The sequence below is a fragment of the Gordionus sp. m RMFG-2023 genome, chromosome 5 (assembly GCF_954871325.1).
Source record: "Gordionus sp. m RMFG-2023 chromosome 5, tfGorSpeb1-WG-v2, whole genome shotgun sequence".
NCBI classification, from domain to species: Eukaryota; Metazoa; Nematomorpha; class Gordioida; order Chordodea; family Parachordodidae; genus Gordionus; species Gordionus sp. m RMFG-2023.
In genome coordinates this window covers 22,024,654-22,096,742 of record NC_088779.1, presented here as the reverse complement: position 1 = coordinate 22,096,742, position 72,089 = coordinate 22,024,654, and the positions used below count along the sequence as shown (strand labels likewise).

At 26.6% G+C, this 72,089-nt stretch overlaps 2 protein-coding genes across 3 annotated transcripts; both read left to right on the top strand.

Annotated features, from left to right (window-relative positions):
- Positions 1-20,761: 20,761 nt before the first annotated feature.
- Positions 20,762-44,466, top strand: LOC135930440 (arf-GAP with GTPase, ANK repeat and PH domain-containing protein 3-like). The gene is made up of 19 exons (XM_065467236.1): positions 20,762-21,079; positions 21,129-21,187; positions 21,230-21,317; positions 21,364-21,449; positions 24,629-24,770; positions 33,052-33,186; positions 34,332-34,637; positions 34,938-35,065; positions 37,230-37,400; positions 37,880-37,984; positions 38,600-38,771; positions 40,291-40,560; positions 40,776-40,852; positions 41,777-42,014; positions 42,171-42,288; positions 42,574-42,678; positions 42,997-43,084; positions 43,293-43,553; positions 43,681-44,466. Exons 1-19 carry the CDS (start codon positions 20,911-20,913, stop codon positions 43,801-43,803), a joined length of 2,841 nt encoding a protein of 946 aa, XP_065323308.1. The 5' UTR covers positions 20,762-20,910; the 3' UTR covers positions 43,804-44,466.
- Positions 44,467-51,023: 6,557 nt separating this feature from the next.
- On the top strand, positions 51,024-66,596 carry LOC135929440 (GATA zinc finger domain-containing protein 7-like). 2 transcript variants are annotated; one of them, XM_065466016.1, is made up of 13 exons: positions 51,024-51,083; positions 51,125-51,224; positions 51,273-51,410; positions 51,457-51,550; positions 51,592-52,234; positions 57,772-58,014; positions 58,246-58,362; positions 58,809-58,939; positions 59,075-59,203; positions 59,367-59,469; positions 62,593-62,726; positions 62,925-63,010; positions 65,617-66,596. In XM_065466016.1, the coding sequence occupies exons 2-13, from the start codon at positions 51,128-51,130 to the stop codon at positions 66,321-66,323; spliced, it is 2,622 nt and encodes an 873-aa protein (XP_065322088.1). In that variant the 5' UTR covers positions 51,024-51,083; positions 51,125-51,127; the 3' UTR covers positions 66,324-66,596. The 2 variants fall into 2 exon arrangements, with proteins under 2 accessions (XP_065322088.1, XP_065322089.1); XM_065466017.1 differs by lacking the exon at positions 51,457-51,550 and having other exon boundaries at positions 51,582-52,234.
- Positions 66,597-72,089: the final 5,493 nt, after the last annotated feature.

Here is a 72,089-nt window from a genome sequence, read left to right as displayed (position 1 = left end):
TACGAACGGATAATTACAGACAGATAATTTGCTATAGTTGTGGTCAGCCGGGCCACATGTCGCGCCAATGTGAGATAACGAAGAATCTAAGATGCGCGAGGTGTGGCAAGAATGGCCATGTCGCTATAAGTTGCAGAGTAAACAATCCAATTGTAAGGTGCAATAGTTGTGCCCAAGAAGGACACACACAAGAAAATTGCAATAAATGACTAAGAGAGAGATATTTAATTTTAATGATAAATTTTGTAATGATAATAATTTTTCTAATGTTGATAATTTTAATTCAGGTAAGAATAAATATTTTAATTATAATGATAAATTTTGTAATGATAATAATTTTTCTAATGTTGATAATTTTAATTTAGGTAGGAATAAATATTTTAATGTTAATGATAAATTTTGTAATGATAATAATTTTTCTAATGTTGATAATTTTAGTTCAAGTAAGAATAAGTATTTTAATGTTAATGATAAATCCGGTGATGATAATGAGTGTGTTAATGTTGATAATAATAATTTGAATAATAATAATAGAAGTATAGGTAAGGAGAGAAATATAAAGATATAAAGTAGGAATTTTGAAATATATAGAATAAAAGGTTCAACTGGTGTAGATGTACGAAATATTAAATTAGAGAATTTTTTAATGAAAAATAAATGTCCGAGAGTCAAGATAAAGGCTGAAGAAGCAGAGATATGTTTTTTATTGGATACAGGAGCGGAGATTAGCCTAATGAGTGTAAAAGATTTTAATAAATATTTTCCAAAAGAAAGATTCATTGCAAAGAGAATAAAAGTTAGACGATTAGACGGTAGCATGGTTAAAATTCTAGGTTTTTATGCGATAAAATTGTTAGATATAAATAAGGAAGTAAAGTTATGGATTACGACACTAAAGATAGAGCCTATTTTAGGTTGGAATGACATTGAAAAGATAGGTCCTGAGTATAATTGGTGGTCTTTGTTTGAAAATGTCCGTGAGAAAAACAAAATAATGAATGAGATAATACGAAGTGAGGATAAAGAGAAGACTGATTTACCTTGTTTATGAGTTAAACAGGATATAGTTCTCGATAAACTCAAAAATCGAACACCAGAATTTTTAATTAGATATAGAAGTAACTTAGAAGAAAATAAGGAAATAAGAGATATAGAGACAATAGAGGAAAATACAGTCGAAGATAAACAACAAGGAATTAATAAAATGGTAGAACTGAATGTTGTTGAGGACAATTTTAACAAAGAAATAAAGATTATTTTGAATAGATATAAGGAAGTCGTTAAAGAAGAATTAGGGACTCTTAGAGATTTTGAAGTAGATATACGATTAGAACAAGATTATCGACCTAAATATTGCAGCACAAGAAGATTGCCGTTTTCTTGGATAGAAGATATAAATAAGGAATTAGACAAATGGTTAAAAGAAGGAATTATAAAACCAATAGTGCATAGTGTATGAGCAACACCGTTAGTTCCCATAAGAAAACCAGATAACAGTTTAAGACTGTGTATAGACTAAAGAGTATCAGTTAACCCGTGGGTAATAAACGAAAAATATCCATTACCTAGAATAGAACAATTGTTGGCTAATTTAAGAGGAGCAACAATTTTTTCAAAAATAGATTTTTCGAATGCTTACTTGCAAATAAAGGTAAGCGAGAGAACAAGTAAGATATTAACGATTAGGATTATTTGCTTTTTGTCGTTTACCATTTGGCTTGAAAGTATCAGCTCCAATATTTCAAAGAACTATGGCGGCATTATTTCAAGGAATAAAGGGAATAATGTATTATTTAGACGATGTTTTGATATCTGGTAGAACAGAAGAAGAACACAATGCTAGGTTAGTTAAAGTGTTAGATATTATATTAGAAAATGGTTTAAAAGCTAATATTAATAAAAGTGTTTTTGGAACAAGAAAGATAAAGTATTTAGGACATATTATAAAGGGAGATGAAATTACTCCAATTGCAAAGAATATAAATAAAATAATTAATATGAGAGCCCCAAATAATAAGACGGAAGTACAGGCGTTTTTGGGAGCAACGAATTATTATCATCGGTTTGTTAAAAATTTTGCAGAAATCGCCTCACCGTTGTATGATTTATTAAAGAAAAATAAAAAGTTTGAATGGGGAGAAACACAGGAGAAAAGTTTCGAAACATTGAAGATAAAGATGGTAGAGAAACCGATTTTAAATTGTTTTGATGAGAAATTGGATATTATATTAGCGGTTGATGCATCTAATGAAGGTATAGGAGGAGTTTTATTACAGATGTCCGATAAGGTTGAGAAACCGATTTTATTATCGAGACGGTTTAGTAGCACTGAGAAAAATTACTCCACGATCGAGAGAGAGGCTCTGGCTGTGAAATTCGGGCTAGAGAAGTGCAAAGAATATCTGATTGGAAGAAGGTTTATTTTATATACGGATCATAAGCCGTTGGTAGATTTATTCAAAAAAGAAAATAAAGAACTTATGATGTCACCAAGACTACAGAGATGGTTAATTTTAGTGGGTAATTTCGATTTTGAGATAAGATTCAGAGCAGGTAAACAAAATTGTTTACCAGATATATTATCGAGATTGTTTAAAAAAGACAGTACAAACAAGGATACAATAATCAATAGTTTAGAATATATAGAAGAGGAGGAAATATTAAATAGTAAAGTTATAAGAGCTTTGAAGATAGATACAAGAGAAGAACCGATAACGTTTGAAAGAATAGAGGAAATATCCAAAAAAGATGAAGAACTAATAAGAATTAGAATTTGTTTGAAAGGAGAGGCAGAATGGAAAGGTGAAGACAAAGCTTTTAAAAATATAAGGAATGAATTAAATATAGAAGACAATTGTTTTTTGAGAGGATATCGATTAGTGATACCGATTAAGTTAAAAAAAGATACATTAGCCGTATTACATTCAGGGCATCAAGGCATAGAAAGAATGAAGAATAAAGCAAGAGAATATATTTGGTGGCCCAAGATGAATAGTGAAATTGAAAAATTAGCTAGAAGCTGCGAGACATGTAACATGTGGGCTAATGTACCACCAAAGAATAAAGCAGATAAATGGCCAGAAACGGACATTCCATGTAAAAGAATACATGTAGATTTTTTAGAATATGAAAAAAGAAGATATTTTATTATGGTAGATGCTGGATCGAAATGGATAGATTGTCAACAGGTTTCAGGTTTAACGACGAAGACGTTGACTAAAATAAAAGATTTTGCAGGTAAATATGGATTAATGGAAACTTTAGTTTCGGATGGAGGCCCAGCATTTAAAGGTAGAGTTTTTAAGCAATTTTGTGATAGGTGGATTATTAAACATTTAGTATCGCCACCACATTACCCGAGAAGTAATGGTCAAGCCGAGAGAATGGTAGCTATTGTTAAAAGCTGGCTAAAAAAAGAAAAATATGGAGAGGGAAAATGGTGGTTGTTATTATTAGCATATAACAATACTAAAACAAGCAAAGGAAATTCACCATCAGAAATGTTTTTAGGTAGAAAAACAAGAACGGAATTAGATTTTTTGAAAGAAAGAATAAAGCAAAAGGAGGATACATATGATGATAAATTTAAAGTTGGAAGTCTAATATGGATTATACTGTTTGAGGGTCCAGTTAAATGGGGGAAGGGTATGATAAGTAAGAATATAGGTAAAAAAAAGTAGAAGTAGAGATTGAAGGGCAAGAAGGCACTTTTACTAGACACCTAAAATAAGAAAGACTGAGAAGCCTAGGGCAAGTAAAAGATATGGGAGACAATTAAAAGAAATAAATTGATGATAGACATTATTATGAGAATCATATTGATGATATACTTAATTATGAGAATCAATTGTTAAAGAGATAAATTGAGGATTGACATAATTATGAGTATCATATTGATGATAGACAAAATGATGAGAACCATAATTTACCAGGAGATACAATTAGAAGAAATAAATTGATGATAGACATTATTATGAGAATCATATTGATGATAGACATTATTATGAGAATCATATTGATGATATACTTAATTATGAGAATCAATTGTTAAAGAGATAAATTGAGGGTTGACATAATTATGAGAATCATATTGATGATAGACAAAATGATGAGAATCATAATTATCAGGGGATATAATTATGAAAGAAAATTGATGATAGACATACTTAGTAGAATCATAATTTCAAGAGATCAATGAGGAGAATAATCATTCTCGAGGAAATAAATTTAATGATAGACCTAATTATGAAGGTTTAAACGATGAAGAAATTATCAGGTGAATAGTAGATTATTAGAAGATTAGGAAAGATATATATTTTTATAGTAATTTTATAGATGGCATCATATGTCAGAGTAGGAAACAAGATTATCAAGATGGAAATCAGGAAAGCAGATGGATCGGCCGAATCAAGGTTAATGATGCTTACTACCTTAAGGTACTACCTATCAAATTTGAATTTTGTTCATTTTTCAATTGGATAGGCACTACCAAATATATTTATAATATATATTTGAAAAATCGTGATTTTTGGAAAGCCTCTATGGCCTAGTAGGCAAGAGCTTGGCTCACTGATCCCATGCTCCCGGGTTCGAATCCCGGGAATGATCATGTATTTTTTCTTATTCTAACTTGGTGGTTCCATCCTTGGGGGGATGATATATAAAAGGCCGGACTCGACCACGTGATTCCGTATTAATATATTAAATAATAAGGGTCTTATTACATTTTAATAAATTTTGGTCGGTATTTAGCAAATTAGATTGATATTTAAAATATTTCCATACATTCACTTGGTAGTAAGCATCATTAACCCCTAATCAAATAGATGGATAGAAGCAGCAAGGGTAGAAGCGCAACAAGGATACGGAGAGTTACTGCAGGAAACAACCAGAAGACAAAGGATAGAACGACGAGTGGAGCCATATTGGGTTCGGAAGAATCGATTAGCATGTTGGGCATGCGGGGGAATGCAAATTAAGGTTTTGTCCGACGACAACAACGTCCTCAATGAACGGTTCAGAGTTGGAAGTGCGAGAAGGTGGGGCACTAACGAAGGAAGCCTTGGAAAGCTAATCTTAAAGGGTGGAGGTGTTGTATGCAAATATATATTTAGATGAGCCCTTCTTAATTGGGTGGTATTCAAATTTATATAGATGAACTTTCATTGATATTGTTGTATGCAAATAAATATAATTATTTTAAAATGTCTATGAATATGAATATTTTTGATTATAGTTGAAAAAGAAACATATAATTTTTCATTACTTATTTTTTATGAATTTTTACCAAATTATAATTTTTGGAATATTAAAAGTGGAATAAAATAAAAAGATTTGAAATAAAAGAAAATCATTCTTGAAGATAAAAAAAGAAAAAGGATATTAGAATTAATCTGGTTACGATCTCAGACTAGTGATTATACTGAGGGTAACATCAGTAAGATTACCAAATTCAATAAATTATATATATTGCATTATGTTCAGTCTCTCCCACTAGCCTCAGCAATATATATCAATCCCATATTGGTACAACTATATTCAATTAAAATTATATATTTATTCTTAAGGTTCCTACCTTTTTTAACAATTCTCCTTTTTATTCTTTCAATAAAAAATACTAAACGGGGTTTTCTATTTTTATGATTTTTTATTTATTCCAAAAAAAATAATTACGGTATTTATATATTATTTAAATTATTCTATACTTATTCACAAGATTCCTATTTTTTTTAAGCTTGCCAATTGATCTCTCCGAATGGTATTTTTTTTATTCCTACCTTATAAAATTAACTTGAGAATTATTTTTTTTTACTTTAGAAAACTATCCCCATCTTATTTCCTCTTTATAATTGTTCAAATATTGATATATCAGCCATTAGTAAAGAACAAATGCAAAATAAACCTTTAGAATATCATAATAGGCCCGATAAGTCCCCCCCCCTCAAAAAAAATTTTTTTTTTGATGATATCCCTCCAACTACTAGATGTATGCATCTATTATTGACCCATCTACTGGTTTACAGGTTTTAATGTTCGTTTTATTTCAATAATAATGTTTATTTATATTTTTGCCTGATTTCTTTATTTGTCTAGGCTAACCCAACCTTAATCCCTCACATTGCTACAAAACATGATGAATCTATTAAAGATAAGCAAAGAAAATAATGACGAATAAACAAACGCCTTGCCAGTTCTAGAGTTACTGGTAGCCAAAATAATAAAGAACTACGCTTGAAATTAACTCCTCTGGAGGTTTATTTTATTTTATTTTGTTTTTTTTAAATATTTATATGTTTATTTTATTTTCACCCAGTTGCCTCCAAATATCATCACTACCACAATCCCTATGCCACCTCTCCCTATTTTTTAACAAATATAAGCATTCAATTCCGTACTATCATTCACTTCACTAGGAGTTATTATAAATATCACTTTATCCAATTCTCTGAGAAACTTTCATGATTATTTAGAGGAATGTTCAAACTTGAATGTGCAGTACAGCAATTTTCATCAACTTTATTAATGGGAAAATAAGCAGTAGTTCTGTCGTGGCCTTTATAACAATTCTTACTACCTTTTTATGGTTGAGTTAACATTGTCGTTCATGATTCTATTTTAGAGGGGGCTACCAATGCTGACATTGACAGAAATATCATTTTGCGTTCTTCTTTTACCAGTATCCCAAGGCATAGGCATATGCCTCATCTTTATCAGGATTTGTACACTGCTTTGGTAATCCGTCATTACTTTCATCTACCTACAACCCTAAATGATATGAAATTGTACATTAATTATTTCCTCTCCAGACGACCTTCCAGATTTATTTTGTCGTTTTTATCAGAAATAAAAATGTCAACAAGGATTTTCTCTTAATTTTATCAAATACACAACATAATAATTATTTCTCATTATTTTTTTAAAAAATTAGCCTAAATTTATATGTCAATAAAAAATATTTTCTTAAAAAATATATATATAATTTGCATATAAGTTTCATTAGTGTTTAATGGCATTTTTGTAATTTAAGATAGCATTTTTTTTTACTTAACATAAAATTATAGACAAATAATTTGGGAAATGCAAGATATACATTAAATTTATCCGAAAAGCTACAATAACCCTATATAATAAACAACTTTTTATTTTTTATATATAATTTTAATTGATAATATTACCAAAAAGTATAAGAGTCGGTTATTTTATTTGTCATGATTCTCTAATAAGTGGTTTGCCCAGGCCTTCCCAGTTTCCCTTAATACGGAATTCACATGTTTTTTTTACATCTTAAACTAATTGGTAAATCAGATATTTACCCTTCATGTGATGATAAATAATTAAGAATTTAACTATCTCCGAGGTGGGAAAAAATTTTCAAAATTAAATTGGATACGACTGGGCTTGGAACCTCAAAATTAATATTAGCTTGCACCTAACATGGGAATATCTTTTACAAATTATTAAGAGTTGAGCTGGGCTTGATAAACTTTATTATAATTATATGCTTCCTAATATTGTGAGCTTGGACCTGGCATGACATCTATCGTAAAAAAAATGAATAAAAATCTCATTCCCCGTCATTTTTGACGGGCTTTTTACTAGTATTAATAATTTATATTTTGTAAATAATGTATTACTTTTGCCAATCATCCAAGATCTTAATAATTTAAAAAGATTTTCTCAAGCCCACCTCACAAGTAAATTGAATTTCTATATAAATTATTAATAATTTGTAATATTTAGTAAATAATGTATTACTTTGAGCTCCGTGAAGTTGGCCGAACATTTGGAAGCACTAACGATGAATCATATGTCATTTTTTAGTGCTTATTAGTGCTTCAATCCGTATAGTAGCCGAATTTAAGGAAAAAAAGTTATAGGCAAAAATAAAAATATGTGCCAACTTCACGCTTAAAAGTCGTTTGGAAGCACTAACGATGAAACTTATATCATTCTTTAGTGCTTCGTTAGTAGAGGTTAGTGCTTCAATCCATTTCGTAGCCGAATTTATGAATAAAAAGTTATTGGCGAAAAAAACAAAAATAAACAAATATTGGCGACGTGCCAAAACAAAAACTAGAGTAGTACTAAACATCAGGTTTTCGCCATTATTTAGTGCTTAATTAATGTATTTAAATTCCATTATTAATTTAGTTAACCGCCATATGGAAAAAAAGTTATTAGCTAAATAAAAATTATGACGTCACGATTTAAGCGTGAAGTTGGCCGAACTTTTGGAAGCACTAACGATGAATCATATGTCATTTTTTAGTGCTTATTAGTGCTTCAATCCGTATAGTAGCCGAATTTAAGGAAAAAAAGTTATAGGCAAAAATAAAAATATGTGCCAACTTCACGCTTAAAAGTCGATTGGAAGCAGTAACGATGAAACTTATATCATTCTTTAGTGCTTCGTTAGTAGAGGTTAGTGCTTCAATCAGTTCCGTAGCCGAATTTAAGAATAAAAAGTTATTCACGAAAAAAACAAAAATAAACAAATAATGGCGACGAAACAAAAACTATAGAAATAATAAACATCCGGTTTTCGCCATTATTTAGTGCTTAATAAGTGTATTTAAATTCCGTTATTAATTTACTTAACCGCCTTATAAAAAAAAAGTTATTAGCTAAATAAAAACTATGACGTCACGATTTTGGCGTGAAGTTGGCCGAACTTTTGGAAGCACTAACGATGAAACTTATATCATTCTTTAGTGCTTCGTTAGTTGAGGTTAGTGCTTCAATTAGTTCCGTAACCGACACGAAAAAAACAAAAAAAAACATATAATGGCGACGTGTCAAAACAAAAACTATAGGAGTACTAAACATCCTGTTTTCGCAATTATTTAGTGCTTAATTAGTGTATTTAAATTCCGTTATTAATTTTGTTAACCGTCATATGAAAAAATTGTAAAATGCTAAAGAAATTTTTAGAGGTCAAATTTCGGCTAGAAAATTATGAAAGCACTAACGATGAAACTTATATCATTTTTTAGTGCTTCGTTAGTAGAGGTTAGTGCTTTAATCAGTTTTGTAGCCGAATTTAAGAATAAAAAGTTATTCACGAAAAAAACAAAAATAAACAAATAATGGCGACGTGCCAAAACAAAAACCATAGGAGTACTAAACATCCGGTTTTCGCCATTATTTAGTGCTTAATTAGTGTATTTAAATTCCGTTATTAATTTTGTTAACTGTCATAAGAAAAAATTGTAAAATGCTAAAGAAATTTTTAGAGGTCAAATTTCTGCTAGAAAATTATGAAAGCACTAACGATGAAATTTATATCCTTCTTTAGGGCTTCCTTAGTAGAGGCTAGTGGTTTAATTACTTTTGTAGCCGAATTTAAGAATAAAAAGTTATTTGCGAAAAAAACAAATAATGGCGACGTGCCAAAACAAAAACTATAGTAGTACTAAACATCCGGTTTTCGCCATTATTTAGTGCTTAATTAGCAAATTTGAATTCCGTAATTAATTTGGTTAACCGTCTTTATAAAAAATTGTAATAGGCTAAAGAAATGTTTAGAGGTAAAATTATGGCCAGAATAATATGAAAGCACTAACGATGAAATTTATACACTTCTTTAGGGCTTCCTTAGTAGAGGTTAGTGGTTCAATCACTTTTGTAGCCGAATTTAAGAATAAAAAGATTTTTGCGAAAAAAACAAAAATAAACAAATAATGGCGACGTGCCAAAACAAAAACTATAGTAGTAATAAACATCCGGTTTTGCCATTATTTAGTGCTCAATTAGTAAATTTGAATTCCGTAATTAATTTGGTTAACAGTCTTTATAAAAAATTGTAATACACTAAGGATTATGAAAATATATAAAATTATAAAATATGTAATAAAACCTAATTAAAAAATTATAATTTATAATTATATAATTAAAAATAAAATTCTATAATTGAGTCCTCAAAAATGAACCATAATTGTGTCTAAAAATTTCTATTTTAATTTTTTGTCGAATAAAAAGGAATTCTCTTGGTCATTTGTGAAAAGTCGTATTTTATTACGCAGATTTTTTTAAAACATAAATGTTGAAGACAAAAAATGCCCGTTAGTTGAAGTCACTACTGGAGTGAATATGAAGTTTTTAATTTTTGTATTTGTTTGTCTTTTTAATTTCTGCCTGTGTTATTAAATTGAAATTTATGTTTGAAGGGAATGATGAGACACACGTGTAGTCCCAATGAGTGATTTGCCGAGGGCCCAAGGTATGGCTGTCATACCATCAGGTCTTAAACCATCTACTTGAGATAAATTTGATAGTTCAAGATTGTTTGTAATGTTTGCAGCTGTTAGGCTTTTATTTATTATATGGTTTACAGCGGAGTGTTGATTTATTAATCACATGTGGGGAATTGTGTGGTTAATTCTTTATATTACTCAAAAATTTTTGATTACTTGTAAATTTTTATAGTATGTAACACATTTCCATAATGTGGAACATTCTTATATAGTTAAATAACTTTCCATAATTATTGTAAAAAACATTTTGATTTTGATATAATTTTTTAAAAAAATTTTTTAATAAAAGTTTAATAAAGACGAACGTCAAATTTATGAATCGAATATAATTTTTTAATGTTTTGGTCTAAAGTTTTCTTAGGCGTCGAGAAAGGTGTCAGAAAATTTGAAGGATTAATATGTCAGTAATTTATCGAATCAGGAACTCTCAGAATTCCTACATAAGTATTAGTGATCTGCATCGGGCCTAATTTTTCAAGCCCGGCGCGGTCCGAAATTTTTTTAAAAAAGTTTTGCCGGTCTGGCCCGAACCAGAAATTTTTTTAAAAAAATTTACCGACCCCGCCCGGTCATCCCCGAATTTATTTAAATATAGAATTTTTAAAATTACTCAAAATAAAAGACATATGTTATATGTTGTCTAGTTTCTATAAATAAAATCATATTTTTATTTTACAAAAAAAATTTAATATATAATTGATAAATTTAGATATATTTAAAAAATATTCTAGGCCCAACCCTACCCGGCCCTTTTTTAAAAAATATTAGGCCCAAACCCAATTTATTTTAAAAAAATTAGGTCTGAGCACTGTTCGACGGGTACTTTATAATATTGTGATCTTAATCTAACTAAAATTTATGATAGAAATAAATATATGCGTAATTTTTTCGAATAAAATAAAACTATGTAAAAAGAACAATTTGAATTAAGAATAAAAAATTTCTGAGAATGTTTTTAACCATATCATTCAATGACACCTCAGAATAATAGATGCTGGAGAAAAATGTAGTTGTTACAATAAAATAATAAAAATTATATAATTATTACACAAGAATGGGGTTCAATGGACCCATTTAGACAGTAGTGGAAATAATATTTTGTGACTTGGTTACAATATGCATTTTTTAATTACTTGGGGTTTTTAATCAAACTAATTAGGGTTTAAATTTTACAAAATAAATACTAAATAATGGTGAAAATAAAATGTTTGTCGCTGATAGATTTTTTGTTTATTTTGTTAATAACTTTTTTTATTTTAAATTAGGCTATTAAACTGATTGAAGCACTAACCTCTACTAAGGATGCTCTAAAGAATTATATAAATTTCATTGTTAGTGCTTTCAAAATTTTCTGGCCAAAATTTAACCTCCTAAACATTTCTTTAACGTATTACATTTTTATAAAGACGGTTAACTAAATTAATTATGGAATTCAAATTTACTAATTGAGCACTAAATAATGGCAAAACCGGATGTTTATTACTACTATAGTTTTTGTTTTGGCACGTCGCCATTATTTGTTTATTTTTGTTTTATTCGTAAAAATCTTTTTATTCTTAAATTCGGCTACAAAAGTGATTGAACCACTAACCTCTATTAACGAAGCACTAAAAAATGATATAAGTTTCATCGTTAGTGCTTTCATAATTTTCTAGCCGAAATTTGACCTCTAAAATTTTCTTTAGCATTTTACAATTTTTTCATATGACGGTTAACAAAATTAATAACGGAATTTAAATACACTAAATAAGCACTAAATAATGGCTAAACCGGATCTTTAGTACTCCTATAGTTTTTGTTTTGGCACGTCGCCATTATTTGTTTATTTTTGTTTTTTTCGTGAATAACTTTTTATTCTTAAATTCGGCTACGGAACTGATTGAGGCACTAACCTCTACTACCGAAGCACTAAAGAATGATATAAGTTTCATCGTTAGTGCTTCCAAAAGTTCGGCCAACTTTACGCTTAAATCGTGACGTCATAGTTTTTATTTAGCTAATAACCTTTTTTCCATATGGCGGTTAACTAAATTAATAATTGAATTTAAATACATTAATTAAGCACTAAATAATGGGTAAAACCGGATGTTAAGTACTATTCTAGTTTTTGTTTTCGCACGTCGCCAATATTTGTTTATTTTTGTTTTTTTCGTGAATAGCTTTTTATTCATAAATTCGGCTACAAAATGGATTGAAGCACTAACCTCTACTAACGAAGCACTAAAGAATGATATAAGTTTCATCGTTAGTGCTTCCAATCGACTTTTAAGCGTGAAGTTGGCACAAATTTTTATTTTTGCCTATAACTTTTTTCCCTTAAATTCGGCTACTATACGGATTGAAGCACTAACAAGCACTAACGAAGCACTAAAAAATGACATATGATTCATCGTTAGTGCTTCCAATCGTTCGGCCAACTTCACGGAGCTATTACTTTGACAATTGGTTTTAATATGGCCTCCTACAGTTGCATAAAAAATTAAGTTATAAGATTATCTGTTTGTATAAAATAAATAAATAAAATCAACAAATTAATAAAAATAAAAATACGTATTGATGACATGACGTAACGATTACATGACTTAGCGATGACATGACGTCACGGTGAGGACATCAAAAAATTATAATATAGATATCTAAAAAAAAGCGCTTTGACTAAATTCTCAATTAAATATGCGCTAATTCAAAAATATATATATAATTATGTTTGGTTCTTTAATATGATTCAGAAAATGTTAATATTATTTTTATGATAAATTTAAAATATCCAAAAAATGCTTATTTTACAAATCCGTGCTAATTTAAAATAATAATATAGAGTGGTGTTTAGCTTTTCAAAATAATTCAATTATTACCAATCTCCACTAATTATGCGCTAATTAAAAAAATATATGTTTAGCTCTACAAGATAATTTATAATATTAGTTATAAAAAGAATTGGTTAATTATTAAAATATCCTAAATAAACTATTTTTTGAATAAACTATGAATCCCCGCTAATTTATAATATCAAAAATATAGGATTATCTTTAGCTCATTGAGATGATTTAGAAAAAGATTTAACAAGAAACATTTTTTGGCTAAACTAGAAATCTTTCGTAAAAGGAATAATAAATAAAAGATGAATCATGTCTAAGATTTTTATATGATTTGAAAAATGTTAATTTAGTTGATAAAATTTATAGGTAAATATTCAAAAATCAAAGGGAATATTTATTAAAACTAAATTATGAATTTTCGTTTGTAGAAATATAATTATGTCTAGTCTAGCATCTCAAGGTTATTCAAGAAATGCAAAAGTGTAATTTCAAATGCACGAGATTTTTTTAAACTAATAATTTTTGTGAAATATCCAGAGTTATATAAAATTTTATTTTTTAATAAGTTTAAATATGTTTGACATAATTGATTGAGGTTCAGGAGCAAGATTGCCAAGTCTTCCCCCATCAGCGAAAGACTCCCGCAATTTTTTAGATTACACGAGTGCATCTCAACCACAATTGGAAATATAACGAAATTTTTAAATTTGACCTGCACAATTTTTTTAGCTAACGTTTTTAATATATTCATAATTTTGAGAAACAGTAATTGATTATTTATATATTTTTAAATTAATTTTTAATATTTATTCAAAAAACATGTCTAGTTTGTTAATTTCTTTCTATCCTTACCTTAATCAGATGTTTTATTTTTACCCAATAATAAATCAACATCATTCATTCATATTTTATTGTTTTTATGTGTGTCACGTTTAAATACATCCTAAGCTATTATTGTACTTATTTCAATCATAATTATTTATTTATTATAGTTCAATCACATTATCATTATAATCAGTGCAGGGGAGTGTTGTAATACAAAAATATGCTCCAAAAATAAGAAATAATACAGATGTAACTACAGTTGCGGAAATGTTATACACCTATCATATAGTAACATTCACACAGATACTTATCATCACAATGTGGCTTGATTCTTTTCCCCATAATATTTAACGACTCCAAGATAAGTGAAAACTATACTTGTGGTAGAACAAAAAATGATCAAGGCTATCAACAATGTTTTAGGACCTTAATCCTAGAGGTCAATTTCTTGACGATTTGAAAGATGGACATCCATATTCTAATAGATGCATCTAGTGTTGTTAAATGGCTCGATTTCCTTTGATTTTTAAAAACGGCTAACTTAAGATTTTAGCCAATAAAATATTGCCAAAACCTTGAGATTTCGCTGATAGATGTCCAAACCTTTATGCCATCTATGAGCAAAATCTTCAGGCTTACATTATTTTCTTCTGGATAAAATATTGAGTCAGCCGTTTTTACAAATTGGCTCAAATCGAGTCGTTTAACAACACTAGATGCATCTAATAGGAAAAATATTAAAACATTTACCTTGAACCTCCGCTATTTCAACAAAAATAAAGGCGTTTCAATAAAACTATTAATTTTTTTTTGCCTCAGATAGTGAAAAATCTAAAGACAGAGCTAACCATATAATGGTAAATATAGCAGATTTGAGATTATTTAAGAGTTGCAGCATTTTGCGCTGATAATGCCTCAGTGAATTTTGGCAGAAACCAGAGTGTATTTACAGAATTGAGGCAGCACAATGTTGACTTAATACCAATTGGCTGTATATGCCATATAGTACTTAATTTTTGCAAGAAGGCAATAAATGTATTATCTGTAGATGTCGTAATTGTAATAAAATGTTTTAACGAATTTAGTTCATCAACTAAAAAAGTTAATGAATTAAAAAAGTTAATGAATTAAAAAAAGTTAATGAATTAAAAAAAGTTAATGAATTAAAAGAGTTGGTGGAGAGGTCTGACTTGGAATAATGTGAGTTGTTGCGACATGTCCCTATGAGGTGGTTATCGATAGAAAAGGAATTCCCCATATATAAAATTATTCGAATTTCACTTAATTTAAATATTTAAAATATAAAATATGTTTATTTTTAATTTAAGAGTATTTAATTTTCAATGATATTTTTTCCCTTTTTAAAATAAATTATACAAAAATTCACTAATCAAAAAAAAGTAATCATTACGATTTTTAAATACAATAAAAAAATACCAGTACATAAAAATAATGTGCAAAAAAGTTAAAAATACAAAACGTCCACCCTTACTATACAAAGTGTCTTTATATTAAAAATAATGTTACAGCATAAATGGAAATTTTATTTAAAAATCCTGATTTTTATATGCGCTAAGGTTTGTCGGCCACTATAATCCCATAAATATTAAGGCATTAATTGCCCCACAGCTTCTTGACTGAACATCCTTGTTTAAATATATAAATATAATGTTCGGGGACAAATAAGCTGGCTCCCCGAACTTTGAGGTGGAGGAGGGGTGGGTCACGATCGATCCATCTGGATTTTCCAGGGTGAGGATATGGGGACCTTTGAGTGGCGGGGCTTTCATAATAGTCCATAAGGAACGTATAATTAAAAACAACAATAGTCGCACCCCGGTATCAGTGGGGGTATGTTTAAATAAAAAAAGCGGACTGCGTTCGTAACCAATAAATTCTTAGTTGAACTAGTATGGATTATTTACTTTAAAAAACGGATTTCTCCGCACCACAGGATTAGTGCGGATTTTAAGTTACCTATTATGGATATGGCACGGGGCCAGCGTCTACATGAACAGAAGAGGAGGGGGGGGGGGGTAGGACCAGTTTCATACTATTTTTTGAGGGGGGTAGGCGGTTTTTATGGGGGTACGATAATTATTTTTTTTGTTGGGGGGGGGGTATCTAGTTATCTATTAAATTTTGAGATCAAATAGGACAAAATTTATTTCTGTAAAAATTAATACTTTTATTATAGACCTATTAAAATATAATTCAACCAAATTTGTATATTGCAAACAATCATAAACATTATTTTCCAGATAAAACTTTCTGCTATCCTTTCAAATCTAATTTAAAAGTTTAGATATTTTCAGCAAGCTCATAATTCTATAATAAGAATTCATTGTAAATGATGGAGGCTTTAATTGAATTTATTATCTAAAAATAACTACTCTAAATTCACTAAATGTCGATAGTTGGTAGTAGAGATAAAATAATTTAAGTTATTCTTTTTAAATTCTCTGAAAGAGTATCATTATAATTAAAAATGTGAAATTAAAAATAGGAAAACGTCGCCAATAAAAATCTTGTCATGTAGACGCTGCACGGGGCCATTCTGCATCATTTAAGGTTTTATTTTGGTTTAAAAAAATCAAGTAAACAAATATATTTTATCTAAATTAATAATTTTTTTATTTTTTTTTGCTGTAATAAATCCGAATCAAGCAATCAATATCATTTATCAGAATTATTAATGTTTCCATGAATTCGACGTAAATTAGATAAGAAAATAAAAGCATCCTATTTCGTTTTTCTCCTCGCTATTTATACATAGTTCGTATTATATTAACATAACTACATATTGATATATTTATTGCGAGGTAACAAAATTATATAAAAATTGATCGAAAGATAAAACAACATGTTTTAATTCATAAAAATTGATGGGAAAGGCAAAATAACACTTTTTGGGGATAACAAAAAAGTGGGAGGGGGGGCATTTAAAAGAAAATTGCACAAACACAACAATAATTAATCACAATATCCTGCAGTATAAAACATTACCTTGTTTCCCAAAGGATTTGTATAACATCATTCTCCAAATATATAAGCAGCGAATAAGTTAATTAATGAGGTCTAGCTTGCCCGGATCACTCTAAAGCGATAATAAAAATTAGGAAGGCTTTCTGTTCGTAAGAGGACGCTGCTGGAATCTTCTTTGTTACGAATTTCCCATATGAAACGGGGAGGGGGGTTTTATAGGAAGACGCCGTTTGATTCGTCTTATTTATTAATACGATAAAATACAAAACCACAAATAATCATATTTCGGAAAAGGATAATTATATTCGAATAAAATAATTTAAAACCCAAATTATCATATTTCGAAAACAAATTTATAAATTTTTTAGATGATCTTAGTTTATTCCAAATTGGATAATATATCTGCATATGGTCATTCTTCGAGAAAACGATTTAGAATATTGTATGAACATTTTCTATTCCTCTATTACCTTAATAATATTCCTAATTAATATATTGCCACTATGTCTATCTATTTTCCTCTGAATAACACAAATATCGTATAATGTCCTATATGAATTTATTTTCTTCCAAAAAAATATATTTGATTATATAGTAATTTTAAATTTTGGAATATTTATTATTATATTTTACTTTGATAATATGGTTGTTGATTGATCATATATAAATTTAAAGAATTAATCTTAAATTTGAATAGTTAATCTGATATTATAAATTGATGTGTTTGATATAATTTAACTATTCACAAAAACGTGATATTATATATTTTTCAATTAAATTTATATATATATATATACTATGTTTTTAGATATAGGATAATAATAAAAAAATAAAATATTTTAAAAAATAATTAATTTGAATAGCTTACTTCATGGTGCCCCGGTTACGGTGGTACGTTTTTCGTTTTTCTTTTTTTAAAAAAAAAAAAGTATATAATAAAAGTTTATTTCTTTCGATTTCTTTTGTAAAAATAAAAAGTAAACGAATTACTTATCAAATTCGTCGTTCGATATTGGAGATGATATAAGGACAAATAAAATTTTTTGACTTTTCTTTTCGATAGTCAAAATTTTATCCAAATTTACAAAATTATAAAAGGTAAGAAAAAAAAAAAGTTGAAAAAAAATTATTTAGAATAAATATAACTTGTTAACTTCTTGTTTCTTTTATGGCGCCCCGTTACGTTTTTGTAAAAAAAAAAAAGAAGAAAATATATAAAATTTGCCTAAAATTAAAATAAAAAAGTAAAAATTAAATTAAATTGGAAATTGTGATGACTACCTTATTTATTGATTTGACTACCTATTGTGACGATTGTTTAATCCATTGAGATGACTCTATTTATATGACTACCTTTGTGGTGACTATCTATTGTGACGATTGTGTAATCCATTGAGATGACTCTATTTATATGACTACCTATTGACTACCTATTGTGTTGATTGCTTAATCTATGGAGATGACCAAGAATCAAACCTTAGCACGTTCTTCCATGCAAAAAGCTTCTTTCTTCATGGTGTCCCGGCTCTGGATGTTGGACTGGAATATGATAACCAGCACCTAACCTAATGTGACAACCTAGGAAGAACTGATATGGAAGTTGAACGATAGGTTATGAATTCTATTTTGTGAGACCAATGATGATTACTTATTATTCTAATCCACGTAAGAAGAAAAGTTATTAAAAATTAAAATTTTATGCCAGGATAAAGGCATGTTATAAATTTTTAAAATCACTAAAATGTAAAATCATAATGGATATATTTGAACACACAAAAAGCCTTTAAAAAATTATTTACTTAAATTCTTAGTGAAATATTATTTTTTGATTTCTTGAATGATGACCAATTGTTGTAAATTAATAACTAATCCTAAAAATGAATTCTTAGATATAATTAAATATAAACCATTATAAATACAAGAAGATAAAACTTTAATTTTAAATATATTAAGTGTAATTAAAACATATGAATTAAAAGGGATTGATTTAAATAACCCTTATAAGTAATACTTAATCTGATAAAAATGTTTTTGAAATAAAGCTTTTGAAGACAAAAGGTTATGTAAAAATTAAACATCATTATTTTAGAAAAATATTGTGTGAAATTAAAAAAATTTTTTAAGAGAAGGAAATGTGCATAATATTTGCATATTTTAACCTCGGAGATTGAAAATAAATAAAAATAAATTAAATATTAAAACGCTACTAATTAAATATTAAAACGCTAAAAAATGTAAAACGCAAATATAAAACGCTAAAAATATAAAACGCATAAAACGCTAAAAGTATAAAACGCTATGATTAACTTAACACCTAAAAAATAATATAATAATCATTATGATTTATAATTCCTTATTCTGGATTTTATTCCTTATTCCATAAATTATCATTCCTTATTACATATTTTATTGTTCCGAAATTCAAAATTTTATTCGTGCATATTATTCATATATTTGATTTGATCAACTATTCCAAATTACATATTCCGATTTTTTCCAAATTCCAATATTCGACTGGATTAATTATGAAACATGATAATAACAATTTTGAGAAATGTGAACATACGATAAGGATATCAAGCCTACAAAAAACGTACAAACTCATGCAACTCTAATAAACGATTTTATCAAACCTACGCGATTGATTCAAGCCTACAAAAAACGTACAAACTCACGCAACTCTAATAAACGATTTTATCAAACCTACGTGATAGAATCAAGCCTACGAGAACATTTGAGACTTATGCGCTAACCAAGATAAAACCGAGTACAATCGAAACGGGAAAAAACTTCTGGGACAATAAGCTCTCGATGACTGCTGAGAAGAAGCTTCGTTCTTTGTTGAAGAGGGGGAATGTTGATTGATCATATATAAATTTAAAGAATTAATCTTAAATTTGAATAGTTAATCTGATATTATAAATTGATGTGTTTGATATAATTTAACTATTCACAAAAACGTGATATTATATATTTTTCAATTAACTTTTTTTATATATATATATACTATGTTTTTAGATATAGGATAATAATAAAAAAATAAAATATTTTAAAAAATAATTAATTTGAATAGCTTAGCTCAATGGTAATTCCCAATTTTGGAATATTCTTATTTTATTTTATAATATAGTAATTCCATTTCGAAATATTTCTAATTTTATTTCACAATTCTAAATTGCGGAAATTTAATATTTTATTTTACCAATATCCACTTTTTAACATTCAATATTTGGAATAATAATTTATACATTTGGATATCGATACAATTTTCCTTATAAATACTTTAACAAATATCGGAAAAATAACTATTAAATCTTGAAATATTCCGATAAGTTTAATTTCTTTCTATTAATATCTTTACACAGTATACCATTTTGATTAAATAGGGCAGTAAACCACATAGATATACTCTTATCCAGTGGGTAAGGTCAACATTGTAATATTTATGAAAACGTAAAAATTTTAGGAATTCCGAGCCGGGCCTAACACTAGAAATGGAATGTGAATTCAAAACGTATAAAACAATTTATATTTTAATTTTAAATATTTTTATTTTTAATTAGAATTAATTTCCGATTTCTTTTCTTTACATTCTTTTATAATAAAGACCATAAAAAATCAACGTATAAAAAGGTAATCCTTACAGTTTTTAAATGTAATACTAATCAACCAGCTCTTTTGAAAATAATGCACCTGTTGAAAGAAATTATTTTATCAAAATACGAGTCCATAAAGAATATGTAAAAATTTTATAAACATATTGGTTGGTGTCAACATTTTAAATATTTCTAAGTTAAAATCTGTTTGATTTTATGGTGATTGACTTCGAAAGCCTGATTTATTCCTTGTATTAATATTATACATCTATCCCTTTTATCTTATTTACGATAATATTTTCTTTTATTTACACAAAGTATATTATATCGTTATCCCTTGATATAATATCAATATTTACTCAGAAATAAAGAATGCATTTATGACAATAAAGTATCACATATATTATCAATCAGTAGCTTTTATCATTCCAAATGGAATTAAATTCTAATACTCCCTCAAAAATTTCTCTTGCTATTTGTCAGGAAATTCAAAGATTTGAAAGCGTTCACCCATCAATTTACGCACTATATGAGTTGATAGATTTGATTCCTGATAAATCCTTGCATCAACAAATTAGAGATCATGTAATATGCATTGAAAGTATTCCAGATATTTTTTAAATATTTATGTTAAATATACATAAATATAGGTTCATTTGTTAATAATCAAGAGTGGACATTACCTAGAAATGTTAAAGAATTCAAAATAGTGATATAATTATATATATCTTACATTAAAAAACAAAACTAGGGATTGTTAGGAAATGATATGTGTGGAAAAGCTGCTTTGGTGTATAGATATTTAACTGGGCGATATACCCAAGAAGATGGCTTAGATGGTAAATTTAAAAAAAAAGTAATTGTGGAATAATACAAACATATTAGGTGGTAGATACAAAAAAGAAGTTAAATTAAATGGCCAAAGTTATCTTCTACTATTAAGAGATGAAGCAGGTCCACCTGATCAACAAGTTAAGAGCTTGATTATTTTGTTTTTATAATTATATTACTATTTTAACTTCAATACAATATTAATATAGTGTAAAATAATTTGGTTGTCTGGCCTAACTTATAATTTTTTCTTTGAAGGAAAAGTAGGGTTGTTAAATGCATGATTCAGGTTGATTTTAAGAATTTAGACAAAATAATATTACGATTTTCTATAGATGGAAGAAAAGTTGGGATCTCTTGATTTGGCAAATATCCTAATTAAATTATTTAAATATTGACCCAAATTGGGTTTTACAATTAATTCTTCTAGCCTTAATAAAAATTGTGAACTTCTGCCTGACCTATAAAAATATTTAGCAAGATGTCTGACCTGAAAATCTTTTTAGACTGCATGTAGGATTAATTAGAGCCCTTCATTAAGAACTTGTCATATCCTTCCAAACTTGGTTGGATTTGGACATATCTTCTCTTGGACTTAGTTAGATTTGGACCTATTTTTTAATTTATTTTAGATGGGGCTTGGACTGTTAAAATTTTAGTTTATTTTGTTTTCCTACTATTTTTAAGAATAATACTATTTTTTTAATTATCCTTCAGTTAATTTAGATACTTAATTGCTTTTTAGTATAGGATAAAAAGTATTTGATTGAGGACACCCATTTTGGTTTATTTTAAGTATTTGGTGGCATTTCTATTTTTCATATTTTATTCTTGTTTTATTGGTTGTGTTTATTTTGTTTTTTAAAATTTTTTCTTTTGCTTTTTTGGCTATTTAGACAATATAAAAGATGGTTAGCTGCAGGGTTGGGCAAATTTTCAGAAAATTGTATTCAGATACAGATACTTTATAAAATTTTGTATTTAAGATACTAGATACTTTAGAAAAATTTCAATAAGATATAAGATACAAGATACTTGTATTTTTTTAAAAAAAAAGTATCTAAGATACAAGATACTTTTTTTTAAAAACTTTAAATAGTCAAAATCAAAATGTATAAAGCTTTATTTCTTATCTATAATATAAATTTATAAAATAATATTTAAAATAAATTGTTGAAAATAACAAATTTATTATAAAAGATAATGCGATATTCCATTTAATAATTATATAATTAGTAAATAATAATAAATCAGCATCATAAATCAGCATTATTTTTTAATATTATTAATTTATCAAATGATTTATTTTCAATCTTTGACGATTTGATCTATTAACCATATTAGCAAAGCTAAATAATCTTTCAACGGGGGCTGAGGAGGGTAATATTGTGTTATATTTAATAAATATTTCTTTTATATATTTATAACTATTTAACATATTTATACTCCGCATGTCATCTTTCATATAATTTAGTACCTCTATTTCAATATCATTTATTGAATTATTAGAATTGGATGTGGTACTTTTAAGGCAATAGTAATCATCATCTTCATCAATTGAAGATTTTGTTGAAGTATTAATTTCAATATTATTTTTAAAAACAATTAAAACTTCATGTAATAACAAATCCTGAAGGTATTTTTTTTTTTTCACCATCAATCCAACGATTTTTAAAATAGGGATGAGAAATAGTTGCCAAAAATGCACTTTTAACATTGTTATCAAAATCATATATATTTTTAAATCTTTTATTTAAATAATTTTCTATGGCAACAGCTAATGGTTTGCAAAATTGTAGATTGGTTTGAATTAAATTTGTAATTTTATTTTAACGACATTTAAAATTGGAGCTGATTCTCCATAATAGCAGTTGATTTCACTCTGTATTTTGTCAATCGCTATAGCCAATGGGGCCATTATATTGCAATATTCTTCTAAATATTGAATTTCAATATCTCTTAATTTAGGAAATTCTAATTTTTGACATAATTTAGGAAGTTCGCCTTTAAATTTTAATAAACTATGAAGACTATCATACAAACTATTCCATCTAGTGCAACAAGGTATAACTAATTGTTTTCCTAAAACTGCTTTGATAAGTTCTGCAGTTTTAGGCCTATTATTTGCATTCCATAGCTTAGTACATTTAGCTATTGCAGGATGATAAATTTTAGAAATGTTAGGAAAATCCTTAATAGCTCTCTCGACATCTGTTGTGGCAATTTTATCGTATGGCACAAACAACGAATGTGTTGAGGCAATGTTATTGAGGCTTCTTTAGACCCTTAAATAAACAAATAAATAATTTTATTTGAATAAAATTTTTTACAAAATTTACAATATCATAATAAATTTTAAAGAAGTATTAAATAATACTTTCAATGATTTCGAATTCTATACATTCATCATCATTGATGTCAAAGTCATTCTCTACAGCTTCCATAGAATATCCAAACTCCTTGAAAGCTTTCTTAAAGTTAGAGCCGTTATCTGTAACAGTTGCAACTTTTTCGTCAATACCAAAGTCACGTTGAATTTCTTTATTATGATCATCTTGAAGTACTTCAAAAAATTTGCCATTAAGTATGCTTAGTTTAAATTTATTGTTTAAATTTATTGTTATAATTTTCGGTTGAAGAATCATCTGAAGACGAAGATAAACATATTATTCTATTTTCTTCTTCCATAATTTTAAAATAGACAGATATAAAAAGATTCAAATATGGTAGTTTTAATTGTTTGCATATCTTAAAATATCTAAATTTTGATTAAATTTTTCATTTAAATCTTAAAACAATATCATTTTAAATTTTAATACTATTTAAATTAACCAATATAAATTTTTTTTAAAGTATCTGTATCTTTTTGAATACAAAGTTGGTTAAGATACAAATACTTTTAAATAATATGTATCTTAGATACTGGAAACAAGATACTTTCCAAAATTTTAAAAAAGATACAATTGTATCTTAGATACAAATATCCGCGATACTGCCCAACCCTGGTAGCGGGCTATTAATTATTAAGCCAACCTAGGATATGGCCTTAGATTTTGTTTTTTAAATGTTTAACTTTTTCTGCAGTCTAATAAAAAGAAATTAGATTGGATCAAACATTATATATCTAAGAAAAAAAAGTTTGGATAATTGAAAAAAAAAATCACCAGATTGGAATGGCCTGATTAAAATTGTTAAATTTTTTTATGGGTGAATTTGGATTTGAAAAAATATAACAATATAAGGGTTCTAATATTAGTAGTTCATGAATTTTTATAAATAACATTTGTTGATAAAATATTTATATTATAAATTAATATAGTTTTCAGATTGGATAGATGCAGTGATATTTGTTTTTAGTGTGGAAAATGAGAATTCCTTTCAAACAGTTTACAACTATTATTCTAAACTTTCTTATATGAGAAAATTAATTGACATTCCAGTATTTTTGGTTGGCACTCAAGGTAACAATATATAACTAATTTAAATGTTGTTTATTTATAGCTTATTTATGATATAAATTATCAATGTTAATCTATCTAATTAATTATGAATGTTTTAATAAAAAGTTTTTTTGTTTTTCAATATATCAGTACAATTTTTATTTGTCCATAGTTTAAGTGATTTACTTTACTTTACATTAAATTAATTTTTAATATTACGTTTTTTTATTTATTTAGACAATTTATATCTTTATGCATTAATATCAATAAGTAATATACCATGCATAAAAATATATATCCCAGTCTATCTCTATATTATAACAACGGTTTAATTGAGGAATGCTTTTGCGATTATTTTCATAAATTTTTGCAATTATTATTTTCCAATATTCTTTAAAAATATATTGTCTGAAAGAAACATGTTTAAAAATGAACTATTCCTCTTTTCTTTTATCTCTAAGGTCACTTTTTTAATTTTATAAATCACAATTGTGGGGAAGATGGGGTGATAACAATTTTTTTTAACTACATCAAAATAATTATAATAATTAGAATGTAAAAATTTTATGACGGCAAACCACTTACTATAAAAGTGTGACAGAAAAAAGACACTAACTTGAGTTTATACAAGTTATGGATAAGTTATGGATCGACATTTCGCCACCGTATCTTATAATCAAATGGGGAAATTGTTTTTTATGGGTTCGTCCATTTGCCAATTTTTTTTAAAAAGAATATATCGTCAGATCGATTTTATGTACATTCATTCGTTTTGTATTATTTCTTCAAAACGCATATTTCCGCCATTTTATCGATCTCATTGATAATTGGTCCGATAATTTTATAATTACTTATGATCTTTATCTCGAGTAGTTAAAAAAATAGATAAAATTTCTTATAACTTTTTTTATGGGATTATAATATCAGACCACATTTATATATTATTTATATTTTTGTTTTTTTAAAAAGGTATAAATATTTAATTTTCTATATCTCTTTCGGAAGAGAATAATAAATATGGGGTATTTTTTTAAAAAAAAGCCCCCGCCCCCATCTATTTACTAAATGGTTCATGCGATTCGTTTATTTTGGAAAATCGGTTGCATTTTAGGTTAAGTAGAACTCAAAGATAACTGGGTATAATTGTTACAACGTGATTTGTTTCTATTTCTATTGGTTTCTTGTATAGAATAACTTAATGTAAACGGCTCGATTTTTAAAAATGGCTAACCCAATATTTTAGACAAATAATATTACGCAGGCCTATAAATTTTGCTCATAGATGGCAGAAAAGTTTGGACATCTAGTAACGAAATCTCGAGGCTTGCCTAATATTAATTTGGCTAAAGTTTTTATTTAAAATTTGCTAGCTAGATCGAGCCATTTAACAACAACCTTTAAAAATGTATGTTTACTACCGATTTTTTTTTAAAAAATAAATAGGAAATACAGGTGGGAACAATTTTTTCAGAATTTAAACTGAAGATTGCCAATATTTTTGAAAATAATTTTATTCTTTCAGTTTTTATTTTTAATAATTATTATTGGTTATAGAAAATACACTGCAAGCCGAACTGGTTGTGGTTAAATTTATTTTTGGGAAATTTAAGGCTGTGTCGAAAATGTCAAAAATTTAATTCGAAAAGCTTTCAAAATTTTATTCAAAAATCAGGAAATAAGGCCTCTTTTTTTTCTAAATGGAAAAATAAACCTCTTTTTTTTTCTAAATAGAAAATAATAAATGATTAAAAACTAGTGTTGTTAAACGGCTCGTTTTGAGCCCATTTTTAAAAACGGCTAACACAGTATTTTATACAGAAAAATATTACGCAAGTCTGAAAATTTTGTTCATAGAAGGAGCAAAGGTCTAGACATATAGTATCGAAATTTCGAGGCTTAGTCAATATTTTTTCGTTTTTAAAAATCGGCTCAAAATGAGCCGTTTAACAACATTACTAAAAACATATGTGTTCAAAACTTTTTCCTTTAAGTTTCTTAAAAGTTTTAAACAAGTTTTAGTCACAATCTTATTTAAAAAAATAATATAATTCACAAAATTCGTAGACTTTAATTAAAATAAAGTAGGTAAATTTTTTTTCCAAATTACAAATTTAAATTTCTAATAGTCTCAAATGTACGATAATAGTTCTGCTCAAGGAATGTTCAAATGAAGGAGATTTTTTAATTGGGTGAAATTTTTTTTAAATTAAACAAGTATCTGAAGTAAGGAATAGGATTAAACGTTAAAGAGATATGGGTTAGGGTTATTTAAAGGTTTGAGACATATTGATTAGAAGATATATTAATTATTTTTTTTAATAAAATGAATTTAATTTTATTAGTGCTGTAAAAACGTTACTTTAAAAAAAACGTGTTACTCGTTACGTTTAAAAAAATGAATGCGTTGCTCCCTTTTGAAAAAGGTAACCGATGGCTGGCTTTTCCTTTCTTCAAAAAAATGTAACGACGTTACTTTACAGAGGAGTAACATAAAATTTTTTCTTAATTTAGTTTTTATTTCAGATCAACCATTAAAGTTCTTCTTATTTTGTTTATTATATTTTTGTTGTTGAATTTTATACAGTCAAGATTGATAATCTAATTTATATTGAATCAATGAAGGCATGTTAATCTATATTCTCTAAATTAATTTATTTTATAAAGAATATACCAATCTGCCCTGACAATATTTTACATAAATAATGAAAATTAAGGGCGATAAGTCTATGAGCTTAGATTGTGCCCATTCAAATATTTTAACCTCGATGTCCAGCCGTCCAAATCTAAAAATAATATATGAGTAAAAATTTGAATTCAGATTAAATTCTGATAAAGATTTAAAAAATTGGTGAGGGATCTAAATGAAGATTCTTGTGAAGACATATCTGACAAGTTACCTTGAAAATCATTCTTTAAATATTTTTAATAAATTTCCCAAATTAAATGTTGTTATTTATTAAATAAATATAATACACCCTCTAATCCTCTGCGCAAGTTGAATGTGTATTTAGCTCCGCGAAGTCTATGTCGAGCACTAACCCTTTTGTTTATCTGATCAAAATTTATAAAATCAATTGTTAAAAATATAAAAAAATTAACTTATTTTATAAAATATTAATTTTGTATAATTTTATTATCTATGGAAAAAAAAGAAAATTCATATATATAATATTTTTTAAGTAACGTGTTACCTTTTTTGAATAGTGTAACGCGTTTCCTTTTTGAAAACATAACGAGTGTTACTTATTTTACGTTTGCAGCAGCATTTATTTAATAACTTGTCAAATCTGACAGGTCATGTACATATAAAAATAGACGAATAGAAATTTAACCAATTCAGCTGTTGTATAGGCAATTTCTTTGAGTTGGATCATAATCAATTTTTTTTGTTAAATTTATAAAAGTTCTTAAATTTTCTAAACTTCTTAAAATATATACGCCCTTTTGTTTATTAAATAAAATGTGTGTATAGATGTTTCACCGTTTTCGAAGTATTATTTTTTCTAAAATAACTTAAATTAAAAGGGTTTATATTCTTAGAAAAAATTAAATTTCCCTTGTTTCGCGCAAAATATATGTTCACGCCCAATAACGCTCTGGGATTTTTTCCTAGAAAGGCCTGTCACTTCCAATTACGGTTAGAAATTTAACATTCATTCGCAGGTGGGACACTTTGGGACACGGGAATTTACACGGCCCCCGCCTACCTTCTAATAGGAAGTTATTTGAAAACCAAAAAACGATTATTATTTTAGGGATTTGAAAATAAATATGAAATTTTTATATAAGGCAGATGTTCAAAGTCAGGAATGTTCATAACTTGTAAGCGATAACATATTTATTTTAGAAGTTTATGTTTATATTAAATATCATTTTAACCCTCAAAACTTTTTAAAAAAATTATTTTGCCCTTAGAATCAAAAAAATAAATATAATTATTAATCCCTCTTTTTTAAAATATTAGTTTAGATATATCAGAAACCTGCAGAGATACCATTTGCACAGCCCGCCCAGATTTTTTAAAAATATATTTTCATTTATTTTTAATTTTCATAGCTAATAATGGCGATTTAAAATATTGGTTTTAACAAGCCCGGCCCCTGTATATTTGAAAAATTAAAATACGGCCGGCCCGTATACCCGGGCCGGGCCTGCAGGCCTCTGAGATATATTTTATAAATTTGAAAAAATAATCTCCAATAGAAAGACAGAATCGTATTATTTTTTATGATTGTTTAAATTTCTCGATTTTGAGGAGAACACTAAAAATTTCTTCCGTTTTAATATTTTGTTTTACAAAAGGGACTAAGCTTGATATGATTTATCAATATCGTAATATCATTTAAAAGCATATTTACGTGGCAAAAATATACAGAATTACATGTAATATAGTTAAACGATTTGAGCCGATTTTACAAAAGGCCCCTCAATATTTTAGCCAGAAAAATATTGCTTAAGTCTCAAAATTTCTCTAATAGATGTCCAAACCTTTGTGCTATCTATGAGAAAAACTCACGCTTGCCTAATATTTTACGGACAAAATATTTAGTTTCCCGTTTTTAAAAATTGGCTCAAATCGAGCCTTTTAACAATCTAATTCAAATGCAGCTTTTTAGAATTTTTATGGGGTCATTTACCTGAATGTAAAATTTTAAATTTTACATATACTTTTGAAAGTATAATTTTAAACATCGGCGAAAATATCGGTGCAACCCTATTTATTTTAAATTCAGAATATTAAAATAATTTTCTCACCATATTGAGATTATAATTAAATTATTTTATTACATTGTGTCAAAAATTGAAATTGGAAAAATGAAAATGATTCAAGTAATTTAAAAAAAAGAAGAAAATAAGTAATAATTACTATTGTAATTTGGTTTTGGATTTTTTAAAAAATATATAATTTTTGAGTCAAAGTCTTTACCTTTCATTATATTATAAGTATTTTGATCATATTTAATAAATAAAAATATTAAAAATATTGATTTAAATTGCTGATTTAAAAATCGTAATTAATATTTTAATCAATTTGATTTATATTAACCAACCCTAATATTACAAGAATTTAACTTGATTATGAAAATATGAGAAGGGAATCTTTTATCTCATGTTTATTTACCTTTAAGTCTCCGTAAATGTTTATATCAGCAATGTAGATTTATCAAAGTTTATGTTCCTTATCAGATATTTATTATATTCATTTAAAAATTAATTGAATGGTCATTTTCTGAATATTTAACCAATTTTCGACATTTTTTTTACTGATACCTAAAATGTATCTGGGCACAGATACAATTAAAATACATTTTTTAATTATAATCTTGTAAAGTGTATATAATTCTAAAATTAAAAATCTATTCTTAAAACTCAAAGAATTTAACCCATTTTATTTTATTTTTAAATGATTATAAAATATTATTGTTAGCTTTTATCACGTTACATCTTCGTTTAAACACATTTTAGCCATACTAGAAGTTCTTTCAACTGGTGCGCTGGAAAGGTAGGATAGTGTTATACTTGATTTTCGGGCGCCGGTTAGATTTTTTATGCATCATGTAGACCTCCTATAGGTTTATCGGCACACGAATAGCATCTAGGACAATTTTTAAATTTATTAAAATCATCACTACACTCATTTGTATGATAATCAGTCAAGGTTTGATGGGTTTTAAAATTTATACCCTTACTATATCCTCTTGAGTGGGTGTTGAAAAAGATATAGAGATCTGCACAGGTACCATTTGCATGGCCCGGCCCGGTTCGGTTTTTATATTTTCAAGCCCTGCTCGGATTTTTAAAAAATATATTATGTTTACTTTTCATTTTTATAGCTAATAATGGCGATTTACAATATTAATCCGAACTTAGGGCCAGGTCTGTAGGTCTCTGATATATAATCTATTTTTTTTTCTTTTGGGATTAGTTTCGGAAATTTTAAAAGTTTATTGACCAATCGCTGTGTCAGTTTATTTTTTCCCTTTCTTTTAATCTTCTGGCTAGAAGCCAGTTCAATCAAGTTTGAGAATTGCTGATGATCTTTAGATTATGTGTCTTTGTCATCATTAACTAATCACTAATATTAATAAATCTGAAAATTTATAATACTTATTATTTATCTATTTTTTCGTGATCCTTCGTGTAAAAAATAACCTGTCTTGAATGGAAAGAAATAAATTCTGACAGATATTTTAATAAATTTAATGCAAAAAAATAGGAATATTTGAAAAAAAATTATTTAATAAAAAAAGGGGAAATAAAATTAATTCAAAATGTATCTATAGAACGGACACAACATTTTGGTATCTCGATATAGTGTCTAGATATTTTAAAAAAAAATCTAATTTGCCCCTTTAGTAGAAACTAAACTTTGTCATAATTTAATTAGATAAGCAATTTTATAATTCTTTAATTTAAATTTGAAAAAATTTAACATGATTTTTCATTAAAATTTGCGAAGTTTTAATATTTTTCGAATTTTTTTAAAATGGTTTTTTGGACACAGTCTAATATCAAAAAAATTGATGTATTTAATATAATTATTGATTTATCATTTTTTATAAGTTTATTAAATTTTTTGCAACATTTCTTTTCTCAAAAAAAGGTTTCATTAAATGCTTGATTAATATAGATATACTAATGAATGGAATGGGTACTTCATATATGAAATTAACGAGTTAAAAGAATGAGAAAATAAATATGGAGGTCGTGTCCTGGTTCTTCTTATTTTTTAAACGGCTAAACAGATTTTTGAACTCAGACATCCTATTTAGAATAAAGAACGAACGTATACATTTAGGCTATGTCCAAAACATCGAAAAATTAAATTCACATACTTTCGAAACTTTGATGAAAATAAATAAATAAATTATTTTATATATAATTATAAAAACATGTTCAAAACATAATTTTAGAAAATTTTATAAATTTCAAAGATTTAACTTACGATTTCATTAAAAAATTTAAAATTTGCAAAAGTTTTGAAACTTTTCGAATTTATTTATAATGGTTTTGGACACCGGCTTAAATAAATATTACTTATTATTAATACATTTTTTACGTACAAATAAAACAAATATGCGGTAAATCTATATCTAAGCCTTTTTCTTTTTAGGCTGTTTAGAAGAAACTATATAGACGGATAAACTGATGAATGTTTAAAAGTAAGATGAACCAGGACACTGCTTGGGTGTTTACTTAATTGACCAATTAAATGCCATCTCATGTTTACTCAATATTTATCTTTTTAATTCTGAATGCCTAGGCACAGTGCGAAATAAAAATCGAACTTGATTCCGATTGCAACGCCTGACCTAACCTTTTACCTTCAATGGCATTACAATTTTGAAATCGCATATAAATAAAAATTTTCGAATATTATTCAATTAAAATAATATAGATTAATTCAAAATCATTGTCTAATTATTATATTTGGGTGATCGGCTTATTCTTGCATAAGCCTAAGCCGATATATTTTGGCTAAGACTAAGCCTAAGCTGATTTTGTTTGGCTAAGGATAAGCTTAAGCTAATTTTGATTGACTAACGCTCTTCTTTGCTTTAAATATAATTTAATTCAGAAGGTCAACAATTGTCATATTCGTTATAATATAACTGAATTAATGACAATGTCTAAATGAAACATCAGATATATCATTTTCACCTATTGATTAAAAAAATATTGGGAAAGTTTTAAAATGACGAAGATGACGTCAACCTTATTAATTTCATTATTATCAAATTTCCACAAATTACCTATTTTCTTTAATAATAAGTGGAAAAGTTTAAATATGACTATTGTCACCCTTCTGAGATAAAATATTATTTAATTTATATTAATATTTATTTATACCTAATTTCATTAAAAAACATTGGAAGTTTTAAAATGACAATTATCACTCTTTGAATTACACTATCATTAAATTTACACTAAAATAGAGCGTTGGCTAGTAAAAATCATCTTACGCTCATCCTTAGCCAATCAAAATAATCTTAGCCTTTGCGAATTAATATAGGCTTACGCTTAGCCAATCAAAATAGGCTTTAACTTGCCCTTAGCCAATCAAAATAGGCTTAAACTTAGCCTTAGCCAATCAAAATTGGTTTAAGCTTAGCCTTAGCCATTTAAAATCAGCTAAGTTTAGCCTTAGCCAATCAAAATCGTCTATTACCCAATCATACTAATTATAAATAAAATGATATATATATATATATAACTCTAGGAATAAATATAATAATATTTATATGACTTCAGAAATTTCGACGTATTTATTTTTTAAAAGATATATATATTTACTAATTAGATTATGTATCAGCCTCTAATCGAGCCACCATAGACGAAGCCAAAACCAAAAAGCTTTCCGACGACCTTCGTGCATGCGCTTACTACGAAACTTGCTCAACCTACGGACTAGGCATCGATAAAATGTTTCTCGATGGTAATTATGTCTTTTAACTTATATTATTGATTTGATATTTTTTCTGATATATGGCTTATTTCGCTCAGTATTTATAATAGGCTTGATTATGTAAATTAGGTAATGAAAAATTTCGCCTCGTTTGAGCGAATCGCGCATATTATAAATGCAGCCTAATTTTTGTCTAATAGTGCTTATAAATTGAGAAGAAACGTTTACTGTTGTGTTTTTCTAAAAAGCGCTTGATTGTATAAATTGAAATGACATTTTTCTATTATAAATAGAAAAAACACAAACTATTTTGCGTTTTTTAACGCAATAAAAAACGTTTGTCAATTCGCACATTAAATAAAACGCAAACACTTTTATATGTAAAAGATAATAGAAACTTCGAGGGATAATACTCCTAAATTATAATCACATTCATATATTTCAACAAGTTTTGCAGACATAAAACTAAAATTTTTAATAGGAATTTTCTCAACATCTTAAAGTATAATTTTAAAAAAATTCCCGATTTCTTTTTATGGAAAGCAAAATATTTTAAGGATTGTAAAATTAATAATTTTTAAATTAGTTTTTATGAATATCATTTTGTTTTTAAAGAAATTACTAAAGTAAAATATTAATTATTGTTTTATAAAATATAAAATTATAAAAGGGAATTCGTTTATATTTGCTATTCCATTCGTGTTGTTAAATGGCTCGATACCAATTTTATTAATTAAAATTTAGTCAAAATAATATTTCGCAGGTCTCGAGATTTCTAACAGACGTGCAACCTCTCTGCAGACTATTAGTAAAATCCGCATGCGTAATATTTTTTGGTTGTAATATTTGATTAGCCATTTTTAAAAATGGAGCCGTGTAACAACACTACCCTTTCGCGGAGCCTAAAAAATTGGAAATTTGATTTTGTAATACGAAGTATTGCCCAAGTTAAGAAAATATATCGTTTAAAGTGATTATACCACACCTTATAATAAAGATATTAAGCAAATTCCTATATAACAAAAAATTTAAAATATTTAGAATTTTTATTAAATCCATCGTCTGCTTTTCGAAAAACAATAATAAATATATTTTTTAAATTTAGGACGATTTACTATTATAATGAATTATTTTGCCCAATTAATATTATTAATAAAAATAAATATCTAAATAAGTCTGCGAAAAAATCTTGGAAAGAGATCAATGGAAACTCAAAAAATGCATGATGGCAACTCTGAATAATCCTAATATTACAAAAAGCCCTATTCCTAATTATCCCCAAAATCACTCGTCTCCTAATTACAATAATGGGTTTCAATCGGACAGTAACGTATCTACAACGAATCTTAAAAAATTTTCAAATATCGCCACGGATTCTCAAAACCAGCCATCTTGTGTTTCTAGAATAGAATTTAAGAACGCGTTAGCACCCATAATTAGATCTCAAGCCGATAAAATATCTCATCCTAATAACTTTAATGGTTTTTTTCTATATTAATATATTTAAACATTTTTTTAGGAATCTCACATGAGATAAATAGCATGTCTAAACACTTTATTCTGAATATTTTCCAATAAATTAACTAACAACATCTTTTTTTAAAAAATATTGTTTAGATTTTTGTGTTTGATTTGGGATTAAGGTGATTTATATTATGAAGATTTTAAAAGTTATTTATTGGCACGTCTCTTTGAACTGCCATGACAGAATGCTTCTCTATCTTCAATTTCTTTGTACGGAGTTTCCTTCATTATATCTATATTCCCATATAATATATTAGGCGGAATACCATATCCTTCTAATTCCAACCATGAATTACTCCATCATATTCACGAAAGGGGCGACTCTACTGTAACTAATAGTACTCCGATAAATGCTAAATTCGGAAAAATAGACGGAAACTCACAAGTTTTAATTTAGATAAAAATAATAATATTTTTAAAAATATCAATTTATTAAGTCTCTTATTCCAATCCTTTCTAACAGGCGCGTACGCAGTGGGGGGGGGGCAGGGAGACAAATCCCCCCCCCCCCCCCCCCCCCCCCCAAAAGCCAAAAAATGCAGATGCCGGATTATATTTTTCAAAAATATTATTGTTAATATTAATTTATATTTGTTAATATTTATTCTTATCTCATATATACACATATATATATATATATATATATATAATTACATTTATTTATCACATTCATCTACTAAGTTATTTTATCAATCAATTTCGATTTCAAGTTTTCCTTGGCGTAATTTACCTATTATTTTCAAATTTTAGTGGCGTAATATTTATCTAAATTTCTAATAAAATAATAATTATCTCTGAAACTCCTTGTCCAACAGGGAGAAAAAAATTGCAAGCTTGTCCAACGAGATCGAGTCTCCGCCACAGTAACAGCTATTTTGGAGTTAGAAGAGCTGATTATTAATGCTATTACTGAAATATCACAATGGCTTGAAAGAAATATTTCCTCAGAAGCAAGAAAATTATTGGATTCAATACTTATTCCAAATTTTTTTTCTCATTAGAATGTATTATTTAATTATACAACTATTTTATGTAATACTTTTCAAAAACATAACATTGACTTGATTAAGAAGATGAGAATAGCGGAGAGCATTTTATTAGAACTCAAGGAAATAGAGCTAGTGTTGTTGAAGAATTTCATATTTTATATGTTATTGTTGAGTCAAAAGCAGAGCTATACGTGTTAAATATTTGTCCCCCTCGACTTGCAGCAAGCAAGCTCATCATCAAAACATTAATATAGGATCAGTAGAAGAGTATTATAAAACAAATGTCCCCTCTCCCAACCTTTTTCATATGGTGATAGAAAAAAAATATAAATATTTGTTATATTTTTATCATGAAGATGTTAAAATATCTTATGATGCCTTATTAGCTGAATAACTATGATTAAAAGATTAACTATGGTTGATACAGTCCCAAAAAATGCTATGGATGCTTTTATTTCAAACACATTTTAGATTATACTCCCAATTATTAAAATGGTTATATATATATTAGCAGCTCCTTAGTAAACTAATGAGAGAACCTTCACTTTTTTAAGAAGAATAACAGAGCCTTGCAGAGGTACCATTTGCAGGACCAGGCCCAGATTTTTTTAAAAAAATTTTTCCGGCTCGGGTTTTTTTTAAAAAAATTTTCAGATTTTTTAAAATAAATTATATTTATTTTTGATATTTATAGAATGGCGATTTCAAATCTTTGGTTTTAAAATATACAACTCGGCTCGGATATTTTTTCTTAAAAAATTTTCAGGCCCAGCCCGGGTGTTTTTAAAAAAAAATTACGAGCCCGGCCCGGGTATATTTAAATAAATTAAAATACGGTCCGGCTCGGGGGCCGGGCCTGCAAGTCTGTGAAAAACATACCTATGAAATACAACATCTGAAAGTAGATTGAATGATTTGGATCTTTTGAATATTCATAGACATTTAACGCCAAGCAAGGATTGATAATTGAAAAATTAGCTCAAAACATACAAAATACAATTATTCCTAAGAAACTTTTTGTGTATTAATTTATATTTACAACATTTAAATTTTTTATACTTTATATATTTTAAAAGCTCAAAAAATTCAAATTTCAATTTTGGGTCATTTAAGTGATTCATATCATGGGTTATATTCACTTTATATTTTATGATTCACATTTAAATGCCGGTTTATATATATAATTTTTTTAATTCACATTAGTTTAAAATTGTGTATTAGAAAAGTTATTAATCCTAATAAATTTATGCTTAGTATTTTTAATTAAAAATATTATTTCTTAAAAAAATTTATTATCCCCCCCCCCCAGACCAAATTCATGCGCACGCGCCTGCTTTCTAAAAATATAATTAATCGACCAATATTTAACTAGATATTATCATAAGATGTTACTTTTTATTTATAAAAAAAATTCTTATAAAAATATGGGAGGAAATTTTTATTTTTTTTTCTTCCTTTAGTTTGGTTAACCAAAAATGTGCTCATTTTTGCCATGTCAATCATCGTATCCATATTTACAAATCACTACTAATATTTAAATTATTAACCTTATCACTTAAGAATTGTTTCGTTAAACGAGAAGATAGCCTCAACATGTCTGCTATATTTAGCAATCCATCTAATCCCATTGGACTTTCGAGCCAGTCTAATATCAAAAAGACCAAAGGCAGTTTTGTGCCTCAAAACAATGCCGATATCATGGGTATAGGACGGGTTATACCTATAAAACAAGTTTGCTCCTTTTTTTTAAATAAAAAGTAGAAATATCAGCTGTCGATTATTAGAGTGATTCTATAATTTTGCATTTGAGATATTCGATGTTGGAGTTTAAAATAGAGGTGTATCAAGGGTAGAGTTGTTAAATAGCTCGTTTTGAGCCTATTTAAAAACTGCTAACTCAGTATTTTGGCCAGAAAAATATTGCATAACCCTCGAGATTTCGCTGATAATAGACCAAACCTTTGTAATATCTATGAGCAAAATTTTCAGGCTTGCGTGATATTTTTCTGGATAAAATATTGAGTTTGTCGTTTTTTAAAATTGGCTCGAATCGAGCCGTTTAACAACACTAGCCAAAGTGAGATGCAATCTATACATAAAATTATAATTTCACGATCTGGCCTGAAACATTAGAATTTGACTTAATCGAAATAATTTTAGCTTGTATTCATTAAAAAAAATTTTAATGCTTTTTTATTGTATAAACTTAGGGTTGGCTATACAAAAAAAGTTCCAAATCTCTCAACAAGGAATGGAAGAAAAAATATGTCACTCTAAATAACAATGGCACTCTGGTTTATCATTCCAATATTCAGGTTTTTTTTTTAAAAAAAATATTCTATTTAAAAGCTTAAATGTTTTATTCTATAGCAAAATTATTTTGTTATAAAACTACATTATGACTGGCAGGATGTTGAGCCTATAAGTACAATGGTTCTGTTTTCATTCCGGTTTTTTGAGAAAATTTGTATTAGTTAGTTATGGCATAGTAAATTCGGGTTTTTGAGATTTTCTTATAACGATTTGGTTACGGTTTATAAAATTCCGTTCATTTTGGTGTCGCCATTCAGCTTGATTTGTCATCCTAATATCAGGGATTCCGAAATTTATAATGGTTTTAGTTGGACATTTTGTCAAAATGGATCAAATGAGAGCCGATCGAGATATTTTCGGACCTAAATAGTTTCGGATTTATGTTTGAAAATCGCTCACTATTAACTTCGCGTTGACCCGCAAAAGAGATTAAAAATTACTGAACTCAAATCAGGTTCTAACAGGATCCTTAGTTTTAGGTAACATCCTGATTGTAAAATATTTTTCTGCCTTTAGCATTTTTATGTTAGCTCAGAACATTCTTTTAATTTACGAATATTGTTTATCAGGGTTTATTTACTTTAAAACAAATATAACGTTTTGTTAAAATTATGTAGGATTACATGAACAACGAGAATGGCAAAGAAATATCGCTTCTTCACACCACAGTTAAGGTGCCGGGTCAGCATCAGCAACTACAAACTATTCCTTCCTCAACATCCTCTTCGTCTATTTCAAACAATGTCAACGCCAATCAAATCCATTTAGACTTTAACAAAATTTCCTTAGGTTCTTTATTATATTCATTTTTTTTGAAAAAAAAAATTCGTAGCTTTAAAATTTATTTGTGTTTCTTATAAAATAAAAGCTATTCATATATATCAATAATTAATAATAGTATTCCGATAATTCTGATTGAGAATGGTATATTTTCGTACATTATTTATCTTGACATGATATATTTTTTAAATGGCTTTTTCTATCATAAGAATCCGTGATAATAGCATCCTACATTCTCACTTATAATACAAATCTTTAGGATATCATTTTAGTTTTTAACAAAAACGTTTACAATTTTTTTAAAATATTTAATTAGAAGTTTTTTTAAATTTAGTTCAAAACATAACTAAATAATAAAAAATATATTCATAAAATTAATCTACAAAATCAATAAAACCTTCCTTGTATATATATCTCAGGTAAAATCGAGTAAATACTTATTTGATTTTGAAAATTAATAAGTTATATTTAAATATAATTTTGCTCGACTCATTTATATTTTTCTAGTGTTGTTAAAGTAACTAGTCAAATACAACTTGTTAAATTTTTGCAAAAAATAACTTTAAATATCTACATTTGAAAAATTGTAACTAGTTGTATTTTTTGGAATATAACGGCCGAAAGTAAGTCGTTACTTAAAAAATAAATATATCCAAAAAATTATATTTTTAATATGTTATGATAAATTAATTTTGAAGTTGGTTTATCATACGAATGAATAAGACTGACACCGAATATAGTATGAATTCTGACTCATCATTTGATGACATTCAAATGTTGTAATAGAAATTGTTTCCCCTTCCACAAGAATCACCAAAAATACCGACTTGCCTTGGCCAAGTTTCGAAAAATATTTTGGATTTACTAATGAGAAGGATGGTAATAGAGGCAATAATGTTAAATGTCAGTTACAAACATATGTTTTATAATTAAGCTTGAATTTGGAACCCACACTAAAATTAGTGTTGAAATCACTTAACTTTGGCTAACATCTCTACTGCTATCAAAACTATAATATACCACCAAGTTGCGTCTCATCTTAAAAATCGAGACAAATTTTTTAAGATAAAAACTTGTCTAAACCGTTTTGGAGTTGGCTAAAGAATAAGTAAATCTATTAACACAAAAGATAGGTTCAACTTTTTGGACCTACATTGATGACGCTGAAGTGTATTTTCTATATCTTCGTATAATATAATATATTTTAAAAAAACGGTGTCTTATGAAATAATTAGTGTTGTTATAATATCTAGTTACAAGTAACTTTTGCTAGAAAGATTATATTAAAAATGATGAGTATATAAATAATAGATAAGTAACTTACCAGGTAACTACTTACTATTAAAATGTATCTGTAAACCGTTACAAATTAAATTCGACGAATGTAACTAGATATACCATTTTAACGATTTAATTGTTACTTTTCAAAAGTAATTTTTAACAACACTAGAAATAACATATTATACACATGCAGCTGACCAAATTTAACGAAACTTTAATTGATAATTTATACGTGTATTTGACATAGGCCAAAATTCATCGGTTTCCCAGAGTTTCATCAAACGGCTCAACAGCAACATTCAACAACATTTGACCTCACATTCGCATTCCCCCGTTTCTAATCACCCCCCATCATTGGGATTATTGGAAAGTAGCTTTTCATCGAAATCAATCAACAACCAAATGAATCAAATTGATAATCAAGCAGTTGAAACTGGGTCTAACAACGCCAAAGGAAACGTCGTATGTAACAGCACACCCATGTTGAAGAAGAAACATCGACGGAACAAAAGCGGAGGTTTAAAAAATTTCATTTTCTGAGATTAGAAAAAAAAAATTTTTTTTGAGGGATATTAAAATTAGTTTATTAATTTTGCAAAATTTTAATAAAGATTTTGAAAGAAAAAAACTATTATGAATCAAAACCCATATATAACGATAGTATTAATTATATTCTTAAATCAGGGACAAAATCTAATTATAAGTACCAAAAATGAATTATTTTTTTGACAGAAAACGGAGAAAATTACGATTTTATAATAGTATCCTTAGACAACAAGCAATGGCATTTTGACGCCTCCAGTGCAGCGGTATTTATTTTAAAAAATCATTTTTATCATGTTTAAAATTTACAAATAAAATCATATACTCATTTTCAAGTCATTCTTAATCTTTATTTTGACTCCATTATAAAATATAATTCTTATTTTTTTTAAATATCTTGGGACTTAATACAAATATATCTCGAAATCGATGGTATTCGGAATTTGCGTGTGGTAAAAATTTTAATAATTAAGGAATTTTTTAGTGATGATTATGATAAAGCTTATCTTTTTACGCTTTTGAGAACTAATAAAAAATGAAATATAAGAAAGAAAAAAGAGTAAGTATACTAAATAACTAGTTACTAGTCACTAGCTAAGAAAACTTTCCTATATATTAATGAATAGTCGATATTTAAATTATAATCTCATCACAAGATGACCGACTGACATTTTTGAATATATCTTCCATCATCCAATGCAGACTTTGTCATCTCTATTTTTGAACTATTTCCTAAAAAAGAACAATTTTAAATACTTAATGACTCGAATGGTATAGCTTCTGCTTCAATTACTTCTAAACTATTCGTTCGTTTGCATAGATTTTATTCATTGATGGCAGAAAGGCTCTGATTTCTATTTGCCAAATTTCAAGGCTTACATAATATTATTTTGGCAAAAATCTTATTCTTGCTGTTTTTTGAAATCGACATAAGGCGGTCTTTTTAACAACACTAGACACAACACAATTTTAAAAAGTTTGCAGCAAAACATTAACGATTGCAAGAATGAAAAATTATTCGCACTATAACATTGGTAGATTATATTTTTTCCTAAGGATTGTATTAATATTTTTTAAAAAATAGAAAGTAACATTTCCCCAAAAAACTGGTTTTCTCACTATAAGATGAATTTGATGGTAAATATTATACTATCAAATCAATATTACTTTACTACTTCCCTTTTATATAGGAAAGACAATCTTGGGTTCGTTGCGTCGAAGCCCAAATCCTAAACTGGCTTTCTCAGGACCATTCTCGCCAGGGACCTTTCAATAACTTATACAACCCTAATAATTCGGAAATCTTAGCCTTGGACAGTGATTTCGGTAGTGTGCAAGCTTTTAATAAACTTAAGAGTGCGGAAAGCTTAGAGGCTATCAAGAGTGGAGTTGCTGGTAACCTTTTTTGCGTGGACTGTGAAACACCAAGTAACTTTCTTTTATAACATTTTCTTTATTTATTTATTAATGAATAGTTGATTTAGTTTATAAAGTTAATTTGTTCTTTTAACTATATTTAATTAAGAACTTATTTTATTTTCTATTATTAAATTATATATATTTAAAATCTTCATGTGTATGTAGACCCAGAATGGGCATCTCTCAACCTCGGAGCCTTGATGTGCATAGAATGTAGCGGTATACATAGGAATCTGGGAGTTCATATAAGCAAAATACGTTCGCTACAATTGGATGATTGGCCGTAAAAAAAATTTGAAATGATAAAATATATATTGGGGTTAGATTATAATTAAATTTATAAGTATTGTTAGAAGAAAAGAAAAAAAGAAAGAAAGTGAATATATGTTTTAAAAAAATGATTTTTATTTTTTGAGATCGGTACTGTTTTAATTAATATAAATGAACATTGAAATATCTCAAAAAATAAAAATACATTTTCTACTGAGAAATATTTCATAGTAGGTTTGTTAAAAACAAATTATATTATTTCTTTTATTTTATAAAAAATATATTTTAATATAATTAGGCCCGAATATTTAGCCCTGATGAAAAGCTTGGGAAACAGTATATGCAATAGCGTTTACGAGCGGCAAGTCAAGGGTCGTTACAAACCATCTCCTTCTAGCCCTAGGTTTATATGATTTTCTCTTGAATTTCTTTTGGCTAATAGTAGTTTTTAAACGTCTGATCAGGGTATGAAAATTATTTATTTAATATTTAATTCACCTTTAGCCTACTTTTTCCTTTTATCATTCATATCTTTTAAATTGCAATCATGTTTTGTATTTTGAAATATAAATAAAAGAATATATATTTTGAAACATTACCTTTTTTAAAAAAATAACGCTACTTAATAAACGCCGCTACCTATTATTGGCCAAAAAAGATAGCAAGCTATTTTATTGGTTTCTTTATAAACGAATAATTTTTATTCAAAAAAAAATTCTAGGGAAGAAAAAGAAAGATGGATACGATCAAAATACGAGAATAAAGAATTCTTGCCTCCTCTCCTCTTTCCAGTTTTACTGATATCAGAAGTTTGACATTAAATTTGATTATTAATTTTTGGACATCAAATTGAAACCCTAAAAGCGTTAAAACTATAGACAATTAAAATAAGCCGTTATTTAAGATTCTAAATTAAATTTTGACACTGAAAATTATTTTTGTAAAATCAGAAAACATTTTATTAATTTAAAAAACATATCTTCTTATTAATATACAAATTCAAATAATAAATTAAAGCATTTAATCAAAGCCATTATAAATCGAGACCTGCCCACCGTCCTTCTACTTCTAGCTCATTCCTCCCAGCAAATTTCAAATTTATCACCTCATCATCCTACCAGTATCATAAATAATTCTCCAAATTCCAAAAACTCCGATAAAAATAACGTGATAGTCAACAAAAAGTGCACTTTAAATAATCCATCTTACTTGGGAAAGACCCCGCTACATATAGCTGCAATGTGTGGTAACGTAGTTATAACCCAGCTATTGTTATGGGTAATACATTTTAATCAAATTTAAGGGGTATTATCTTATAATTTGAATAAGACGTGTGAAATCATTATTTTAAGTATAATAAAATTATGCTCAAATTAAGTATCACCTCACATAAATTTATGTTTAGAATGACGCTGATCCCAACGCAATAGATAAAGATGGTTTGACAGCTTTAGATTTAGCAAGAAAAATTGGAGCCAATGACTGTATTAACGTATTATCAAAGCGCATGAAATTATCTACAAATTAAAATGGAATATAAAAGCAGTTACTCTAAAAGACGTTCTAAATTCAAGATTATTAGTGCAATACAGACTGACTTTCATATCCTTTTTTTTTTAAATATTACCAAAATTCATCATTCATGAACTTATCAAACATTAATAATTGTACGATGAACTTTTTTTTTCTCAATAATTGTTATTATTGACGTGTCACATATTTCTTGTTAAAGACATAATATGTATTATATGCTATTTTTTTTATAAACATAATCTTTTTTTTAAAAACATAAGTTATAGACTATATTTATTTTATATTTAACAATAAAAAGTATCCTTAGAGATTGTTCTATATTATATAATATAATAAGGCTTTTTTTAAAAAATAAGTGATATAAAATTCAGTTTTTTAACATTGAAAATAGACAACTAAAATATTTATTTTTTTAAATAAAAAAATTAATTATCATTATCGCATTTCCAATCTCCTGTTGACAACGAACAACCCTCACGTACTTCTTCGACCAAACAAACCTAAAAATGTGAGTCATTATAATGGAGATAACATTTGTTAATTTAAAGAATTCTGGGGACTCGAAATTGTAACCTATATATTTAGACAAACTTTTCATTATAATGGCGTGAACGTTATATGTATTGTATTTCATTTCCCATCGAAAATTTATAAAACTAAACTTAAAAATATATATATGTCTCAAACATTATTATACTATAAAATGATAATAAATTAATTTTTTTTAAAAAAAATCACATTTGATTAAGAACATTAATTTTTATAAAATTGGTTATTTTTGGAGATGGTAATTTTAGTCAGGATCTCCTCCAGCTTCCACATGAGGGATAAAATTGAAGGTAATATCCCTCGTTTTACCCCACCCTCAAAATATTTTTCAAACTCTACCCCCTAAGAAATATATGGAGGCAAATGTCTCTTACTCCCCGCTCATGTAGGCATTGTAATCTTCTAACACAACAATACGATGCAATTTCATCATTGACATTTAAGGGGGGAGGCTCAATATTTAATAGGGTAAAGTCGATTTTGATCTAGTTTTCACACGATTAAACATGGTAATTCATCAAAGCTTACTAGTTTAGTAAAATTTACAAATGTCCTATACCAGCGAAACTTCCCTAAATTCAATATACTGGGCCTATTATCCTGCTTGTCTTTTAGAGGTGCTCATTAGAGGTCTGTAATATGTTTTGAAATTTTTTTAACCCGCCCGCCACTTATAATTTTTTCAAAAAATTTTTACCTGCCTGCCCATTTATCTTTAAATTTTTTTTAACCCGCCCACCTGCCTAATGTTTAAATATTATTTTAATGGCTGGCTCTATTTATTTATTTTAATGTATTTTTTATAATATGTTATATTATGAAATAAAATTATTATTTTTTATAAATTCAAGTCTGTTCTGCTCATTTCGCCTAGAACATATTTAAAAATTTACCCACGCCCTCAATGTTAAAAGTCATTTAGAAAACCTCCGCCCGAAGTATGAGCGGGCAGGCTGAAATCCGGCCTATTGCAGACCTCTAGTGCTCTTTACCAATATACAACCGTTTTTTAAATATTGATATTTTGAGAATCAAATTTAGTGTCATGTCATGCCACAAATTCATATTCCCGTTCCGCAAAATGACCTTTTTTATATGTATGCTTTAATAAATCACTTTTTTATTATAAAAAGAAGAGAATGAGAGTATATTAAACCTCTTAATAAAACTAATCAAAGTATATAAAATATTATATACCTTAACGTTTTACGTTTAAATAAGTTTGTGTATTTAGGCTTAAAGAATTCGAATGTTATAAATAATATTCAAACCCATATTTCGTTCGTGTTAATTAGCTTTTTCGAAATTATATAAATTTCTTTTTTCCTGTTAATTACATTCTCCAATGTATTTTGCCAATTTAAATGACTATAATACTAGATAATGAATGCATTCGTTTAATTTTTTTTTTTAAAAAAAACTAGGCATTAAACGGCTTTGGTATTCTATTTTTTTTAAAATAAAATTAAATATTAAAGCAGTCACTGTCAGCTAGTTAATATTAGTATTCTACAAAAAAAATTTATTAGAAAGTTCTTTTTTTTGATACATAGCAAACATTTTTTTATTATATATCATTCATATTCTATTCAGGAAAAAAAATTATTGTGTTAAATATTTAAAATTCGTCTATTATAATTCTATTTTGAACTTGGGACTTCGAAGTAAATTAAATATATCATATAATCTTTTTCCGTATGAAGTAAAAAGTCATTTATTGTGTTAAATATTTGATAAATACTTTATTTTCAGCTTGAGCACTTAGCTCGGGTCAGGAGTACTTATGTTATCGAGTAATCAATCTATTTAAAAAAAGCGTATTATCGAGAGTATTTAAACCAAGCAGAATGACCGTTATCTGAATCCACGTTGAAAGATTTAATTTATCATCACATAATGTACGTATGAATTTAATTTGTGATCCTAATCAATAGAAATGATAAAAGAAATTATTGGTTTAACGTAAAAGGTTTACATAAATAAAATCATTTATACTTAGGAGTTTTTAAAAAGTTCGTTTCATACTAATATTCTTTGATTTTGTAATAGGAAATATGGAAGGATTTATTCCTATAAAGCTCTACAGGAAAAAAATATATAGAAATAACTTTTAAAAATATATATATTTCGGCCATGCACACATGAAATTATCAGATAAAAAAAAGTTATCTATGGTGACACCAGTGTTGGGGATCAAATCGTGCTAGTCCATTCGATCGATTTTCTGAGTCGTATTTCTGAGATAGGTTTTTATTCTCCGTAATAAAAAAAGGTCCTCTCATTACTAATCGTTATTGCTGCCAAAATAACAGTAACTATAATATTTCTGCTTTTCTTATAAATATTAACCCAAATCGACTAATTTCATTTTGAAGAAAAAGTAGAACTAGGAAGGAATTGTAGCAAAATGCTATTATCCTTAATAGGCACCAACTTGGAGCCAAAATTTGATTGTTTCTTATGGAAGTTATTGCTTTCAACATTTTTTTGCTAAATTTATTATATAAAATTCTTAGCTACTCTCTAAAAATGAGCACGCTATCAGTTATGCTACTATAAAAAGTATCGCGCTGGTTTAACAACTGCAAAATTATATTCCCCCCTGACAATTATTTTTTTAAAAAAAATATTTTTAATTATCTATAAACACGTTATTTTGCTTATTTTTTCTAAAATTTATAATGTATATAAAAATATTTTCCAGTAAATAAATATCGACTTTGGGCATATGTAAGCCCACCAATGTCGCTAAATCTGTAGACGAAGGTGATTATTTTACGACCCAGCCCGAATTTCTAAGATTTGTTTTTGTTTGCTATAATTCATATATTTTTTTAAAAAAAATTAAGAATATAATCAGTAAGGATATTTGTATCCAAAGTCGACCTAATTTGGATATTTAATTGCTTTTTAGTATAGGTTAAAAGGCTCTTGAGCTAAGACACCGTATTTTAGTTTATTTTAAGTATTTGGTGGCATTGTTATTTTCGCATTTTATTCTCTTTTTTTTGTGTTTTTTTGGTTATGTTTTATTCGTTTTAAAATTTTTTTTTAAAAAATGCTAAATAGCCGGCTATTAAGTAATAAGTAAATCTAAGACACAGTCTAAAGGCTTCCTTGATAATTAAAAAAAACCAGTGCAATTATATGAGGAGGGGCCTCACAAATTCACCTACCTAAGTTCCTCTCAGGACGGGCCATAGACCAATGTGTTAAATGAATATTAAATATATCAATTATATATTTTTTTTTCCAACTATTCCCTTTGAATTTTTTTTATTAAAAAAATTAACCCCTACCCGGGTCTTAATTAATTTTTAATCTCTGTCCGCTCCGGATTTTTAATATCATAGGATCTTATGGCGCGATCTAAATGGCACGTTTAAAAATAGATAAATATAAAATATATAAAAAAAAGTGAAATGCTGAGAATATTGTAAAAAAAATTTTTAATTGGTTTTAAATTTTTATTACAATTTAATTAATTAAATTCTTTGAAAAACTATTCATATTCAACTAGTACTCTTAACGACCTTGCGAATCGGGTTCGACAATATTTATAATTTAATATAATTTTAATCGATAAACATTTTTATTCAATTTTTATTATTCGCATTTGAATAATTATGTTTCAATATTCATAAATTATTCGAATGCCATTTACAGACAGAACGTTTTTTCAAAGCGGTTTTTGGGTAATGTTACCAGCAATTTTTTTTCTTTATTTCCAAAAAAATTGTTAAATTTAGAATTAATTTTTTTTTATATATAATATAATATTTAAAAAAACAATCCGGACCCACATTTCAAAACGCCATTTAATCGTTATTAAAATCAAACCAGTTTGTTTTCTATTTATGATTAAAAAAATGGGGATCTAGATTAATTCGTGAAATTTTCTTTTTTTTAACACTTTTTTGGAAATAAAAAATTGATTGATGGTAACATTACTCAAAACCCGCTTTGATAAAACGTCTGGAAATGGAAAATAATAAAAAAATTTAGTCAAATATTATCATAATTCTATTTTTTAATGTAAATCCGCTATATCTAAATGTCAAAATTTTTACTTTTGTTTTTAATTTTTTTTCATGAAGATTGATTAGCTTAGTTATCTTAAACTTTGGAGATTAAATTTAGGTGTAATGTTTTAATTATTAATTACGCCTATTTTTTAAAGTCACAGATATACTATCTTTAATTCTATACAGTAATATATTGAATATTCATAGCTTGGGAGAAATTTAGTTTTATATTAACATTATGTGATAATTTGTAAAGTGTAAGTTTGTTTTGTTATAATTTTTAAATTAACAATAAAATTTTCACGTATAATATGCTCTTTCAGTATTAATCCATTATATCATGGTTTTTTTTTCAAAAGAAAAAGCCTCTAAGTCACGGGATTTTTAATTTATCATTTTAAAATCATAAATTACATAAATGAATTACATAAATATTTGAGAATAAATATGCAATTTTAATAAATATTTCAAAGTATATTTTAAAATTTAATAATATACCTTGTTTTAAAATTATGTCAAAAGCAAACAGAAAATAAATTCCAAATGGCTACTTTTAAAATAAAAGGTACTGCAAAAAACATAATTTAATTAAATTGTCGATAAAAGTCATAGAAATATTTAAGTATAAATATATTTATACATACTTGCTAAAAAAAAGTATGATTAGAAATAGTATATCGAAAATTTCTATAAATTTTCAGAACTCTTCAGTCATTTCTTCTAATACATTTTTATAGTTGGGAATGAGATCTCAGTAATTTATATATGATAAGCCGTTAATATTCATTGTGTAGAAGTGCCCTACATAACATTTTATTCTACTACCTATGCAGTATGAAAAATCACCTCTCATTTATACATATGTGGTGATAGGTAGGGTCGTTAATATTATTAATATTAATAAATTTTTAACATTTTCTAAGGCTTAAAGTCTGTCCAAATGTTTTCAATCCCTTAATGGGATTTTGAGGACAATTTTTAGACTTATAAGATATTGTCCAAATTGGTATATCCAGTATTTTCAATATTTCAAAACTACTTACAATCGTAAACATAAATCAAGCTATATATTTATAACAATTGTATTTCTATCGGTTATATGTACCAAAATTGGGTTATTTAATATTTCAAAACTACTCACAATATCGGAAACATAAAATAAAGCTAATATATTTATATTAATAATAATACTATCGGTTATAATTGATTATTGCTCTCTAGAACTTAGCAATAAAAAATCAAAATTTAATTATTTGCTATTAATGCTAGAAAGGTACAAATCTCTAGAAATTAACAATAACAAAATTAAAATGTTTAATTAATATAATATATGTTTTTCAAGCTTGTATTGCGTTCACATTTATATTTTTGAAATAATTACGATTAGAATACATTTAGAGTAGAATTTGTTAAAGGATTGATACAAATATAATGTTCAAATATATTCGACGAAAATTTTCCACCTATTGTTTAAAGAGAGAATTAATGGTGATTTGAGTGGATGAATTTAAATGTAAATCAAATAATGTTTTTTGTGAATTTATTCGCATCCCTAGTATAAAAAGTAGCATTAAATATAAATTTATATCTCTGAATTCACATAATAACATGTCACTTATTATTGAATCATAAATAATACATGACTGTCTAGTTCAAAAACATATTTTCTTAATATATCTCTTTTGTCAACAAACAATTTAAATATTTAGATAGATCAATATAAAAATAATAAGTAGATCATCAATGATTTTAAGTTACCCAAAAATAAAATTTAAGACTAAATTTAAGTTATGTAATAATAATAAAAATGTAAATTGTAACGCGGTAAAATATAAGTTAAACTAAATTGTTTATGAGGCACAACTAAAATATATTTTTATATATCACTGCTACTATAAATAGAATAATTGCAAACACAATATTTTGTTCCTTACCAGGATTGAACCTGCGTCTCTTTGTTCATATGTTTCCAATCGTACATCTTACCCATTAGGCCACCCCGGCGATCATATAATTCATACAAATAAAAGATAAAAAAATATGATAGAGGTTTTTACATTATAATAATAATGTTAGGCAGTTAAACATTACCATAGATATTATACATACATATATAATCTTTATGAAACTTATTTAATTAATGAATATACTATTTCATAATATATAAATAATATAATGCTATTCATTCGAACATATATTCCCATTATATCAATATTCTCTATATATGTATTTACAAACACCTATTAGCGACGGGTATTAAAAAATTGTAAGGATATTGTTTTGCTAATCTAAAATTACTAAAAGCCATTTGAGGTTAATGATGAGCGATTAAAAAGTGTTTCCTATTAAAATTTAACCCAAAATGACGTGCAATATAGAAGAAAATATAGGACTATGTTCAATAAAAAAGCTTAAAAAATTATTATTTTTTATGAGTTATTATTAAATTAAGTTTTAATAAGTAATTTATATAATATGAAGAAAAGAGTTTCTTATTAGAGTGTGACAACCTAGGTATAACACACACAGACCTATGTTATGTGTTATGATTATATATATATTATATTTCGTCGGTTGTGGAAGCGCATTCAGAGTCTACAAGTTTTCAATATAAGCTAAGAAATTATAAATTTTTATAGAGGAACATTATTCCTTCTAACTTGCGAATTGCGATGTGAGTTCGATATTTCATGAAACCCTGGTAAAATAAATTATTCTTATTTTACCATATAATAATATTAGATTATGACGCTGCAGCCTAAAAACCCATCTGAGTTGCTATTATACAGAATATTAAACGGCGCCAATTTAATTGGATATTTTGAAAGTTTTGTCTCACAGGGTAATTTATATTATAACATATTTTGTTTGATTTTATTTTATACCTTAGGAGGAGATGATGTAAAGCAACTCTGTGAAGCAGGTGAAGAAGAATTTTTGGAGATTATGTCCCTAGTAGGCATGTCAACAAAACCTCTGCATGTCCGAAGATTACAAAAAGTTTTACAAGAATATTGTTCATATCCTGGTAAAATTTTTAGAATAATAAAATATATATTTATATATAATTTTAGAAATATATGAACAGGATTTTTCTACAAAATTTAATGTTACCTCATGTGTTTTATCAGATTATTCAAAATTATCTAATACTCCTAATCATATTAAGTACAAAATACATGTATATTTATTATATTAGATTATTACAGTACTCAAAGTCTTACCCATCCTTACGAATATACTCAAACTAATTTTAACGAGGACCTTAATTTAAAGGATAATTCTAGTGAACCTCATAGAGAATTGAAAACACATGAATTAGAATATTCAAAAACTAATTGGCTTAATAAAAACCCATCATTTATATATAATTCATTTGCTAATTCAGTGGCAAATGCCAGCATTCAAGAATCTCACCATTTAAATAATCATCCATTTTTATATCATGAGAATAACCATTCCAAAATTCTGTACACTAATTCATCTCCACTCAAAGCCTATAATCCTCAAAATTATAATGATAATCAAATAGCATTTATTTCACCAGTTTTGGCTTCCAATAATAAAAGTCCATTCTTTCAAAGCAATATAATAGATAATAAAAGCTTATCTGTAAATAATTCGCCACCTCATCCATCACCTTATAATTTTAGTATTAAATTAGAAAATAATCAAAATACTCAAAGCATAGTAAATATTGATGATCAAAAAGATAATGATGACTTACATTTATCAGTCAAGTCAAACTTTTTCAAAAATAGTTTAAATAATATTTTTGATCAAAATAACCTACAAAGTACAGCAGAATTATTGCTCAATACACCGGCATTTAAATCTACTCTTCTAGAATTGGTAAATAATTAATTTATGTTTTTGCTTAATTATGCAGTGGCACAACAAGTTTGTTCTTCTAATGCTGCAAATATTTTTGAAAAAAACCTTTATTTTTAAAAATTTGAATATTTATTAAGACCACTCATTGAGATGCTAGTTTTGCTAAGGTTCTTACTAGTGTTGTTTTACAACCCGATTTGTATGATGTTTAAAAATGTCCCTATAAGATTTTAGCCAAAATAATATTTAAATCTCGAAATTTGTCAGAGATCTATACCTTTCTACATTCTATTAGAAAAATTTCCAGCCTTGCGTAATATTTTTTAATATAATAGGTTATAGCTTTTAAAAATTAAGTCATATGACAACATTAGAACCTGACCATAATATTTTAAATTTTACTAGACTTGTTAAAGCATTAGATATATTTGTTTTCGATACTTTTAAAGATACATTTTAATAAACTTTTATTTAATGCTTTTATATTTAAAATAAAAATATTTGAATTAATTTAAAAAATATATATTAAAAATATTAAGTAAGACTAGTAATAAAAAAAAATATATAAATATTCAATAAATATTATTTTTTTCCCTCATTTAAATCTAAGATATCAGTTCAAGATTGTAAAGGATTTTTTTATTATGTAAAGGAATATATAAATCCTTGCTTAGTCATGATGCCCATTTATTAAAAACAATACCATTATTGAACAATATTATTTTAAGCAAATTAGAATTTTTTAAATTTCTTTTAGATATTCCCCTGACTTTTAATAATAAATTACAAGTTTAATGTAAAAAAATTTTCTTAAAAAGCTCGTAAAGAGAATTTGTTCATGGTATTGGCATTTTTTTATTATTATATATGGTGTTCCAATTGAATGAGAATAAAAATATTGTTACATATTTTATGCTCTCATACTAAGAGTTTCTGTTCAAGAGCAATAACAAACCCTTTATATAAGTATGATAAAAAATGTATCTGTATCTAGATAAGTTTTTAGATGATATAATTATTTTAGACTAGATATATGTATTTAGATCCATGCAAAAAGTATCTTTTAACAACTCTGAAATTTACTAATTAAATTTATCTTTTTTAATATTTTGCCAAAATAAAGATTTTATATAATTTTATAAATGCAGACCAAAATTTCTATAAGATACTTTTCAAATATATACAGATAGATGGTCTAAAAAAAGTATCTAAATACAGATTAGAGGCCAAGGCCCAGCCCATTTTTCGTTAAGATTTTTTGCACATGTCGCCCAGCCCATTATTTAGATGTTTGTCTGGCCCATTTAACTCCTGGCTTGTTAACATCAAAAATTCTGACCTGGTCCATTAATTCTTTTACACATTTTTTGGGCATAACATTTATAATTCGATATCTAATTATCCTCCAATAGGTTCTTATATATTTGTAGAGATTAGAGGTCTGCAATGAGTGAGGTTTTAGCCTACCCATCTATGCCCACCCATCCTAAATGAGCTGGTGAGTGGGACAAAATTTTTTAGACAATGGGAGTGAATGAGGGGGTTAAGAATAGTTTTTAAATAATAGGTGAATGGGCTGGTTATTTTTAAAAAATCAGTGTATATATAATTTTTTTGTCATCGTAATTCCATATAAATGTACATATAAATTTTAAAGTTAATTTTATTAAATAAAATTTATTGGAAATTACATTTTCTATTACTTATAGTAATATAATTTTTTATATAATACAATGTTTTTTATTGCATTTGTGACAGATCAAATATATAATAGACTTTGGAAGGGCAAATTATATAAAATTCATCTTAATTTTTGAGATATTCTAGGCTTCTTTGCTAAATAAAAAATATTCACATAAATATTTTTCTTCTATATTTTTTAAATATTAGATATATTCGACTAAATTGTTTAGTTCATATGCTAAACACAATTTTAATTTTATTTTGGTATTGGAAAGTACTCCCGAGAGATAGGCAATATTTTGTCAACTGCCGTTGACGATATATATTGAAAAAAGTAAGAATGTGAAACATCTAAGCAAGACCCTAGAACAAAATATTGGCATAAGATGGAATAGAAAACAAAGTGTTAGAAAGAATAATTTATATAATATAGGACGAGATTTTTGCAGGTATATCTGGACATTTTTTTTTATTAGATGTTTCAAATTATTGAAAGAAAAGGGCGGGCATGAGGGTAAAATTTTTAAAACCAATAGGCAGGCTGTTCGAAACCATGAGTGGGCAGGTGGGTGGAAAAAATTTAAAATTCAGGCCATGCAAGGTAGTTATTTTAAATATAATTGATTATATTTTATAAAATTTTGCAAGCAAGGTGCATTAATTTTTATTTGTTTGTAGAATGATCAAAAACTTGTTTATGTTTATTGTAAAAAATAATGTAAAATGATATATAAATTTTTTTTTTAAAAAAATTCCACAATTCTTAAAATAGGTATTCTAAACATGATGGAATATATTTTCTATAAAAAAAAATGATCTAAAGTTGTAAAAATAACACATTGCGGAAAAAAACACATTGACGCTAACATATATAGGGCTGTGCCGATCCACATATTTTTTACCGATCCGATATTTTCCAATATTAGCTCAAAACCGATCCGATATTTATATTGATTTTTCACCACCCCCCTGTGAACCAAAAGTAAGTAAGAAATCAATATTTTTTATGCAAAAATTCGAATTATGCATATAATTTAATTTTTTTATTTCTACAATAATTAAAAAAGGTTTACGGATATTGCTAGTATTAAATTAGTTTTTCATTATTCCTCCCCGTGAAATTAGAATTCCGCAGATAACGCATTTTTGCAAAATGTCTTATGTAAAATATTTCCATCAGACACCATATTTAAAAAATTATTTTATATAAGGTATAAATAATTAAATTAGCGTTATTATTTAAAAAGATTTAAAATAAATAAAACTTTGGGTGTACCTTTCTATTTTTATAAAAAAACTTTTAAAATACTATAATATTTTTAAAAAAATAAAATTTAAGGGGTGTGTGCATTTGCATTGTTTGAAGAAAAAATTATTTTGAAAATATTATTATTAATGTAAAATAAATAATACATAAAATAATAAAAAAAATAAAAGTAAAAAGATCGGATCGGGTTTTTACAGTTATCGGCCCGATCTGATATTTTTGGAAAACGCTAAATATCGGTGCCGATCTGATATTTAATATCGGCACAGCCCTAAACATACTAAATATTTAAATAAATTCGGGTCAGACAGGCAAATGATTTTTATTCTGGGTCCAGTTTTACGGGACAAATAAAAGAAGATTCATTCAAAATTGGTTAGGCTTGACTCTAAAAATTAGGCCCGATGCACATCACTAATCTCTAATCTATGACTTCTATTTCAATATCTTAGAAGTACATGCAATTGAATCATATTTAGGGCTGTGCAGGTTTCCATATCTTTTTACCTATCCAATCCAATATTTTCCGAATCCTATCTTATATGATCCGATATTTATATTGATTTTTTGCCATCTATCTATCTTGGAATCAATAGATCAATATCGTGAAAAAAATAATATTTATATTATAAGATACCTATTAACTTTCATTAATGATTAAGTGTATTTTTTTTTCTCTCTCCATAAGTTAACCACGTCATTTAAAAATATGGGAAATGTTTATGGTAGATGAATGTGACTCAGATTCTTTTCTTATTGTTATTGCATAAAATATAACAAAAAATAAATCAAATTTTCTTCCACTTAAATCTTTCAAAATAAATTCAATTATTTTTTAAATATTATTAAATTAATTGAATTTTGGTTACTTTTGGCTATCCAAAATATCAAAAAATACGATTCGCTAATTTTTGAAACTTTATTCCTTTTTAATATATAATTAAAAACATGTCCAAAATATAATTCTAAAAAATTTTAAAAATCACGATTTCATTAAAAATTTTTACTTATTAGTCTTTTAGTAATTTTAATTTAATATCTATTTTTTTTATAAAAAAAATATTTAAAACTTTTATTTATTTTAAAAAAGATATATTAAAAATATTTGCATAACCTTATGATGTATATATGATATCTTCAATGTGTTTTTTCCGGCAATGTGTTATTTTTATAACTTTAAATCATTTTTTGAGCGCGTTTTTTTAAATTTAGAAATGGGATTTTACCGGTATTCTATTATGTTAGGAATACCTATCTTATGAATTGTAGACAATATTGCCGTTAACCTTTTAGTAATTTATAATTTATATGAAAAATGTATGGAAAACTATTATGAATTAAATTAAGTTCAAATATTCATAGAAAAATTGTTTGAAATTCATAGGGTGGGTATTCCACACATGACGGCATACATTTCCTGTAAAATCAGATTTTTAAAAAAGCGCTCAAAAAATGACTTAAATTTGAAAAAATAATACATTGCCGAAAAAAAACATTGACGCTAACATATATAATAAAAAAAACTGTATTAAAATAATATTTAAAGACCATATTAAAAAAAAAATAGCTGCAGATTTCTAAGCCAATATTCTGGCGCAGATATATGAATTTTTTAGGATCGCGATCAAAAGAATATTTATATTTGCGCCGGAACATTTGCTTAGAAACTTGCAGTCCAAACTTTTATAGAATTTTTTTTTGTTTAATATCTATTTTTTGTATGGTTTTTAAATTTTATTTTAATAAATTTATATCAATATTATTTTATAAATAGTTTATATGTTATTTTTAATATAAAAAAAAATCATGAAATAACACAAATCTGTAAATATATCATATAGATCATAAAATATTGGCCTGATGTGATATTTTTTTAAAACGCCAAATATCGGCACTAATCCTATTTAAAATTTAATATCGGCACAACTCGATTCATATTTCGTATCATAAATAACTTGTTTGATTTTTTGTGGGTTTATTATTTTATTCATAGGTTTAGTATATCAGTTAAGCAGCTCAATACAAAGAAATTCGCTTTGAAATTTTAAAATTTTTAGCTCTTGGATGACCCATTGAGGTTTTTATGGAAATTTGCCAGGCACAGTACCAGACCGATTTTATATATATCGGAGACCTGCAGAGGTACCAATTGCAAGCCCCGGATTTATAAAAAATTTCGGCCCGGCACAAAATTTCTTCATTCGACCTAATTTTTTTAGATAAAATTGTTTTAAAATGATATAGGAAATATGAATAATCCATATATACAACAATTTATATATATAATGTATATTTGATTGTATATATAGAATGTATACAATAATCGCGATTTAAAATTTTCGGTCCTCGGCCCACAAGCCTAACTGGGCTTTACAGATCTCTAACACAGATGCATGATTAAAAAATATTTCGAAATACAGATACATTTAAGATACCTTTTAAATATTTTAGTAATAAAAAACGCAAGATAAAATTGTATCATAATATATCTACAATTATATATCTATATAGCTCAAAATATATCTAATGATACAGACAGATACAATATTATTTTAAACAACTCTTGTGCTTGTAGACAATGCTTCTATTTTTTATATTTATTTAGGGTATAGATTTATTTGCAACAGCCCACACTACCCCACCTGCCTCAGAAGATCCCAGCTCATCAGACAATGCTCCACCAAAAATATCTAGTAACCTTTTGTCTAATACTAGCATGGTCAAAGCTGTTTTATTGGGAGAGGAGAAGGAAAAAATAAAAGCCAACGTCATATCACTCATCGCAACTTTACCTCCTTACACTCCCAAGAACCTTAACACCAAAAAACCCATTAACAAGGAGATAGATGTAATGGGAATGGGAAATGTCAAAAATAAATTGAATTATAAAAATATAATGATTTATTTTTAATTAGCAATAATTTTATCGTGGGGTATTCAATTATATAAAACACAATATTGGTTAAGCCTAAGATCATTTAAGCCAATAATTTTTGCGTTTCATTCTATTTCCTTATCTTTTCTTGATTTTATGTCTATATATTTTTAAATATTAAAATTGTTAACTCTCACATTTTAGGACCTAATAAACTCAACAGATCGAAACAATGATTGGGAGAATAAAGTGCGCATGTTTGGTGCTATATATGGCAGATTTGATTCTAAGCGTAAAGAAAAACCCATGTCTCTTCATGAAGTATAGATATATTATTTTTTTTGATAAAATTGAATTAGTATATATATAATACATATATATGGTATTTTTTTCTGAAAAGTAATGACTTATTCGGAATTCTGACGTGATCTCAAATTTAATTTAACTGGTTTTATTCCAACTTGTTTAGAATAACCTACTCTTTGGATTTGGGGCAATTTCGCCATAAATTTTTATGTAAATTTTTAAAATTTAAATGAAAAATCTATTTTATAAATATTAATATAAACTGAGTAGTTCAAAAGTTGAATTGTTCTGAAGTTTCATCATTTTTCAAATTTAAGAATATAATGGTCACCATTTTCTAAAATTAACCTAACCCCATTATGTTTCATATACCTAAATTCGAACATAGAATTAAGGGGTATGATACCAATACCCACTTTATTATTTTAACCCGGTGAAATCTATTTATTTTTATATTTTAGTTATACGTAAACGAAGCCGCCATGGAGATCTGCATTAAAAGACCCGAACTTTTGACTCGTCGCGACGAACTTTTTCCCCTGGCCAGACAAGTGGTTAGGGAAAGCGGTTACCAGTACTCTAAGACTAGCAAGTTTGTATTATTGATTCAAACTTATTGTTTAAACATTTAAATCTTTAAAAATGAAGAAAAAAGCATTATTTTCTCATTATGTGCATTCCTATCTTTAGTATAATACCAACATACACCTTTTTTATTTTACAAAAGGAGAGCTCGGGTTGGGTATGCTAGCTCAAATAATGGCAATAATCACAATAATAATAAAACGTGTGATACAACATTGAATTCGAGTTCCTTCATTTCTGCGAATAACATGAGCCAAATCGATTCATATGGGTAACGCAAAATAATTTTAAATGTATAGTTCTTTAAATGAATTAAAAATGTTTTATACGAATTACTAAATTTCGGTAAAAAATTTTTTCAATTTCTATTTAAAACCACATTTTTAAAGATTTCAATAATTTTTTTTTTCATCTTTAAATGTCAAATTTTAAAGAGGAGACGTTAACAACGATTCCAATGCATTACCTAACACTTCTCATTTAGGTTTTGACTCATCTGCCATTAAATCCGAATTTAATCCTAACGATTTTGTACAAGTTAGTTAAAAAATTAATTAATTTTTTTTAAATTTTGTAATTTGAATTGATAATTATCAGTGACTTGCAGAAATACCATTTGTACGGCCCGGCCCGGATTTTTTTTTAAAAAATTTTTTCAGCCCAGCCCGGGTTTGTTTTTTTAAAAAAATTAAGGCCTGGCCCGGATTTTTTTAAAATATATTTTATTTATTTTTGATTTATATAGCTAATAATGACTATTTCAAATATTTGGTTTTAAAATATACCGCCCGGCCAGATATTTTTTTTAAAAAAAAATATCTGGCCCAGCCCGGCCTGGGTAAATTTAAAAAAATTATAATACGGACCAGGCCTGCAGGTCTCTGATAATTATTATATAATAATTTTGCCTAAAATTAGACCTAATAATGTATATATCAGGGATGTGAACACTTCGACAGAAAAGGGTCCTGGATAAAGGAATAAAATTTAAAAAAAATTCTCTGGTTTAAGGGTTTGGAGAACATAAAGATATATTGGCTCAAAATAACACAATTTTTTTTCTTTTCATTTATTTATTTATTTTTTATACTACATTTAAAATGATGTACTGTAAAAAATACTGAATAATTTTCAAATAAATACTTGACAATTATAATTTATATTATAACTCAATCTTAATTCAATTTTGTTACTGCTCCATATTTTATAAAAACATTTTAAAAAATAAGTAAAATACTCCCCATTTATAATTTCATCCCCTAAAAATCTTAGCCTTAATTCATTTATAATAAAATATTATATTCCAGAGTTGCTAAAGGATCAAGATCAAAGGATTGACGATCATAAATTCGATCCTAATTTTGACAATTTACCCGGATTTATTGATATCTCTTAAATTGAGGATGGTGATTGAGATCATTTTGTTAAATATTCGATCCTTTTGAAAAATTTTTTTTTTTCTTAAAGAGTATATAAATAAAATAAAATATTTTTTCAAAAAAAATCTATCTCCATCATACTTTAGCATTCTCCGCCATATTTTTTATTTTTCTCATAAATTTTATCAAGACAACATTTGCGAATTTTATTTACAACTTACATTTTATTTATTGAATTAAAAATAAAATATTTTTAGGTATTTACTAATGTCTATTGTAGATCTAGAAGAAATTACACATACAGTTATTGAAGTGACAGATATAAATGAGAACCTTTGCCTTTTCTTCATCTCTATACCGTATAATAATGTTAATTAACATTTTTAAAATAGAGATTTTTTCAATTTAAGTTTAATTAACCTTAGATGAATCTGCCAAAAAATCTGTTGGTAAAAAAAAGGTTTATTACCCATTTGGAAAACCTGTAGGATTAATCACATGCAGATGCCTATTCAAATGTGGTTGTATTGATAAAACTGATACTTTCATTGGGATAAACTCAGGGTTGTGCATTTGACCGGTCAAATACGTTTCGGTCAATTGACCGATATTTGACCGGCCAAATATGGTCAAATGTGGTCAAATTCAAATATATTTTTTTAAAGTTAATATTAACTTTATTTTGAATATAATAGTAAAATGAATCTATAATATTAATTTTTTATATTCATTCAATAACTAACGTGTAGCTATCTGTATCAGAGTCTTGTTCTGATTCATATTCAATATTATCATTTTCTTTAATATTTTTTAAACAATTTTCCTGATATCTTAGATCTTAAATCGATTTCTATTTTCATAAGAATATTAACCCAAATCGACCTATTTCTTTCTAAAGAAGAAGTAGAACTAGGAATTGTTAGTCTCTTAATGGGCAGGGTAGACAAAGTTTAATCTATTAACTTGAGGTCGGAATTGATTGTTTCTGGAAATTACTACTTTCCACATATTTTGCTATATTAAACATGCTGTTTTTGCTTCTGAAATTAATTATATCACTTAAAAATTTTGGTCATCACTACCTTGTAAAATAGCTAATTCTTGAATTATATCATATACTTCATTAATTACACTACTAGTGAGTTCTCCTCTTGATATTGTGGACCCGAAAAATAAGCAAACATTGTGATCACATGTATTTACATCTTTTTTCCCTTTTTTAAACATATTTTTAATTTATTTTTCCTTTAAATTTTTTAGAGTATTTGACCGTATTTGACAGGTCAAATACTCCTCCGGTCAATTGACCGGTCAATTGACTGAATTTGACTGGTCAATTGACCGACTTGCCAAAATCTTTTCTCAAAATGCACTTTTCCTAATAATTTTTTTTAAAATTCACATGATGATTCAAATGGATGTTTGATTGACAATAATTTAGAATTTTTTTTATTATTTAATGGGTAAGTAATTATTAGTATAAATAAATATTGTTACATTATTCTATTAGAATATATTTAATTAATTTTCATATTAGTAAATTTTGCATCAATCATAAATTTTCTTCAGAAATTTATAAAATAGATTTTTCAAAAAGGTGGATCCTGTATTTCAATCCTTTTTTTTGGAAATGATCTTGATCAGGATTCCGTCCTTTTAAAAGGATCGATTAACAGGTCTGATTATTACCTACATTAAAAATTCACAATTCATATTATATTATTAGCCTAAAATAGCATTTATAATCAATTATTAACTATAAAATGGAAGTATAAAGACCAGAAAATTTTAAAAAATGATTGAAAAATGATTCCACGAAAAAAAAAATTTAATTTATTTTTCATGAATTTAAAAAAAAATAAATATTATTTAAAAATTTTTTTAATATTTTTTGACACCTAAAATCTCCACTTTTAAGAACAGTCAGGGGTTGGGCTAACAAAAATACGAGAACTCAGGAGGTTGCAGGTCTGGATTCACATCCCTTGATATAAAGACTATTAGATTGACTCTCATTAATTAAAGGTATCCATACATGTGTTAGCCTTAACACCATAAAAGGTCTCTGATTCAAATCTGATTTTAATATTCGGAAATTTTAAATATAATAATTCGATGAATACTTTTTTGTTTTATTTGAATCGCAGCACGATTATGATAAAACCTCTCTGTGATCTCATTGCCTTAACTATATATCTCACAAAATTTAACATGTTTTAATATTAAGCTACTCTAAGAAACTTTTTGAGTTATAAATCATTCCTTACATCTATTTTAATAGCAACTATACCCACAAACATCTCAGAACCCATTATCGCTACCACCCAACGATGCTTTCAATAATAAAGTTAGGGAAAACAGCAAAAGTACTCCTAATGTTCCTCCCACAGATTATTATCACGATGATGATAGAAAGTTTATAAATTAACTGAATAATAATAAAATATATTTGTTTCTTGGATATGCAATATAAATATGAACATTATTCTGATATTTGATTTTAAAAATAAATATTATAAAAAGGGTAGTTTTTTTATCATTAAGATTGAATTAATTTGGTGTAATGTAGTTAAATTTATTTATTGAAACGTTATTGATTGATTTTTGTTATAGTTTTTCAACCATGCCTCATGCAGCAAAATCAATCAGCCATTTTAATAAGTATTCATCCATATCACATCGTATCCCATATAATCAAGGTAATATTATATAATCTGATATTTGATCATTTGAAATATTGATTTAGACAATTTGTTAGGTGACTGACCTAAATCTGTTTCATTGATACCGTATTGCAACTGAACTGTTCATTGAAGTATATGCTCGAGAAAAAACAATTATAGTTAAAACTTGTCTAATTTGGGCTCTTAATATATCGGGCAGCTTCCTAATTTGATTAAGATTTTGAGTCCCAATTAAATTCCTATTAACTAATTAGAAAGTTGAAAAAATTGGGAAACTTAAGTTAAAGTTGAAAAGTCTTGATAAATTGGGTAACTTGTCTAAGTTAGGCAGGAATCTTGGTAACAACGATGCATAAATTAGACAGGTTTTACTGTATATAGTTTGTTGATAAACAAATGCTTCGCAGTACAGTACACAACATTAATATATATGTGAATAAGATTTGAATATGATTAAATTTAATTTTTGTTACAATAAATGGCATATTTTTCAAAAATTATAAATTTGTAATATTAACTCTTTCGCGCCCAGTATATTTCCCATGAACAAAAATTTTTTTTTCTCTAAAACTGAGTTAAACAAGACGCAAATAACACATTTTCAACGTTTTTTATTTCAAAAAAAGTGTGCATATATATAGAATTATGAAATGTTGCCATTTGTCATCAATGGGAAGTTTATATGTAAAAAAAAATATTCAATTTATTTTGAATAATTAGAAATAAAACAATTCCGTTTTTTATTTAAACGTAGAGATATTTTACATTTTATACATTCTAATCTGAAATAACCATTTGTGCTTCTATCTTTGCCTGATAGCCGCCAATGGCCAATACCCTTTTTTATCAAATCTAACATCTGTGATTGGATGAAAATTATTCAATTTCCTTCTTTTTCTCAATTTTCAAAGTAGATCTATCTTCTTATCTATCATTTTCATTTCCAACTATCATCAATCCTTTAGCTATCTGAACTAAATACCAAAAAAGATAATGTTTAATATTTTTATGTTTCATGTGGCGTCTTTAGAGCAACCATGAGTTCACTACACAGGAATCTAATAAATGAAAGAAAAACACTTTTATTATATGTCAGTTCTGTAGAGTTCAATCAACATATCACGGAGATCCACACCGCCCATACCACCAATATAGTTTTGAATTATGAAGGAATTTCGACATTGAGAAAAGATTTATCAGATACTGACCATCTTCTCGTTCGTGATATGGGATTTATACCCATAAATGATGATATAGTGATAACCGATTTGTTATCAAACCATTTGCATATTATAATATTAATAAAATCCACTTTATAATCAATAATCAAGGGACCTTCTTTCTTTTTTCTTTAGGATTTTGTTATAAACCAGATGGCATTCCTATAATCGATTAGATCTAAGGGTCCCCGACATGATAAAGCCATTATCTTTGAGGGCTGCTAAATTATACGAAGAAAAAAAGTTATCCATGTAAATTTTATAATTTTTATATAGGGAAACAGTTTTTAATAGTCGAACGATATCTCCACTAATTCCCATCAAATTTTTTTTTATTTCCTAAATATATCTTGAAATCATAGAGCATTATAGGTCATATTTAGATCAACTACTGTGGCATTTTCATAGCCCTCATCCTTCTAAATATCTACATCAGATATATCTCATTCTGGTATGTGCAAACGTGTTCGAAACAAGTTAGAAAATAAATTTTTAAAATTTTGTTTTAGTATGTTGAATTATTTATAAAAAATTTTAAAACAAATTCCCACTTAACATTTTGTAAATATTATACTGGCTTGCTAAATGGATAACAACCTATATTCAATTCTTACTATATCATATTTTCAATATTTAATTTTAAAAAATTTATTGAAAAAAATCCATTAGAAAATCCCAATATTACCAATTTGGATTTCCTTCAAAAATCATATAATTAATAGTTATTGTTAATTTTTTTTTACTAAACATGAAATACTAGCAATAATCTATAATAAATATATTACATACCCTTGATTTATATATATTTATATAGAATGGTTTGGTTATCTATGTAAAAGTGTAAAAATTTTGGCACGTAAAATACCAAACTTTGAACTTGTATTTTGATATAATAAAATAATGATATTGACATAATGAAAAAATATGAAATAATAAATATTGTTTTTAAATTATGTGTATAAGTAGCAACCATTCGTTTTTTAAATATAAAAATAAATTGATTAAAAATTTTGATGTCAAATTATCTTGCTGGGCGCGAATATTAAATGAAAAAAAAAGTCCTATTTATATTTATTCTATTTAAAATATTATTTAGCATTGCTTAAATAAAAATTATCAATTTTCTTTTCTTGGATACGTTTAACATTTAGGATAATAAAATATATGATTTAATCACTTTACTTCATGAGAAATATTCCCATACATGCAATAAACTGTTAAAAGTTATGGGACAAATAAAAAAAAATTTTTTAAGAATATTCTTGTAAGCTTTATTTTAATTTTTTTTATTAAAATTGTCTTAGAGAATTGCATTTTAAAAATGACAAAAGAAATTAAGAAAGTTTTAAATGTACCCGAAATTTACTATATGTTTATCTGCTTTATTTAAAAAAAAATCAGATTACCAATTAGAAACTATGCCTCCTCGTATACCCAGCTTAGAAAAACTCAACTCTTATCTTTACAGTTATCAGCAACATAATCTTACCTCCAATTCCAATAATACTCAAAACCACTGCAATATGTTGCCATCTTATATCGACAGAAATTCGTCTCCCCCTGGCCTAGTCACTCCTTACCATCCCTCGAAATCGTTTAATTTAAATGTTATTGAGGAGAGTAGAGACTCGTCTATATCTCATCGACAAAATCTTTCTAGTATTTATCCTTCCAACTCTTTAATGATAAACCAAGCTAATAATGAAAACGGGGGTTCACTCATGATTTCAGAAAATCCTTCAAACCATTACCCCGTCAATTCGTTAAATTTAGTGAACAACGAAAATGAGGATAGAAGCTTACACCAAATTGCGCAGCATGAACAACGGAACGAGGTCACGATCGATACTCAGCCCATACATTTTCCCAATATTTATTCGCCACGATGTACCTATAACTCTTATAACGAGCCATTTAACCCTATGCCACAAACGCATTATTATACGGAAAGTTCGATGACCAATAATGAACTCGACGCAAGAAATAATATGATGGAAAAAAACGAACGATTGAAAGAGGTGGCTTTAATGGATAATAAACAGAGCGGAGATATCGATAGGCCGACTAGTACCAATAGTAATAATAATGTTAGGATCATGTCTACATGAATAGTTTTTTCCCCAGAAAATTTGGGCAAGGGGGGAAAGCAATAATATTTTTTTTTAAATATTGTGATCCATCACTCACAGATGCATAAATCAATTCAGAAATGTAGGTGCAGACTTATATTTATTTATTTTTGTTTATGAACAGTTGTATATTATATTAATCAGATTTTTTTTCACTTCAAATAGATACTATAAACAATCAATTAGGTATTATTGGTTGTATTTTAGAAATTGGAAATATAATTCTTTTTATTTATCTAATTTTTTTTTGTACTGGACCATATTTTATAACTTAATTATTTTTTTAAGAATTTTTTTTTTAATTGACATAATATTTATTTTAATAAAAATTTATGTATATATGAATTATTATATTTTAACATTACAATTATTAAGTCACACTTAATAAATTTATATATCTTTTGGTGAGTTTTTATTTAGTTTCATTACATTGTAATTAATTTATACAAACGAATAAATTTTAATTATTAACGAGGAAATTGATTTCATAAATATGTTTACAATAATTTGATTATGTTCAAATTTGTACTAACTTGATCATCCGCAAATTCTTGAAGGCCTAATGAAAACTTTTTAAAAAATTATTTATTTATAAAGCCAACTATATTTTATGCTTCTCATTATTCATAATATTTAAAATCATTTTGGGAATACAAAATATAAATTGGATTTTAGTTAAGCGATCCACAAATAATTACTTGATTTTACCCAAACATTTAGGTATGCTATTGGAAAAGATATAGCCACATGAGTTAAACTATCGCACTTTTATTTAGGGCCTGGTAATGTTGTTAGCTCGATTTCGCCGATTTTAAATTAAGATGCTTGCCAAACAAATATTAAGAAAACCCCGAGATTTCGTTAATAGATGTCCAAACCTTTCTGCCATCTATAAGAAAAATCATCAGGCTTGTGTAATATTTTTAAAATCGAGCCATTTGACAATAGTAGGACCTCGCTATAATATTTTAAAATTACTATTGTTACTTTACAAAGGTAACAGTTGTATTTCTAAAAAGTAATAATAAAAATTATACAAATTTTTTTTTAAAGTCTATAATTTAAAACTTTAATAAATTTTTACATTATGAATATATAATATATGAAGCTAATTTTACAATTTAAAAATATTATTTAGATAAATAAAAAAATAATTGTACCGAAATAAAATACCAAAATAAAGAATTTTTTTTGATTATTTGAACTTAATAAATTTTATTTGACTTTAAACAAAAAAATATTTTCGAAATTGTTAAAACCAGGTTAGTACAAAAATAAGCTTCTACTAAATATAAATGAATATAAAGATAGTAAATGTTAATAAAAATATTATAAGAAATATCTAGGTTACTTTTATAAAGGGTTAGCAAAATTCATGATTTTTTTTAAATTTCGATTTTAATCAAATACCGATATTTTAATTAGAGAATTATAGATTCAGATTGAAAAATATATAATTTTTTTCTACCTTACTATAATATTACCTTGAATTAAAGGGTTAATCATTTAGTAGACCTGGTTTGGAAATTTGTTTGAAAAATACATATTGATGAGCTATGAACTAAATCGATAATAAAAATTTAATAATATGTGCATACTTCTTTTTTAAAACAAATCTTTAAGTAAAATTTTATCATTTACCTTAATTTGGAAAAATCTTGATTATGGGTTTTCTAGCAATTGTTTGGTGTATCGCCCAAAATCAAACATTTTTAGAACTATCCCTCTCCCCTTTGGTAAGAGGTTAGTAGGCTTTTAAAAAATTATGAAAATAAGTTTTAACTATATTTTTTCTGAGGATAATTAAATTGTTTATAATAAAACACCTAAATCGAGTAAGCAACCTAATCATTTTTATATGGTTAGCCGTGAATCGTGTCTGGTCTGATTTAAACTGGATTATCAATATTTCTTTAAATATAGATAAAATTTTATTTTAATCGTTAAAACCTGTAGAAAGTAAATTATTAATCAATTAATCAGGCTGTTAATTATTTCAAAAATAATAAGCTGATAAAATAACATAATTTGTTTTAGATTTAAATTTAGCGCCATCTATTATACAAATTCAAAATAATGTTTTTTTTCTAATAATTTGATTTTAAATTATAAAAAATGTGTTAATTTTTATAATGTAACGATCATTTTAATGTTTTTATACAATACACAAAATATGCGAAAATAAAAATTACATTTTATCTAGATTAGTCTATTATTTAATTAGATTGTTTTGTAATTACTATTCTTAAAGTATATCAACATAAATACAATACCTCATCAAAACGCATTTCTTATTCTATCTTCTAAACCCGAAATATATTTCAAATTATACAGACAATGAGACCGAAGTGTTAATGGAACGTGCCAATTTTTATGCCTTAACACAAATCTCTTATCTATCTTGGTAACATTTCAAGTTATATATAACTTGTTTGATAAAATTATGATTTCAGATGAAATAATCAATAACTTAAAAATAGATTTTAAAGATGTGATGTTCAATATTAGTTAAGAATTTTGATTTCTATAGGAAATTCCATACTATGATCATTTTCCAGGGAAATTATCTTGCCGATGTTATCTGTACCAAAATTATCTTGAATTATTAAATTTTTATATATAAATTATAACTGATTGAAAGGTTTACAGCAAAATTGTCTACGATTCACAAGATAGGTATTCCAAACATGATAATATTTCCGGTAAAATACGATTTTTAAATTTTTAAAACGTACTTAAAAAATGATCTAAAGTTGTAAAAATAACAACTTGCAGGAAAAAAAACACATTGACTTTAACATATATATAACGCATATAAATGCTTACAATTATTAACGAAGCAAAATATGTGAAATAAGTCACATATCTAAACCATTGTACTCTTGTAAATCTATTATCAATTCAAAATCTACTAATGGGCGATATACTCTTGCAAGAAAATATGCAATTAAATATTATCTTAGTCTGTTTATTAATGCAATTATCTATTTTTAATGCAATCTCTAACAGTGTCTTTGATAATATCCTTTCGGCAGCTTTCCGTGCATCTGAATGGGTATGATTCTATATTTTTTATCGTAGTTTATGTGTTCTATCTTGTAAAAAGCTGATATCAATTGTATAATTACACCAATCACTTATACAGTCCTAGAGGATACTTAGTCAAAACGATGGAATTCTCCTATTTCAATTGGATATTCTTTTTTGAGAACCAATTAGAATAGAAAAGGGTTAGTTTTTTAATTGAAAATGTATTACATTGATATACTAACATTTTATTTATAAAATATTTTATGTTTATTATTAATATTAAAACACCATTATAAAAAATTTTTTCTTAGGAAGGGGCATATCGTATACCTATGAATATAAAATTCCTGTCCTGGGAATATCAGGAATTTTGTAAAAATGTCATAATTTTTTTTGACAATCTGGCCAAAAGAAGAGTCATGCGACTCCAATGTTTTAAGATTACTATGTAGTAAAAATCAAATAAGAAATCTTAAAACTGGAATATTTTAATTTTTGATTTATAATTATTTAATACTTGATATTATAATAATCGAAATATATATATTAAATTTATACGAAGAATGAGGATTTCATAGATCTTCATTTTCAGGAGTTAAAATAACTGGATTATAATTTGCCTTTATGGAAATTAACTTCCACGTGTTTATTGCTTAGTCTATTACAATATTTGGTATGGGTTCTTCCAAAATAAAACCAAATTATCATGGAAGTCACATTCGTCGGAGGAATTGAAAAAATTCTTATAGCAACCACCAGCCAAACTTAATGGTAAATGCAGAAACATTTCCACCATACTAGAGGTGAACGTGCTTTGCACTTTCGCATATTCCAAAATCCATTTTTGAATATCAAGATTAAATTTTGCAATTCATTGACTGCAACCATGCCAGATGATATCTCATCTTTTTTTAGAGCTGTTAAGGAGCGGCGCTCCTGGAACGCCGCTACATTTTTTCAAAAACACCTCTTTTTAAAATTGATGAGTGGGTGCGGGAGCTAGCTCTTTTTAGGGTTGGAGTGAAGGAGCGCCGCTCCACCGCACCTTTAAATTTAATGTATAAATTAAATTTGTTAATTAAAATTCAATAAAAATGAAATTTTATTTTATTTAAAATGTTTATCCGAGTTTGATATTGGTTATCTAATCATTTTAAATATTAAACATCAAGTTTTTCATATTAAAAATTTTTTGGAAAATCTTGTAAGTCATTAATATTTTTATAAAATACAATACCTCGCTTCCCTCTAGTGCTCATGAGGAGCGCCTATTTAGTATTGCAAAAGAGGTCTTAGGGGAGAGGCGTGGATGTTTGTTAGATTCTAATTTAGAAAATGTATTAATTAAATGCTAATAAAAGGTTATAAATATTTTGATAGATCATTTAATATAAATAAGGCTTTTTGATAAAAAAAAATATGATTTTGTTTCGCATACCTTTTAAAAAAATGAAAATCAAAGGAGCGGTTATGGAGTGGCACTCCGTTACTTGGAGCTGGAGCTAGCTCCTTTTAAAAATGTAGTAGCGGGAGCGGGAGCTAGCTCCTCTTGAGAAGGCGGGAGCGAAGGCTAGCTACTTTTAAAAAAGGAGCGTTAACAACTGTCATTTTCAAAATCATTGAAACTAGGATCAAATATTGCTGCGATGAATATTCTGACATATGCAATTTTGTGATATAGTTCAGTTAATTTTTATAAGGATATCAAATAAAATCAGCTGACAGAAAAATGCCTTGAGGTCAAAATATTGTAAATGGATAATCTCAATGATATTCAAATATTAAGAATTAATAATATTCCTGGAAATTTTGAATTTCATTCCCGTGCCTTAAATTTCAGGGAATGTGAAGGGGACATGCTAAATTTATTTTAAAGAAAGAAAGAATAGGGGCATGCCCCCCCCCCTTTATTACATCCTTCAATTTTGTATAATTATCTTAATATAAAATCTTAACATTTTTAAAGTTTCAAAATTTAGCAGGAAAATAACAGATATTTTATAAATTACCTAAAATATATAGCTGTTTTACACAATTTAAATATTAACAAAAAATATTTGAATAAAAAAACTGGCAGAAAAACTTGAAAGTGCAATCATCTGTCTAGTGAGAGGTCTGCAAAACCTGACCTAACTCATTGACCTATGGTATGGGTTTGGAAATTGTGATTGATATGGAATAGGTCAGGAAGATAAATTTTTCCAGACAGATTAGGTTGGATCAGATTTGGAAATATTATTTTTTTTGTAACTTTGAATTTCAATCAAGGTTTATTGTATATTATTTTACAATTCTGTTCATTTAAGATTATTTCTTTAACATGTTAAAAAAAATTTGAGGCAATTTTTTTAAATATTTTTATTTTTGATTTAGAAATTAGGTTTAGTCCAGATTGAGTTCAAATTTTTTTTGGATTGGGTTAGATGGAAAATGTTTTCATTGCTAAAATGTTAGGTCACTGATTTGTCACTTGCAATTCTAATATCAATGCTATATATTATAAAAAATGTATAGATACATGCTTAAATGGAGAACATTATATATTGGGCAAGATGTTTGAATTAATTTATTGGAATAAAACCTAATAGGAATTCATATACATCATGTTTTATCTCTGATAATATTTATAACAACCTATAGAAGCCTCTATAAAATTGTATAATTATAATTTTATTTCTTATTTAGAAAATAAATAAATTGTAAATATAAAAAATT

What these genes read in the sequence shown, in the direction of transcription:
- LOC135930440 (XM_065467236.1), top strand. Translation starts at nt 20,911, where the DNA reads ATGGAATTAAATTCTAATACTCCCTCAAAAATTTCTCTTGCTATTTGT. An exon ending in TTGACGCCTCCAGTGCAGCG is followed by an intron (nt 40,853 to 41,776) that starts GTATTTATTTTA and finishes CCTTTTATATAG; the next exon opens with GAAAGACAATCTTGGGTTCG. An exon ending in CTACAATTGGATGATTGGCC is followed by an intron (nt 42,289 to 42,573) that starts GTAAAAAAAATT and finishes TAATATAATTAG; the next exon opens with GCCCGAATATTTAGCCCTGA.
- LOC135929440 (XM_065466016.1), top strand. Translation starts at nt 51,128, where the DNA reads ATGACGCTGCAGCCTAAAAACCCATCTGAGTTGCTATTATACAGAATA. An exon ending in ATCCTAACGATTTTGTACAA is followed by an intron (nt 59,470 to 62,592) that starts GTTAGTTAAAAA and finishes CTATTTTAATAG; the next exon opens with CAACTATACCCACAAACATC. An exon ending in TATCACGATGATGATAGAAA is followed by an intron (nt 62,727 to 62,924) that starts GTTTATAAATTA and finishes TTTTTGTTATAG; the next exon opens with TTTTTCAACCATGCCTCATG.